At 44.2% G+C, this 72,089-nt stretch overlaps 1 protein-coding gene across 1 annotated transcript; it reads right to left on the bottom strand.

Moving 5' to 3' along the window:
• Positions 1–38,094: 38,094 nt before the first annotated feature.
• On the bottom strand, positions 38,095–44,431 carry LOC123113423 (serine/threonine-protein kinase SAPK8). Its single transcript, XM_044534649.1, has 9 exons — positions 44,021–44,431; positions 41,409–41,483; positions 41,219–41,320; positions 41,064–41,117; positions 40,865–40,957; positions 40,534–40,626; positions 39,560–39,664; positions 39,380–39,478; positions 38,095–38,678 (listed from the first exon to the last, which is right to left on the bottom strand). The coding sequence occupies exons 1-9, from the start codon at positions 44,210–44,212 to the stop codon at positions 38,391–38,393; spliced, it is 1,101 nt and encodes a 366-aa protein (XP_044390584.1). The 5' UTR covers positions 44,213–44,431; the 3' UTR covers positions 38,095–38,390.
• Positions 44,432–72,089: the final 27,658 nt, after the last annotated feature.

The following is a 72,089-nucleotide window of genomic DNA, read 5'->3' as shown; positions in this document are numbered from 1 at the left end:
CACCACCGTAACCTTCTGTATCCGCGAGATCCCATCTTGGAGCCTTCGCCGGCACTCTGCCGGAGGGGGAATCGACCACAGAGGGCCTCTACATCAACATCCTTTCCCCTCCTATGAGTTGTGAGTAGTTTACCACAAACCTACGGGTCTATAGTTATTAGCTAGATGGCTTCTTCTCTCTTTTTGGATCTCAATACAATGATCTCCCCCTCTCTTGTGGAGATCTATTCAGTGTAATCTCTTTTTGCGGTGTGTTTGTCAAGATCCGATGAATTGTGAGTTTATGTTCAGATTTATCTATGGTTATTAATTGAATCTTCTCTGAATTCTTTTATGTATGATTGAGTTATCTTTGCAAGTCTCTTCGAATTATCGGTTTGGTTTGGCCTACTAGATTGATCTTTCTTGCCATGGGAGAAGTGCTTAGCTTTGGGTTCAATCTTGTGGTGTTCTTACCCAGTGACAGAAAGGGTTGCAAGACACATATTGTATTGTTGCCATCGAGGATAACAAGATGGGGTTGATATCATATTGCATGAGTTTATCCCTCTATATCATATCATCTTGCTTAATGCGTTACTCCGTTCTTATGAACTTAATACTCTAGATGCATGCTGGATAGCGGTCGATGTGTGGAGTAATAGTAGTAGATGCAGGCAGGAGTCGGTCTACTTGTTTTGGATGTGATGCCTATATACATGATCATGCCTAGATAACGTCATAATTATTCGCTTTCCTATCAATTGCTTGACAGTAATTTGTTCACGCACTGTAATACTTATGCTCTCGACAGAAGCCTCTAGTGAAACCTATGGTCCCCGGGTCTATCTCTTATCATATTTGCTTTCAATCTACTTTTATTTGCATCTTTACTTTTCTTGCATCTATATCATAAAATACCAAAAATATATTTATCTTATCATACTATCTCTATTAGATCTCACTTTCGCAAGTGGCCGTGAAGGGATTGAGAACCCCTTTTATTGCATTGGTTGCGAGTTCTCAGTTTGTTTGTGTAGATGCGTGGGACTTTTGAGGAGCCTCGTACTGGATTGATACCTTGGTTCTCAAAAACTGAGGGAAATACTTACGCTACACTTGCTGCATCACCCTCTCCTCTTCGGGGAAAACCAACGCTAGCTCAAGAAGTAGCAAGAAGGATTTCTAGCGCCGTTACCGGGGAGGTCTTCGCTCAAGTGAAGACATACCAAGTACCCATCACAAACCCATCTCCCTCACATTTACATTATTTTCCATTTGCCTCTCGTATTCCTCTCCCCCACTTCACCCTTGCCGTTTATTCGCCCTCTCTTTCCCAATCTCCTCCTCTCTTTTCTTTCGCCTTTTTCTCGTTTGCCTTTTTTGCTTGCTCGTGTGTTAGTTCATTCACCTTGTCACTATGACTAGTCTCTTATCTTCTCCGTTATCTCCCGAGAGTGAAGTTTTAAATTTTAATCAAAGGGAGGGAGAAAATCTAAAAGACGCTTGGTATAGAATTTGCAATGCTCAAAATAGATCTACAAGGAAGCAATCTACTTCAGTTCTTCTTCGTAATTTTTATGTAGGTGCTAATCCTTGGTTTAGATATATCCTTGATACCATTACCGGAGGGAATTTCTTGGGTAGCCATACTTTTGATTCTAACAATGCTTTAATAGATTTATTTGGCTCACCACCTCCTTTGATTAATGGAACTATGTTAACTTTGGAGCATGTTATGCAAATACTTGAAATTATTGAGAATAAAGTTGCTACCATTGAATCAATTGAAAATCTTGATAAAAAGATCCACAATCAAATTACCCAATATGGATCTAAGGTAGGAACAACTTTGAAAAATATTAAAGAAAAAGAACCCATAGTTAACGAGAGAATAAATCTAGATTCCACAAGAATCGATAAACTTGAGGGTATCATTACCAACTTGGGAACCACTTTTTCTTCCATTCAAAACACTCCAAGTTCGTCTACTAAAAAACCTAAGCTTACTTATGTTCCTAAGAGTAAGGATGAATCATCTAGTAAGGAAACTAAGGATCTTAAATCTATAAGTGTTCATCCCAATCTTTTTGCCATCATTAAGGAACCTTTTGCTATGAATGAATTTTTCGATCTTGTGCCTAAGAGTTTGATAATTACTATAAAGAAAGAAATTTCTAATAAATATAGATGCCTCATTGAAGAATTGCCCACCAAAGATGGCACTCGTTAGATCTATCCTTGCTTTTATGCCTAGCTAGGGGCGTTAAACTATAGCGCTAGTTGGGAGGCAACCCAATTTTCTTTATGTTCTTTGTTTTTGGTCCTGTTTAGTGTTAAATTTTGTTTCCACTTTCTGTTTAGGTGTGTTTTTATCTTTTGTTTAGTGTTTGTGCCAAGTAGAACCTATAGGATAAACTATGATGATGGTTGATTTGATTCTGCTGAAAAACAGAAACTTTGCGCTCACGAGAAAAAATTCAATAAATCACAGAAACGAGCTTTTGCGTTGATTCTTTTTGATTATGCTAAATAAACAAATTGTCCAATACTTCCTATTTTGGTAGGATTTTTAGAGTTCCATAAGTTTGCGTTAGTTACATATTGCTACAGACTGTTCTGTTTTTGACAGATTCTGTTTTTCGTGTGTTGTTTGCTTATTTCAATGCATCTATGGCTAATAAATTAGTTTATAAACCATAAGGAAGTTGGAATACAGTAGTTTTAACACCAAAATAAATAAAGAATGAGTTAATTGCAGTACCTTATGTGGTGGTTTTGTTTTCTTTCACTAACGGAGCTTATAAGATTTCCTGTTGAGTTTTGTGTTGTGAAGTTTTCAAGTTTTGGGTAAAGCTTTTATGGACTATGGAATAAAGAGTGGCAAGAGCATAAGCTTGGGGATGCTTATGGCACCCCAAGATATTCAAGAATAGCCAAAAGCCTAAGCTTGGGGATGCCCCGGGAAGGCATCCCCTCTTTCGTCTTCGTTCATTGGTAACTTTACTTGGAGCTATATTTTTATTCGCTACATGATATGTGTTTTGCTTGGTATTTACCACAATCATCCTTGCTGTAACAGACCTTTTTGGAGAAGCCTATTTGATTAGAATTTGCTAGAATACTCTATGTGCTTCACTTATATCTTTTGAGCTTGATAGTTTTTGCTCTAGTGCTTCACTTATATCTTTTAGAGCATGGTGGTGGATTAATTTTATAGAAATTGCTAGTCTCTCATGCTTCACTTATATTATTTTGAGAGTCACCTAGAACAGCATGGTATTTTCTATGGTTTTAATTTGGTCCTAGAAGGATGAGCATCCAAGTTGGGTATAATAAAAACTATCATAGAAAGTGAATTGGATGCTATGATCAATTTGATGCTTGATAATTGTTTTGAGATATGGAGGTAGTAATATTAAAGTCATGATAGTTGGGTGATTATGGATTTTAAAAATGCTTGAGTTGAAGTTTGTGATTCCCGTAGCATGCACGTATGGTGAACCGCTTTGTGATGAAGTTGGAGCACAATTTTATTTATTGATTGTCTTCCTTATGAGTGGCAGTCGGGGACGAGCGATGGTCTTTTCCTACCAATCTATCCCCCTAGGAGCATGCGTGTAGTGCTTTGGTTTTGATGACTTCTAAATTTTTACAACAAGTATATGAGTTCTTTTGATTAATGTTGAGTCCATGGATTATACACACTCCTTTCACCCCTCCATTATTGCTAGCCTTTCTTGTATCGTGCAACTTTCGCCGGTACCATACACCCACCATACTCCTTCCTCAAAACAGCCACCATACCTACCTATTATGGCATTTCCATAGCCATTCCGAGATATATTGCCATGCAACTTTCCACCGTTCCGTTCATATGACACACATTACTTTTGTCATATTGCTCTTTGCATGAACATGTACTTGACATTGTATTTGTGGCAAAGCCACCGTTCATAATTCTTTCATACATGTCACTCTTGATTCATTGCATATCCCGGTATACCGCCGGAGGCATTCATATAGAGTCATATTTTGTTCTAAGTATCGAGTTGTAATTGTTGAGTTGTAAAAAAAAGTGTGATGATCATCATTATTAGAGCATTGTCCCAGTGAGGAAAGGATGATGGAGACTATGATTCCCCCATAAGTCGGGAATCATAAAAAAAGAGGCCATGAAAAAGAGAAAAGGCCCAAATAAAAAAATATGAGAGAAAAGGAGAGAAGGGACAATGCTACTATCCTTTTACCACACTTGTGCTTCAAAGTAGCACCATGATCTTCATGATAGAGAGTCTCATATGTTGTCACTTCCATTTACTAGTGGGAATTTTTCATTATAGAACTTGGCTTGTATATACCAATGATGGGCTTCCTCAAAATGCCCTAGGTCTTCGTGAGCAAGCAAGTTGGATGCACCCCACTAGTTTTCTTTTGTTGAGCTTTCATATATTTATAGCTCTAGTGCATCTGTTGCATGGCAATCCCTACTCACTCACACTGATATCTATTGATGGGCATCTCCATAGCCCGTTGATACGCCTAGTTGATGGGCATGGGTCATGTCAATCACATCATTCTCCTAATGATGTGATCCCGTTAATCAAATGACAACTCATGTCTATGGCTAGGAAACATAACCAACTTTGATCAACGAGCTAGTCTAGTAGAGGCATACTAATGACACTCTGTTTGTCTATATATTCACACATGTATTATGTTTCCGGTTAATACAATTCTAGCATGAATAATAAACATTTATCATGAAATAAGGAAATAAATAATAACTTTATTATTGCCTCTAGGGCATATTTCCTTCACTCGGGCGTCCACCGACGTACTTCTTCCTCCTATATATACCTACGGACCCCGAAAACATCCAGGGGCACCACAAAACACAATTTCCACCATCATAAGTGTCGGTGTCAAAACCGGCGGATCTCGGGTAGGGGGTCCCGAACTGTGCGTCTAGGCGGATGGTAACAGGAGACAAGGGACACGATGTTTTTACCCAGGTTTGAGCCCTCTCGATGGAGGTAAAACCCTACTCCTGCTTGATTAACATTGATGATATGGGTAGTACAAGAGTGGATCTACCACGAGATCAGAGAGGCTAAACCCTAGAAGCTAGCCTATGGTATGATTGTTGTTCGTCCTATGGACTAAAACTCTCCGGTTTATATAGACACCAGAGAGGGCTAGGGTTACACAGAGTCGGTTACAATGGGAGGAGATCTTCATATAGTATCGCCAAGCTTGCCTTCCACGCCAAGGAAAGTCCCATCCGGACACGGGGCGGAGTCTTCAATCTTGTATCTTCATAATCCGGGAGTCTGGCCAAAGGTCATAGTCCGGCCATCCGGACACCCCCTAATCCAGGACTCCCTCAGTAGCCCCCGAACCAGGCTTCAATGACGATAAGTCCGGCGCGCAAGTTTGTCTTCGGCATTGCAAGGCGGGTTCTTCTCCAAATTCCCTGTACCTGTCGAATAGTGTCTGGCTTCTAGTGTGTGCTGCCTCATCGGCTTCTGTGGCCCATAATGACCATCTTCGACGTGTCAAACGAATGTGAAAAGCCAGGTTTTTTTGTCATTTACCCCCCCCCCCAGTTGTGTTAATGAGCCTCCCATAAAAGAGACGGGGATTTAGATCCAATTCACACCACCCTTCCTCCGCGAGTATCCATCAGAGCGCTTTCGACAGAGATCCATTCCACCATGGCCGGTCGGAGCAGCTCCTCCTCTTGCCTCTCCAGCCCTCGGCCTGGAGATTGGGAGCGGTGTTTCGTCCCGCATAGCAAGCTAGTAGTGCTTCAGTCCAAGGGGCTCCTCCCCCCAGCATACATGGTCCCAGTTCGAGCCGGGATTGCCACCTATAGCGGCGGAGAGCAGGCAGAGAGCGTCCCCAATCCCTCTCAAGGAGAGCGGGTATGCCTAGTCCCTTAATTAATAAGAGGACTCAGATTTCCAATTCATCCGTTTCTCTGAGGGTTGATGGAGTTCTACGGCCTCCAGCTACACAACCTCATGCCTGCCTCCATTCTGCATATTGCGGGCTTCGTGGCCCTCTGTGAGCTGTTTTTGGGCGTTGAGTCCCATTTCACGCTATGGAAGAGGTTGTTCTGCCTTGTGCCCCGCTCTCGGGAGGGGTCAATTTATCAAGTGGGCGGAGCCGAACTATGGCGCATCGCCGGGACCGGATATCTATCCGGTACCCCAAAGAAGACGTCCGAGGACTGGCCTTCGGAATGGTTTTATATGGACGACGTCCCCCTGCTGGACCCTGTTCGGATCGGCCTTCCTGAGTTTAATAATGCTCCGTTAAAGAAACGCCTAAGCTGGCGCCCACGAAACCCTCAGAGGGAAACTGATAGGGACGTCCTTTACCTGATGAGCCGGATAAGATTGTTGGCTCATTCCAGATTGACCATGATCGAGGTCACGGCCACATGCATTACGCGGGGGGTGCAGCCGCTTCAGTACAGAGGCCACCCCATGTGGGATTTTAACGGGGAGGACGACGCCACCCGGTGCGGTCGCAAGGGGCCGGATTCGGCTGCCACTCTAACGAAGATCTTATCCGCTTTGTACAAGGGAGAAGAAGAGGAATTCCGCCGGATCAACCCACGGGGCGGATTCTCCATCTACAGTCCTCCAAGCTGGGTGAGCGAACATTTTCACTTGCCCACCCGCTTTCGAAATTCCCATAATTGAGTACTTAGTCTGGAAATGTTAACGCAGGAGCTGCGCCAGACTGTGAAGGAGATAAATAGCCCTCCTCCACAACCCGAGGACCCGGAACGGTCCCTCGATCCGGACTCCCAAGAGGACCCGGACTTATGTGTGGAATTAATTGATGGGGTGTTTCATCAATTGAGTAAGGACAACATCTTAGTGGCCATTACGGCCAACTATCCCGGACTACTTCCAGCCTCAAAGGTAACCGAGACCGAAGTCCCAGTACTTTCAAGGAGATCCATCCATGCTTTATCTTGAATGCCGTAAACTAATAGTGTTTCGTTTCGCAGGGGAAATCCTCGAGGCATAAGGCCGAGCCTGCAGTGGGCAGCCAACAAGGGTCGCTGAAGCCAGGCGGGCCAAAAAGAAGTGCGGACCAGATCGAGATTCCGGCGCAATGGTACGGCGTGCGAATTTAATGCCTAGGGTTTATGCCCTCAAGTCATACTAACGCTCATGCTCTTCTTAGAAAGAAGAGAGCCCGCCGGACTATATCCATCGGCCAGGATGCAAGGCCGGGTCCGGAAGCAGAGGCGGACACGGGGCGTGCCTCAGGCGTTCCTCCGACAGAGGACGCAGACGGGCTATCTGCCACCAATTTAGAGGTGGAGAGTGCCATGAACCACAGGCGTCGCCGGACTGTTCTTCGTGACGCATGTTTTCCCCAGAGGCGTTGGATGCCTTTAATACAGGAGATGCGTACCTCCGTGCCGCTCAAAATGGTCTAGCCAGAGCCACAGAGCAGTATGTAAAAGACATACGGGTGAGTAAAATTGAAGGTTATATATGTCAGTAGCCCCCGAGACTTGAGACAGTTAAGATAACTGTTTTAAGGATCATATGTTATGCAGGGTCTTACAAAGAAGAACACGCAACTGTCCCAGGAGCTTGAAGAGTGCAAGGCCCAACTCGAGGCCACACTGGCCGCTTCAGATAATGCCAAGGGGACCCCGTCAGGTAATATATGCTTCGAAAGATAATTCCGTTGTGAAGTGCGGCATGTATGCAACTCTGACGATAAAAGTGCAGATGGGGCCGGAGTAAATCCGGACAAGCAACAACTCCTACACCAACTAAAGGCTGGCGAGAGCGTGCTTACGAGGGTGACGCAAGAGAAGAACAAACTTCAAGATGCCAATACCCAGCTGGGCGAGGAACTAAAGGATGTTCGTATTCAGCTGTCTGCTTCCGTAAAGGAGAATCGGCGACTTCGACGCGGCATTTTTAGTAAGTGCTTGAACGAATCTTCGAAAAAAGAATTCGGAGAGGAAGTCGATTGACAGAGCTATGTCTGTACGTCTGCTGACAGGTCGTCCTGTAGAGGAAATGCCCGGTTCAACGGGGGACCTTCTTCCCAAGCTGTTGCAACTGCACGAACGAGTTCGGCAGGCAATGCAGGGCGTCGTCCAGGCTATGTGGCAATCCCTCTCCATGCCCGAAGGCCTTGGGGAGCTTGCAAAGAAGCTGGAGGGAGTGTGGCAGCGCTTCCGGCTGTGGGAGATATCGGCCTGCCGTCAAGGTGCCAGGGAGGCCTGGGCCATGGTGAAGACTCGGTACACGAAGGCTGACCCGAACCACATGGCCGAGGTCGGCCGTATGGGTCCTGGCGAAAAGGAGATCCCTGTCAGCTTAGTATATGACCAGGTAGAGCTGGCTGCAAAGTATTCTCAACAGGACTGTAAATTAGACCGCCTGTTGGATGGTATTGAAGAAGAATATACCAAGTCGGATTGACTCTGTAATTTAAAATGACATGAAAATGCCTTCTAGCCGGATTGTAGATCGTTTGTCATTGCGGACCTTTTCCCTTCAACCTCTGGACCCTATAGTCTGGAGTGTGTTCGAATACCCTCTCGATTATGTAAGAACCGGGGCATGCATGGAGACAAGGCGTAGGGGTCATAATTGCTTTAGCAGACAAGTGCCCAACTAGTTATGTTATATTACATGGTTAGTAAGAAACATCTTCTAGGGAGAATAGTTCGATTGGGGTTCGTTTCCCTCGGAGGCATGCCCTAAAGTGCATGTCCGAACTGCTAAAAAGAGCAGAAAAGCATCTGGGGGCAGATAGATAAACAAGAAAAATCATTTTTTAGTTCACCGACCGAATATTCCCTTAAGAACGCTAGCTTTCGGCTTCACCCAGTCTGAGGTACACATCCGGCTGACCCGGCAGTAACAATCGTAGAGGTGCTCCCTTTATCACCTAGCCGAACGAGCGAGAACGTAGGGGTAAGCACAGGAGCTAGGCAACCCAGCTTGGCCAAAACTTAAGTCATATCGATGCATATAATGGTGTATAAAAGGTTCATGCGGAAGTGTCACACATGTTTTGGGCATGAGGCCCGTTTATATAAACTTCTGATAAAGAAGCCCCCAGGTATGATGAGCGCAGGTGGCGCGTCAAGTATGTGCGAACAATGCACAGGCAAGCCCCTAAGGGCTTGGGAGAAAAAAGGTAGAGAGAAGGAGAGAAATGCTAGACAGCTAATGTGAAAAAAAGGGACAGAGGAAGGAGACGAACACGGAGTCTGGCGCTAGGCGTAGAATCTTCGTAGGCGCGTTGTGTTCCATGGGTTCGGCTCAAGTCGGTTGTCCGATGCGTTTCGCAGACGGTACGCTCCACCAGTCAGGACTTGGTCTATTATGAAGGTACCCTCCCATTTGGGCTTTAGTTTGTCCTTTTTCTTGTCCGGCAGGCGTAGAACTAGTTCGCCAACGTTATAAGTTTTGGCCCGTACTTCTCTGCTTTGATATCTTCAAGCCTGCTGTTGATAGAATGCAGAATGGGCTTTTGCCACGTTGCACTCCTCCTCCAATGCATCCAAGTTGTCCTGCTGATCGAGCTTGGCTTCTCTTTCTTTGTACATGCGCACGCGAGGTGAGTCATGAATTATGTCGCAGGGCAGGACTGCCTCTGCGCCGTATACCCTAAAAAATGGTGTGAATCCGGTAGTGCGATTCGGCGTGGTCCGCAGCCCCCAGAGTATGGAGTCAAGCTCCTCTACCCAGTGCGTGTTAGATTCCTTGAGGATCGCACTAGTCTGGGTTTGATGCCTCTCATAATGAGACCGTTGGCTCGTTCGACTTGACCGTTGGTTTGAGGGTGATAGACTGAAGCGTAGTCGAGCTTAATGCCCATGTTTTTGCACCAGAGTTTAACTTCGTCAGCCATGAAGTTTGTGCTATTGTCAGTTATGGTGCTGTGGGGGACGCCGTAACGGTGTACGACCCCGGATATGAAGTCTATCACCGGTCCGGATTCGGCCGTCTTTACAGGCTTGGCCTCTATCCATTTGGTGAATTTGTCCACCATGACTAGTAGATATTTTTTCTTGTGGGTTCCTCCTTTAAGGGGTCCAACCATGTCAAGCCCCCAGACCACAAAAGGTCAGGTAATGGGTATGGTTTGTAGGGCGGTAGGCGGCATGTGGCTTTGGTTAGCAAATAATTGGCAACCGACGCATCGCTGCACTAAGTCCTGAGCGTCTGCCCGGGCCGTCGGCCAAAAAAAATCCGGTACGGAAGGCCTTGCTTACAAGGGCCCGGGCTGCGGCGTGGTGCCCGCTGAGTCCGGTGTGAATTTCAGCCAGAAGGTTTTGCCCTTCCTCTTCGGAGATACACCTTTGAAGGACTCCGGTTGTGCTTTTCTTATAAAGCTCTCCCTCGTGGACTTTATAGGCTTTAGATCGCCGCACTATGCAGCGGGCCTCGTTATGGTCCTCGGGAAGTTCCTGCCTAGTTAGGTAGGCTAGGAATGGTTCTGTCCATGGGGCAATGACTGCCATTATTGTGTGGGCTGACGGTGTTGTTTCGTTGGCGGAGCCACCAACCGTGTCAGAATGTTCGGTGAGGGGCAGTGTGGTTGTGTCCGGGCTATTGTTTCTGGACTCTCCCTCCCATGATACGGATGGCTTGAACAACCTCTCTAGGAAGATGTTGGGAGGGACGGCATCGCGCTTTGCACTGATGCGTGCCAACACGTCTGCTGCCTGGTTATTCTCCCGGGCTATGTGGTGAAATTCGAGCCCCTCAAACCGGGCCGACATCTTTAAGGCGGCGTTGTGATAAGCTGCCATTTTCAGATCTTTGGCATCAAAGTCTCCATTTATTTGGGATATCGCGAGGTTTGAATCCCCGCGGATCTCTAGGCGCTGAATGCCCATGGTGACTGCCATCCGGAGACCGTGTAGAAGGGCCTCGTATTCGGCCGTGTTGTTGGAGTCCGTGTACATTATCTGAAGTACATATTGGACTCTATCTCCGGTTGGGGACATTAGAACGACGCCAGCCCCCAGGCCAGCCAACATTTTGGAGCCGTCGAAGTGCATGATCCAGTTGGAATATGCGCCATACTCTTTAGGGAGCTCGGATTCAGTCCATTCGGCGATGAAGTCGGCCAAAACCTACGACTTAATGGCTCGCCATGGCTTGTAAGTTATGTCGAACGGGAGGAGCTCTATGGCCCATTTGGCAATCCGGCCTGTTGCGTCGCGGTTGTTTATAATGTCATTAAGAGGTACTTCGGAGGCTACTGTTATTGAACACTCTTGGAAATAGTGTCGCAGCTTCCGGGATGCCATGAACACTGCGTATGCTATCTTTTGATAATGCGGGTACCATGACTTTCATGGTGTTAGGACAGTGGACACGTAGTAAACTGGTTTTTGGAGAGGGAACTTGTGTCCGTCCGTTTCTCGTTCGACAAAGAGCACCGCGCTTACAACTTGATGGGTTGCCGCAATGTATAATAGCATTGGTTCGCCCATGTTGGGCGCGGCCAGGACCGGATTTGTTGCCAATATGGCTTTGATTTCGTCGAGTCTGGCCGTAGCGGCATCCGTCCACTCGAAGTGTTCGGTGCATCGCAGGAGGCGATAAAGGGGTAATGCCTTTTCTCCTAAGCGGGAGATAAAGCGGCTTAGAGCCGCCACGCATCCAGTCAATTTTTGTATTTGTTTGAGGTCTTTTGGGATATCCAATTGTGACAGAGCTCAGATCTTGGCTGGGTTTGCTTCAATTCCTCTACTGGATACGATGAAGCCCAAGAGCTTTCTGGCTGGTACACCGAAAACGCATTTTTCCGGGTTGAGCTTAATGTCATATGCTCGGAGATTGTCGAATGTGAGCCTCAAGTCGTCTACTAGAGTATCGTCGTGTTTGGTTTTGACGACCACGTCATCTACGTATGCTTCAACTGTTTTGCCGATCTGGTTGGCCAGACATGTCTAAATCATGCGTTGATATGTTGCGCCGGCGTTTTTGAGCCCGAAGGGCATCGTGTTGAAGCAGAATGGGCCGTATGGGGTGATGAATGCCGTTGCGGCTTGGTCTGACTCTGCCATCTTGATTTGGTGATAGCCAGAGTATGCATCGAGGAAACACAATGAATCGTGTCCTGCAGTGGCGTTGATGATTTGATCAATTCGGGGGAGGGGAAGGGATCCTTTCGGCAGGCCTTATTTAGGTCTTTGAAATCGATGCATAGGCGCCAGGATTTGTCCTTCTTTGGTACCATCACCAGGTTTGCTAGCCAGTCCGGATGTTTTATATCTCTGATGAATCCGGCTTCCAGTAGTTTTGCTAGCTCCTCTCCCATGGCTTGTCTCTTGGGTTCGGAGAAACGCCGAAGAGTCTGCTTAACGGGTTTGAACCCTTTTAGGATGTTCAGGCTGTGCTCGGCCAGCCTGCATGGGATTCCTGGCATGTCTGAAGGGTGCTATTCTAAAATGTCCCAATTTTCTCGCAGGAATTCTCTGAGTGCAGCGTCTACATCAGGTTTTAGTTGTGCCCTGATGGAGGCCGTTTTTGTGGGGTCTGTTGGATGGACTTTGAATTTGACTATTTCGTCCGCTGGTTTAAAAGAGGTGGACTTGGATCTCTTATCTAGTATCACATCGTCCCTGTCCACCGTGGAGCGCAATGCAGTTAGTTCGTCGGCCGCTAGGGCTTCAGATAATGCCTCTAGGGCCAGTGCGGCTGTCTTGTTTTCGGTGCGGAGCGCTGTGTCCGGATCACTAGCGAGAGTGATGATTCTGTTGGGTCCGGGCATTTTGAGCTTCATGTACCCGTAATGGGGTATGGCTTGAAAAATTGTAAATGCTTCTCGCCCTAACAGAGCGTGGTATCCATTGCTGAACGGGGCCACTTGAAATGTGACCTCCTCGGATCTGTAATTACCCGGCGTGCCGAACACCACATCCAGTGTGATTTTCCCTGAATAGCACGCTTCCCGGCTTGGTATTATTCCTCTAAAGGTTGTGTTGCTTCGCTCAATGCGGCTCCAGTCTATTTTCATTTTTCGCAGGGTTTCCTCATAGATGAGGTTAAGTCCGCTGCCGCCATCCATGAGTACCTTTGTAAGTCAGAAGCCATCCACTATCGAACTGAGGACCAATGCGGCTGGTGCTCGGGCTGTCCGGAATTTAGGTTCGTCACTGGCATTAAAGGTAATAGTCGTGTCACTCCATGGGTTTATTGTTGCTACTTGGTAGACTTTGGTAAGGCTGTGGAGCGTTCGTTTCCTCGCATTGTTTGATGCGAAAGTCTCAAAGACTGTCGACACCGTACTGGCGTTTCTGGGGTGGTGCTCTGCGGATTCTGGAGTTAGAAGCTCCTCGCCACTTCTAGCCACCTGGCGGAGTATCCAACATGCTCTAAGGCTAAGAGTTGGTGTGACTTCCCCTGAACTATGAATTTTATAGGGTCCATTGAGCCATCCCTCCAGTACGGTCCCATACCCTATAGAGGGTTTCTGTTTTTTGCTGTTTGGCTCAGGTGCCTGGCGATAATGCGCCCTTTTGTTTCGGACTGGTATTGTATTCAGGGCCGGATTGTCCCAGAATTTAGTTTTGGTTTTCCGAACGCTTTCTGTCGCACAGTACTTTCGTACTATGGATGTCAAGTCGGCGAAGCGTGTAATTTCGCGGCGACTTATGGCGTTGAGGATTCCGATGTCTGTGCAGTTGTTACAGAAGAATGGAATTGCGTCTTTCTCATGGCAGTCCTTTATCCTGTTCATAACCAGGAGGAATCTGGCCCAGTAGTGGTGTACTGTTTCCCCGGGCTCTTGCCATATTTGGATAGATCCCTTATATTTGGGTGGGCGGGTGGATTTAAATCCGGAACCTCGCCCGATATAAGATTCAGGGGCCAAGAAATTTCCGAATTCGGAAGCTTGTTTTCTTGGACGTTATTCAATGAATCAGGCCTGCTGCCTGACTTTAGGTTCAGGGCTTGGGCAACATCTTCCCCTCCGCGGGTGTCCGGCTTGGAGGGGTCGGGAATCCGGACACATCTGGTCCTTAGGATGGGCGAAGATTCGCCGCATTGTTCTTCCACCACTTCAATGTGGTGGGTGACCTGGGGAGAGTCGATCTCTCTCTGATCGGATTTAAGCCCAATCTGGCCGTAATCTGTAGCGACTCCCTGGGCAGCAATGCGATCCAAGAGCTCGTTTAGGGAAGTCAGCTCCATCGGATCTAACTGCTCGGCAAGTTCCGAGCTGATGTGGAGATTGCTTTCGATGGCCCGAGAGATTATCGTCGGCGCGGCTGCCGAACAGGCGGTCATCAAAAAACTGTCTAGCCGGAGAGTTTGGCCGACAGCCAGAGCTCCTTTAGCAATAGCTCCGTCTTTAAAGACGGGGTGCGGCATCCTTCCTGACGGTAACGACACAGAGGAACTCTCAATGAAAGCACCAATGTCGGTGTCAAAACCGACGGATCTCGGGTAGGGGGTCCCGAACTGTGCGTCTAGGCGGATGGTAACAGGAGACAAGGGACACGATGTTTTTACCCAGGTTCGGGCCCTCTCAATGGAGGTAAAACCCTACTCCTGCTTGATTAATATTGATGATATGGGTAGTACAAGAGTGGATCTACCACGAGATCAGAGAGGCTAAACCCTAGAAGTTAGCCTATGGTATGATTGTTGTTCGTCCTATGGACTAAAACTCTCTGGTTTATATAGACACCGGAGAGGGCTAGGGTTACACAGAGTCGGTTACAATGGGAGGAGATCTTCATATAGTATCACCAAGCTTGCCTTCCACGCCAAGGAAAGTCCCATCCGGACACGGGACGGAGTCTTCAATCTTGTATCTTCATAATCCGGGATTCCGGCCAAAGGTCATAGTCCGGCCATCCGGACACCCCCTAATCCAGGACTCCCTTAGTAACCTTCTGTATCCGCAAGATCCCATCTTGGAGCCTTCGTCGGCACTCTGCCGGAGGGGGAATCAACCATGGAGGGCCTCTACATCAATATCCTTGCCCCTCCTATGAGTTATGAGTAGTTTACCACAGACCTACGGGTCCATAGTTATTATCTAGATGGCTTCTTCTCTCTTTTTGGATCTCAATACAATGATCTCCCCCTCTCTTGTGGATATCTATTCGATGTAATCTCTTTTTGTGGTGTGTTTGTCAAGATCCGATGAATTGTGAGTTTATGTTCAGATTTATCTATGGTTATTAATTGAATCTTCTCTGAATTCTTTTATGTATGATTGAGTTATCTTTGCAAGTCTCTTCGAATTATCGGTTTGGTTTGGCCTACTAGATTGATCTTTCTTGCCATGGGAGAAGTGCTTAGCTTTGGGTTCAATCTTGCGGTGTTCTTACCCAGTGACAGAAAGGGTTGCAAGACACGTATTGTATTGTTGCCATCGAGGATAACAAGATGGGGTTTATATCATATTGCATGAGTTTATCCCTCTACATCATATCATCTTGCTTAATGCGTTACTCTGTTCTTATGAACTTAATACTCTAGATGCATGCTGGATAGCGGTCGATGTGTGGAGTAATAGTAGTAGATGCAGGTAGGAGTCGGTCTACTTGTTTTGGATGTGATGCCTATATACATGATCATGCCTAGATAACGTCATAATTATTTGCTTTTCTATCAATTGCTTGACAGTAATTTGTTCACCCACCGTAATACTTATGCTCTCGAGAGAAGCCTCTAGTGAAAGCTATGGCCCTCGGGTCTATATCTTATCATATTTGCTTTCAATCTACTTTTATTTGCATCTTTAGTTTTCTTGCATCTATATCTTAAAATACCAAAAATATATTTATCTTATCATACTATCTCTATTAAATCTCACTTTCGCAAGTGGCCGTGAAGGGATTGACAACCCCTTTATTGCATTGGTTGCGAGTTCTCAGTTTGTTTGTGTAGGTGCGTGGGACTTTTGAGGAGCCTCCTACTGGATTGATACCATGGTTCTCAAAAACCGAGGGAAATACTTACGCTACACTTGCTGCATCACCCTCTCCTCTTCGGGGAAAACCAACGCTAGCTCAAGACATAGCAGGCACCTGTTGGGGAACGTAGTAATTTCAAATTTTTCCTACGCACAAGCAAGATCATGGTGATGCATAGCAACGAGAGGAGAGAGTGTGTCCACGTACCCTCGTAGACTGAAAGCGGAAGCATTATGACAATGCAGTTGATGTAGTCGTACGTCTTCACGATCCGACCGATCTTAGCACCAAACGTATGGAACCTCCGCGATCAGCACACGTTCAGCTCGGGGACGTCCCTTGTACTCTTGATCCAGTTGAGGCCGAGGGAGAGTTTCATCAGCATGACAACGTGCTGATGGTGATGATGAAGTTACCGGCGCAGGGCTTCGCCTAAGCACTACAACAATATTACGGAGGTGTGTAACTGTGGAGGGGGCACTGCACATGTGTCCTAGGGTGCCCCCTGCCCTCGTATAAAAAGGATAAAGGGGGAGGCCGACCGGCTTTGGGGCGCGCCAAGGAGAGGGGGAGTCCTCCTCCTAGTGGGAGTAGTACTCCCCTTTCCTCCAACTAGGAAGGAGGAAGGGGGAAGGAAGGAGAGGGGGAGAGGAAGGAAAGAGGGGGCGCCACCCCCCTCCTTGTACAATTCGGACTCCCAAGGGGGGGCACGGCCAGCCCTAGGCCCTCCCCCCTCTCTCCCACAAGGCCCATGTTGGCCCATTAGATCCCCCGAGGGTTCCGGTAACCCTCCGACACTCCGTTTTTCTCTGAAATCACCAGGAACACTTCCCGGGTCTGAATATAGCCGTCCAATATATCAATATTTATGTCTCGACCATTTCGAGACTCCTCGTCATGTTCATGATCATATCCGGGACTCCAAACTATCTTCGGTACATCAAAACAAATAAACTCATAATATCGATCGTCACCAAACTTTAAGTGTGTGGACCCTACGGGTTCGAGAACTATGTAGACATGACCGAGAAACGTCTCCGGTCAATAACCAATAGCAGAACCTGGATGCTCATATTGGTTCCTACATATTCTACGAAGATCTTTATCTCAAACTGCATAATAACATACGTTGTTCCCTTTGTCATCGGTATGTTACTTGCCTGAGATTCGATCATCGGTATCTAAATACCTAGTTCAATCTCATTACCGGCAAGTCTCTTTACTCGTTCCGTAATACTTCATCCTGCAACTAACTCATTAGTCACAATGCTTGCAAGGCTTATAGTGATGAGTATTACCGAGAGGGCCCAGAGATACCTCTTCGAAACACGAAGTGACAAATCCTAATCTCGATCTATGGCAACCCAACAAACACCTTCAGAAACACCTATAGAGCACCTTTATAATCACCCTTTTATGTTGTGACGTTTGGTAGCACACAAAGTGTTCCTTCGGCATTCGGGAGTTGCATAATCTCATAGTCTAAGGAACTTGTATAAGTCATGAAGAAAGCAGTAGCAATGAAACTAATACGATCATAATGCTAAGCTAACGGATGGGTCATGTCCATCACATCATTCTCCTAATGATGTGATCCCGTTCATCAAATGACAACACATGTCTATGGTTAGGAAACTTAGCCATCTTTGATTAACGAGCTAGTCTAGTAGAGGCATACTAGGGACTATAGGTTTTGTCCATGTATTCACACATGTACTAAATTTTCGGTTAATACAATTCTAGTATGAATAATAAACATTTATCATGAATTAAGGAAATAGATAATAACATATTTCCTTCAGTTTCCCACTTGCACTAGAGTCAATAATCTAGATTACATAGTAATGATTCTAGCACCCATGGAGCTTTGGTGCTGATCATGTTTTGCTCGTGAGGGAGGCTTAGTCAATGAGTCTGCAACATTCAGATCCGTGTGTATCTTGCAAATCTCTATGTCCCCTTCCGACACTTGATGGCGGATGGAATTGAAGCATCTCTTGATGTGCTTGGTTCTCTTGTGAAATCTGGATTCCTTTGCCAAGGCAATTGCACCACTATTGTCACCAAAGATTTTCATTGGACCCGATGCACTAGGTATGACACCTATATCGGATATGAACTCCTTCATGCAAATTCCTTCATTTGCTACTTTTACTCCACTTCACACGTAGATCCCGCCATGACGCTCTGCTTGGAACGGCACCAACTGACAACTCCTCCATTCAATAAAAATGCGTCTCCGGTTTGTGACTTAGAGTCATCTGGATCAGTGTCAAAGCTTGCATTGACGTAACCATTTACGACGAGCTATTTTTCACCTCCATAAACGAGAAACATATCTTTAGTCCTTTTCAGGTATTTCAGGATGTTCTTGACCGCTATCCACTGTTCCACTCCAGGATTACTTTGGTACCTCCCTGTTATGCTTATAGCAAGACATACATCAGGTCTGGTACACAACATTGCATACATGATAGAACCTATGGCTGAAGCATAAGGAATGCCTTTCATTTTCTCTCTATCTTCTGCGGTGGTCGGACTTTGAGTCTGACTCAACTTCACACCTTGTAACACAGGCAAGAACCCTTTCTTTGACTAATCCATTTTGAACTTCTTCAAAACTCTATCAAGGTATGTGCTTTGTGAAAGTCCAATTAAGTGTCTTGATCTATCTCTATAGATCTTGATGCCCAATATGTAAGCAGCTTCTCCAAGGTCTTTCACAGAAAAACTCTTATTCAGGTATCCCTTTATGCTATCCAGAAATCCTATATCATTTCCAATCAACAATATGTCATCTACATATAAGATCAGAAATGCTACAGAGCTCCCCCTCACTTTCTTGTAACTACAGGATTCTCCAAAAGTTTGTATAAAACCATATGCTTTGATCACACTATCAAAACGTTTATTCCAACTCCGAGAGGCTTCACCAGTCCATAAATGGATTGTTGGAGCTTGCATCATATACAACTCTTCTTCCAGAAATCGATTCAGGAATGCAGTTTTGACATCCATTTACCAAATTTCATAATCATAAAATGCAGCAATTGCTAACATGATTCGGATAGACTTAAGCATCCCTATGGCGAGAAAGTCTCATCGTAGTCAACTCCTTGAACTTGTCGAAAACCATTTGCAACAAGTCAAGTTTTGTAAACAGTAACATTAACGTCTACGTTGGTCTTCTTCTTAAAGATCCATTTATTTTCTATGGCTTGCCGATCATCGAGCAAGTCCACCGATGTACACACTTTGTTCTCATAGATGGATCCCATCTCAGATTTCATGGCCTCAAGCCATTTTGTGGAATCTGGGCTCATCATCGCTTCCTCATAGTTCGTAGGTTCATCATGGTCTAGTAACATGACTTCCAGAATAGGATTACCGTACCACTCTAGTGTTGATCTTACTTTGGAAGACCTACTAGGTTCGGTAGTAACTTGATATGAAGCTTCATGCTCATCATCATTAGCTTCCTCACTTATTGGTGTAGGAATCACATGAACTGATTTCTATGATGAACTACTTTCCAATAAGGGAGCAAGTACAGTTACCTCATCAAGTTCTACTTTCCTCCCACTCACTTCTTTCGAGAGAAACTCCTTCTCTAGAAAGGTTCCATTCCTAGCAACAGATTTTGCCTTCGGATCTGTGATAAAGGTGTACCCAACAGTTTCCTTTGGGTATCCTATGAAGACGCACTTCTCTGATTTGGGTTCGAGCTTATCAAGTTGAAGCTTTTTCACATAAGCATCGCAGCCCCAACCTTTAAGAAACGACAGCTTTGGTTTCTTGCCAAACCACAGTTCATAAGGCGTCATCTCAATGGATTTTGATGGTGCCCTACTTAAAGTGAGTGCAGCCGTCTGTAAAGCATAACCCCAAAACAATAGCGGTAAATTAGTAAGAGACATCATAGATCGCACCATATCTAATAAAGTACGGTTACAACATTCGGACACACCATTTCGCTGTGGTGTTCCAGGTGGCGTTAATTGTGAAACTATCCCATGTTGTTTCAAATAAAGACCAAACTCGTAACTCAAATATTCTCCTCCACGATCAGATCGTACAAACTTTATTTTCTTATTACAATGATTTTCCACTTCACTCTGAAATTCTTTGAACTTTTCAAATGTTTCAGACTTATGATTCATCAAGTACATATAACCATATCTGCTCAAATCATCTGTGAAGGTAAGAAAATAACGATACCCACCACGAGCATCAATACTCATTGGACCGCATACATCGGTATGTATTATTTCCAATAAGTCAGTAGCCCGTTCCATTGTTTCAGAGAATGGAGTTTTATTCAGCTTGCCCATAAGGCACGGTTCGCAAACACCAAGTGATTCATAAGCAAGTGATTCCAAAAGTCCATCAGTATGGAGTTTATTCATGCGCTTTATACCGATATGACCCAAATGGCAGTGCCACAAGTAAGTTGCACTATCATTATTAAACTTCAATCTTTTGGCTTCAACACTATGAATAAGTGTATCACTACCATCGAGATTCAACAAAAATAGACCACTTAGCAAGGGTGCATGACCATAAAAGATATTACTTATATAAATAGAACGACCATTATTCTCTGATTTAAATGAATAACCGTCTCACATCAAACAAGATCCAGATATAATGTTCATGCTCAACGTTGGCACCAAATAACAATTATTTAGGTCTAAAACTAATCCCAAAGGTAGATGTAGAGGTAGCGTGCCGACCGCGATCACATCAACTTTGGAACCATTTCCCACGCGCATCATCTCCTCGTCCTTAGCCAATCTTCGCTTAATCCGTAGCCACTATTTCGAGTTGCAAATATGAGCAACAGAACCAGTATCAAATACCCAGGCGCTACTGCGAGCATTAGTTAATTAAGTACACATCAATAGCATGTATATCAAATATACCTTTCACTTTGCCATCCTTCTTGTCCGCCAAATACTTAGGGCAGTTCCTCTTCCAGTGCCAGTCCCTTTGCAGTAGAAGCACTCAGTTTTAGGCTTAGGTCCAGACTTGGGTTTCTTCTTTTGAGAAGCAACCTTTTTGCCGTTCTTCTTGAAGTTCCCTTTCTTCCCTTTGCCCTTTTTCTTGAAACTAGTGGTCTTATTGACAATCAGCACTTGATGCTCCTTTTTGATTTCTACCTCCGTAGCCTTTAGCATCGCGAAGAGCTCGGGAATAGTCTTGTCCATCCCTTGCATATTATAGTTCATCACGAAGCCTTTATAGCTTGGTGGCAGTGATTGAAGAACTCTGTCAATGACACAATCAACTGGAAGATCAACTCCTAGCTGAGTCAAGTGATTATGATACCCAGACATTTTGAGTATGTGTTCACTGACAGAACTATTCCCCTCCATTTGCACCTGTAGAACTTGTTGGAGACTTCATATCTCTCAACTCGGGCATTTGCTTGAAATATTAACTTCAACTCTTGGAACATCTCATATGCTCCATGATGTTCAAAACATCATTGAAGTCCCGATTCTAAGCCGTAAAGCATGGCACATTGAACTATCGAGTAGTCATCAACACGTGTCTGCCAGGCATTCACAATGTCTGCAGTTGCGGGCGCAGGTGGTACACCTAACGGTGCTTCCAGGACGTAGTTCTTCTGTGCAGCAATGAGGATAATCCTCAAGTTACGAACCCAGCCCATGTAGTTGCTGCCATCATCTTTCAAATTAGCTTTCTCTAGGAATGCATTAAAATTCAAAGGAACGGTAGCACGGGCCATTGATCTACAACAACATAGACATGCAAACTACTATCAGGTACTAAGTTCATGATAAATTAAAGTTCAATTAATCATATTACTTAAGAACTCCCACTTAGATAGACATCCCTCTAATCATCTAAGTGATCACGTGATCCAAATCAACTAAACCATGTCCGATCATCACATGAGATGGAGTATTTTTCAATGGTGAACATCACTATGTTGATCATATCTTCTATATGATTCACGCTCAACCTTTCGGTCTCAGTGTTCCGAGGCCATATCTGCATATGCTAGGCTCGTCAAGTTTAACCCGAGTATTTCACGTGTACAAAACTGTCTTGCACCCGTTGTATGTGAACGTGGAGCTTATCACACCTGATCATCGCGTGGTGTCTCGGCATGACGAACTGTAGCAACGGTGCATACTCAGGGAGAACACTTGTACATTGAAATTTAGTAAGGGATCATCTTATAATGCTACCGACGTTCTAAGAAAAATAAGATGCATTAAGGATAAACATCACATGCAATCAAAATATGTGACATGATATGGCCATCATCATCTTGTCTTCATGATCTCCATCACCGAAGCATCGTCATGATCTCCAACGTCACCGGCGCGACACCTTGATCTCCATCGTAGCATCGTTGTCGTCTCGCCACCTATTGTTACTACGACTATCACTACCGCTTAGTGATAAAGTAAAACAATTACATGGTGATTGCATTGCATACAATAAAGCAACAACCATATGGCTCCTGCCAGTTGCCGATAACTTTGTTACAAAACATGATAATCTCATACAACAATTTATATCACATCATGCTTGACCATATCACATCACAGTAAGCCCTACAAAAACAAGTTAGACGTCCTCTACTCTGTTGTTGCAAGTTTTACATGGCTGCTACGGGCTTCTAGCAAGAACAGTTCTTACCTACGCATCAAAACCACAATGTTTTTTTGTCAAGTGTGTTGTTTTAACCTTCAACAAGGATCAGGCGTAGCCACACTCGATTCAACTAAAGTTGGAGAAACAGACACTCACCAGCCACCTATGTCCAACGCACGTGGTAGAACCAGTCTCGCGTAAGCATACGCGTAATGTTGGTCTAAGCCGCTTCATCCAACAATACCGCCGAATAAAAGTATGACATGCTGGTAAATAGTATGACTATTATCGCCCACAACTCTTTGTGTTCTACTCGTGCAAATAACATCTACGCATAAACCAGGCTCGGATACCACTATTGGGGAACGTAATAATTTCAAAATTTTCCTACGCACACGCAAGATCATGGTGATGCATAGCAACGAGAGGGGAGAGTGTGTCCACGTATCCTCATAGACCGAAAGCAGAAGCGTTATGACAATGCGGTTGATGTAGTCGTATGTCTTCATGATCCAACCGATCTTAGCACCAAATGTACGGCATAACCGCGATCAGCACACGTTCATCTCGGGGACGTCCCTCGTACTCTTGATCCAGCTGAGGCCGAGGGAGAGTTTCTCGGCATGATGGTGTGGTGACGGTGATGATGAAGTTACCGGCGCGGGGCTTCACCTAAGCACTACAACGATATGACCGAGGTGTGTAACTGTGGAGGGGGGCACCGCACACGGCTAAACAATGTCAACTTGTGTGTCCTAGGGTGTCCCTGCCCCCGTATATAAAGGAGCAAGGGGGAGGCCGACCGGCCTTGGGGCGTGCCAAGGAGAGGGGGAGTCCTCCTCCTAGTGGGAGTAGGACTCCCCTTTCCTAGTCCAACTAGGAAGGAGGAAGGGGGAGGAAGGAGAGGGAGAGAGGGAGGAAAGAGGGGGCACCGCCCCTCTCCTTGTCCAATTCGGACTCCCAAGGGGGGTGGCGGCCAGCCCTAGGCCCTCTCCTCTCTCTCCCACAAGGCCCATGTTGGCCCATTAGATCCCTCGGGGGGTTCCGGTAACCCTCCGACACTCCGGTTTTCTCCGAAATCACCTAGAACACTTCCGGTGTCCAAATATAGCCGTCCAATATATCAATATTTATGTCTCGACCATTTCGAGACTTCTCGTCATGTCCGTGCTCATATCCGGGACTACGAACTATCTTCGGTACATCAAAACACATAAACTCATAATACCGATCGTCACCAAACTTTAAGTGTGCGGACCCTACAGGTTCAAGAACTATGTAGACATGACCGAGACATGTCTCTGGTCAATAACCAATAGCGGAATGTGGATGCTCATATTGGTTCCTACATATTCTACGAAGATCTTTATTGGTCAAACCGCATAACAACATACGTTGTTCCCTTTGTCATCGGTATGTTACTTGCCCGAGATTCTATCGTCGGTATCTCAATACCTAGTTCAATCTCGTTACCGGCAAGTCTGTTTACTCGTTCCGTAATACTTCATCCTGCAACTAACTCATACGTCACAATGCTTGCAAGGCTTATAGTGTCAAATCCTAATCTCGACCTATGCCAACCCAACAAACACCTTCGGAGACACCTGTAGAGCACCGTTATAATCACCCTTTTACGTTGTGACGTTTGGTAGCACACAAAGTGTTCCTCTGGCATTCGGGAGTTGCATAATCTCATAGTCTCAGGAACTTGTATAATTCATGAAGAAAGCAGTAGCAATGAAACTAATACGATCATAATGCTAAGCTAACGGATGGGTAATGTCCATCACATCATTCTCCTAATGATGTGATTCCGTTCATCAAATGACAACACATGTCTATGGTTAGGAAACTTAACCAACTTTGAGTAACGAGCTAGTCTAGTAGAGGTATACTATAGACTATAGGTTTTGTCTATGTATTAACACATGTACTAAGTTTCCAGTTAATACAATTCTAGCATGAATAATAAACATTTATCATGAATTAAGGAAATAAGTAATAAATTTATTATTGCCTCTAGGGCATATTTCCTTCAGCACCACACACGACTACGGCAAAACTTGGTGTGTCTTTGGGGTGCCCCCCTCCCACGTATATAAAGGAGTGGGAAGGAGGAGACCGGCCCTAGAGGGGGCGCGCAAGGGGGAATCCTACTTGGACTCCCGATCCAAGTAGGATCCCCCCTTCCTATTCCAACTAGGAGAAGGAGGGAACGTGGAAGAGGGGAGAAGGAAGGAGGGGGTGCCGCCCCTTCCTAGTCCAATTCGGACCAGCACATGGGGGGGCATCCCTTGAGGCCCTTCTCTCCTTTCCCCTGAAGCCCATTAAGGCCCATTACTCTCCTGGGGGGGGGGGTCCGGTAACCTCCCGGTACTCCGAAAAATACCTGAAACACTTCGGAACCATTCCAGTGTCCGTATATAGCCTTCCAATATATCAATCTTCATGTCTAGACCATTTTGAGACTCCTTGCCACGTCCGTAATCTCATTCTAGACTCCGAAAAAACTTCGGTCATCAAAACACATAACTCATAATACAAATCATCATCGAACGTTAAGCGTGCGGACCCTATGGGTTCGAGAACTATGTAGACATGACCAAGACACATCTCCGGTCAATAACCAATAGCAGAACCTGGATGCTCATATTGGCTCCTACATATTCTACAAAGATCTCTATCGGTTAAACCGCATAACAACATACGTTGTTCCCTTTATCATTGGTATGTTACTTGCCCGAGATTCGATCGTGGTATCATCATACCTAGTTCAATCTCGTTAACGGCAAGTCTCTTTACTCATTTCGTAATGCTTCATCCTGCAACTAACTTATTAGTCACGTTGCTTGCAAGGCTTATAGTGATGAGCATTACCGAGAGGGCCCAGAGATACCTCTCTGAAACACGGAGTGACAAATCTTAATCTTGATCTATGCCAACCGAACAAACACCTTCGGAGACACCTGTAGAGCATCTTTATAATCACCCATTTACATTGTGACGTTTGATAGCACACAAGGTGTTCCTCCAGTATTCGGGAGTTGCATAATCTCATAGTCTAAGGAATATGTATAAGTCACGAAGAAAGCAGTAGCAATGAAACTGTAACAATCATAATGCTAAGCTAACGGATGGGTCATGTCCATCACACCATTCTCCTAATGATGTGATCCCGTTCATCAAATGACAACACATGTCTATGGTTAGGAAACATAACCATCTTTGATTAACGAGCTAGTCTAGTAGAGGCATGCTAGGGACACTTTGTTTTGTCTATGTATTCACACATGTACTAAGTTTTCGGTTAATACAATTCTATCATGAATAATAAACATTTATCATGATATAAGGAAATAAATAATAGCTTTATTATTGCCTCTCGGGCATATTTCCTTCAGTGTCCCACTTGCACTATAGTCAATAATCTAGATTACAAGGTAATGATTCTAACACCAATGGAGTCTTGGTATTGATCATGTTTTGCTCGTGGAAGAGGCTTAGTCAACGGGTCTGCAATATTCAGATCCATATGTATCTTGCAAATCTCTATGTCTCCCTCCGACACTTGATGACGGATGGAATTGAAGCATCTCTTGATGTGCTTGGTTCTCTTGTGAAATCTGGATTCCTTCGCCAAGGAAATTGCACCAGTATTGTCACAAAAGATTTTCATTGGACCCGATGCACTAGGTCTGACACCTAGATCGGATATGAACTCCTTCATCCAGACTCCTTCATTTGCTGCTTCCGAAGCAGCTATGTACTCCGCTTCACACGTAGATCCCGCCACGATGCTTTGCTTGGAACTGCACCAACTCACAGCTCCACCATTCAATAAAAATATGTATCTGATTTGTGACTTAGAGTCATTTGTATCAGTGTCAAAGCTTGCATCGACGTAACCATTTACGACGAGCTCTTTGTCACCCCCATAAACAAGAAACATATCCTTAGTCCTTTTCAGGTATTTCAGGATGTTCTTGACTGTTATCCAGTGCTCCACTCCGGGATTACTTTGCTACCTCCCTGCTATACTTATAGCAAGGCACACATCAGGTCTAGTACACATCATTGCATACATGATAGAACCTATGACTGAAGCATAGGGAATGACTTTCATTTTCTCTCTATCTTCTGCAGTGGTCGGGTATTGAGTCTAACTCAACTTCACACCTTGTAACATAGGCAAGAACCCTTTCTTTGACTAATCCATTTTGAACTTCTTCAAAACTATATCAAGGTATGTGCTTTGTGAAAGTCCAATTAAGCGTCTTGATCTATCTCTATAGATCTTGATGCCCAATATGTAAGCAGCTTCACCGAGGTCTTTCAGTGAAATACTCTTATTCAAGTATACCTTTATGCTATCCAGAAATTCTATATCATTTCCAATCAACAATATGTCATCCACATATAATATTAAAAATACAACAGAGCTCACACTCACTTTCTTTTAAATACAGGCTTCTCCAAAAGTCTGTATAAAACCATATGATTTGATCACACTATCAAAACGTTTATTCCAACTCCGAGAGGCTTGCACCAGTCCATAAAATGGATCGTTGGAGCTTGCACACTTTTTTAGCACCCTCTGGATCGACAAAACCTTCTGGTTGCATCATATACAACTCTTCTTCCAGAAATCCATTCAGGAATGTAGTTTTGACATCCATCTGCCAAATTTCATAATCATAAAATGCGGCAATTGCTAACATGATTCGGACAGACTTAAGCATCACTACAGGTGAGAAAGTCTCATCATAGTCAACTCCTTGAACTTGTCGAAAACCTTTCGCAACAACTCGAGCTTTGTAGACAGTAACATTACCGTCAGCATGAGTCTTCTTCTTGAAAATCCATTTATTTTCTATGGCTTGCCGATCATCGGGCAATTCCATCAAAGTCAACAGTTTGTTCTCAAACATGGATCCCATCTCAGATTTCATGGCCTCAAGCCATTTCGCGGAATCTGGGCTCATCATAGCTTCCTTAGAGTTCGTAAGTTCATCATGGTCAAGTATCATGACTTCCAGAATAGGATTACTGTACCACTCTAGTGTGGACCGTACTCTAGAAGACCTACGAGGTTCTATAATATCTTGTTCTGAAGTTTCATGATCATCATCATTAACTTGCTCACTAATTGGTGTAGGAATCATTGGAACTGATTTATGTGATGAACTACTTTCCAATTCGGGAGAAGTTACAATTACCTCATCAAGCGCTACTTCCCTCCCACTCACTTCTTTCGAGAGAAACTCCTTCTCTAGAAAGGATCCATTCTTAGCAACGGATATCTTGCCTTCGGATCTATGATAGAAGGTGTACCCAACGGTTTCCTTTGGGTATCCTATGAAGACGCACTTCTCCGATTTGGGTTCGAGCTTATCAGGTTAAAACTTTTTCATATAAGCATCACAACCCCAAACTTTAAGAAATGACAACTTTGGTTTCTTGCCAAACCACAGTTCATAAGGCGTCGTCTCAATGGATTTTGATGGTGCCCTATTTAAAGTGAATGCAGCCATCTCTAAAGCATAACCCCAAACGATATCGGTAAATCAGTAAGAGACATCATAGATCGCACCATAACCAATAAAGTACGGTTACAACATTCGGACATACCATTACACTGTGGCGTTCCAGGTGGCGTGAGTTGCAAAACTATTCCACATTGTTTCAAATGAAGACCAAACTCGTAACTCGAATATTCTCCTCCATGATTAGATCGCAGAAACTTTATTTTCTTGTTACAATGATTTTCCACTTCACTCTGAAATTCTTTGAACTTTTAAAACGTCTCAGACTTATGCTTAATTAAGTAGATATACCCATATCTGCTCAAATCATCTGTGAAGGTAAGAAAATAACTATACCCGCCACGAGCCTCAACACTCATTGGACCGCATACATCGGTATGTATTATTTCCAGTAAGTCAGTAGCTCGTTCCATTGTTCCGGAGAACGGAGTTTTAGTCATCTTGCCCATTAGGCACAGTTCGCAAGCACCAAGTGATTCATAATCAAGTGATTCCAAAAGCCCATAAGCATGGAGTTTCTTCATTCGCTTTACACCGATTTGACCTAAACGGTGGTCCCACAAATAAGTTGCACTATCATTATCAACTTTGCATCTTTTGGCTTCACTATTATGAACATGTGTATCACCACGATCGAGATTCAACAAAAATAGACCACTCAGCAAGGGCGCATGACCATAAAAGATATTAATCATATAAATAGAACAGCCATTATTCTCTGATTTAAATGAATAACCATCTCGCATCAAACAAGATCCAAAAATAATGTTCATACTCAATGCTGGCACCAAATAACAATTATTCAGGTCTAAAACTAATCCCGAAGGTAGATGTAGAGGTAGCGTGCCGACGGCGATCATATCGACCTTGGAACCATTTCCGACGCGCATCATCACCTCGTCCTTAGCCATTCTTCGTTTAATCTGTAGCCCCTCTTTCGAGTTGCAAATATGAGAAAATGAACCAGTATCAAATACCCAGGCGCTACTATGAGCATTAGTAAGGTACACATCAATAACATGTATATCAAATATACCTATCACTTTGCCATCCTTCTTATCCGCCAAATACTTGGGGCAGTTCCGCTTCCAGTGACCAGTCCCTTTGAAGTAGAAGCACTCAATTTCAGGCTTCGGTCCAGAATTGGGTTTCTTCTCCTAAGCAGCAACTTTCTTGCCGTTCTTCTTGTCATTCTTCTTCTTCCCTTTGCCCTTTTTCTTGAAACTTGTGGTCTTATTGACCATCAACACTTGATGCTCCTTTTTGATTTCTACCTCCGCAGCCTTTAGCATCGCGAAGAGCTCGGGAATAGTCTTGTCCATCCCTTGCATATTATAGTTCATCAGGCAGTGATTGAAGAACTCTGTCAATGACACAATCAACTGGAAGATCAACTCCCAGCTGAGTCAAGTGGTTATGATACCCAAACATTTTGAGTATATGTTCACTGCCATAACTATTATCCTCCATCTTGCAGCTATAGAACTTGTTGGAGACTTCATATCTCTCAACTTGGGCATTTGATTGAAATATTAACTTCAACTTTGGAAACATCTCATATGCTCCATGACGTTCAAAATGTCTTTGAAGTTCCGATTCTAAGCCGTAAAGCATGACACACTGGACTATCAAGTAGTCATCATCTTTGCTCTGCCAGACGTTCTTAACGTCATCAGTAGCGTCTACAGCAGGCCTAACACCTAGCGGTGCTTCCAGGACGTAATTCTTCTATGCAGCAATGAGGATAATCCTCAAGTTACGGACCCACTCCGTGTAATTGCTACCATCATATTTCAACTTAGCTTTCTCTAGGAACGCATTAAATTCAAAGGAACGGTAGCACGGGCCATTGATCTACAATAACATAGATATGCAAAATAACTATCCGGACTAAGTTCATGATAAACTAAAGTTCAATTAATCATATTACTTAAGAACTCCCACTTAGATGGACATCCCTCTAGTCATCTAAATGATCACGTGATCCAAATCAACTAAACTATGTCCAATCATCACGTGAGATGGAGTAGTTTTCAATGGTGAACATCACTATGTTGATCATATCTACTATATGATTCACATTCGACCTTTCGGTCTCAGTGTTCCGAGGCCATATCTGCATATGCTAGGCTCGTCAAGTTTAACCCAAGTATTCTGTGTGTGCAAAATTGGCTTGCACCCATTGTATGTGAATGTAGAGCTTATCACACCCGATCATCACGTGGTGTCTCGACACGATGAACTGTAGCAACGGTGCATTCTCAAGGAGAACACTTATACCTTGAAATTTTAGTAAGGGATCATCTTATAATGCTACCGCCGTACTAATTAAAATAAGATGCATAAAAGATAAACATCACATGCAATCAAAATATGTGACATGATATGGCCATCATCATCTTGTGCTTATGATCTTCATCATCGAAGCATCGTCACGATCTCCATCGTCACCGGCGCGACACCTTGATCTCCATCGTAGCATCATTGTCATCTCGCCAACTATTGCTTCTACGACTATCACTACCGCTTAGTGATAAAGTAAAGCAATTACATGGGGATTTCATTGCATACAATAAAGCGACAACCACATGGCTCCTGCCAGTTTCCGATAACTCTGTTACAGAACATGATCATCTCATACAACAATTTATATCACATCATGTCTTGACCATATCACATTGCAGCAAGCCCTGCAAAAACAAGTTAGACATCCTCTACTTTGTTGTTGCAAATTTTATGTGGCTGCTACGGGCTTCTACCAAGAACCGTTCTTACCTACGCATCAAAACGACAATAATTTTTCGTCAAGTGTGTTGTTTTAACCTTCAACAAGGACCGGCCGTAGTCAAACTCGATTCAACTAAAGTTGGAGAAACACACACCCGCCAGCCACCTATGTGCAAAAGCACGTCAGTAGAACCAGTCTCGTGAACGCGGTCATGTAATGTCGGTCTGGGCCGCTTCATCCAACAATACCGCCGATTCAAAGTAAGACGTTGGTGGTAAGAAGTATGACTATTATCGCCCACAACTCTTTGTGTTCTACTCGTGCCTAAAATATCTATGCATAGACTTGGCTCGGATGCCACTGTTGGGGAACGCAGTAATTTCAAAAAAAATCCTACGATCAAGCAAGATCTATCAAGGAGATGCATAGCAATGAGACGGGAGAGTGTGTCCACGTACCCTCATAGACCGAAAGCGGAAGCGTTTAGTAACGCGGTTGATGTAGTCGAACGTCTTCGCAATCCAACCGATCCAGGTAGCGAACGTACGGCACCTCCACGTTCAACACACGTTCAGCTTGATGACGTCCCTCGTGCTCTTGATTCAGTTGAGGACGAGGGTGAGTTCCATCAGCACGACGGCGTGGCGATGGTGATGATGATGTTACCGATGCAGGGCTTCGCCTAAGCACTACGGCGATATGATCGAGGTGTGTAACTGTGGAGGGGTGCACCGCACACGGCTAAGGCAAAACTTGGTGTGTCTTTGGGGTGCCCCCCTCCCACGTACATAAAGGAGGGGGAAGGAGGAGGACGACCCTAGAGTGGGCGCGCCAAGGGGGGAGTCCTACTTGGACTCCCGGTCCAAGTAGGATTCGGCCCCCGCTTTCCCGTTCCAACTAGGAGAAGGAGGGAAGGGGGAAGAGGGGAGAAGGAAGGAGGGGGGTGCCGCCCCCTCCTAGTCCAATTCGGACTAGCCGATGGGGGGCGGCCACCCCTTGAGGCCCTTCTCTCCTTTCCCCTAAACCACATTAAGGCCCATTACTCTCCTGGGGGGTTCCGGTAACCTCTCGGTACTCCAGAAAATAGCCGAAACACTTCAGAACATTCTTGTGTCCGAATATAGCCTTCCAATATATCAATCTTTATGTCTCGACCATTTCGAGACTCCTTGTCATGTTCGTGATCTCATCGGGACTCCGAACAAACTTCAGTCATCAAAACACATAACTCATAATACAAATCGTCACCGAACGCTAAGCGTGCGGACCCTACGGGTTCGGAACTATGTAGACATGACCGAGACACACCTCCGGTCAATAATCAATAGCGGAACCTGGATGCTCATATTGGCTCCTACATATTCTAAGAAGATCTTTATCGGTCAAACTGCATAACAACATACGTTGTTTCCTTTGTCATCGGTATGTTACTTGCCCGGGATTCGATCGTCGGTATCATCATACCTAGTTCAATCTCGTTACCGGCAAGTCTCTTTACTCGTTCCGCAATGCTTCATCCCACAACTAACTCATTAGTCACATTGCTTGCAAGGCTTATAGTGATGAGCATTACCGAGAGGGCCCCAGAGATACCTCTCAGAAACACGGAGCGACAAATCCTAATCTTTATCTATGCCAACCCAACAAACACCTTCGGAGACACTTGTAGAGCATATTTATACTCACCCATTTACGTTGTGACGTTTGATAGCACACAAGGTGTTCCTCCGGTATTCGGGAGTTGCATGATCTCATAGTCCAAGTAGCATGTATAAGTCATGAAGAAAGCAGTAGCAATGAAACTGTAACGATCATAATGCTAAGCTAACGAATTGGTCATGTCCATCACATCATTCTCCTAACGATGTGATCTCGTTCATCAAATGACAACACATGTCTATGGTTAGGAAACATAACCATCTTTGATTAACGAGCTAGTCTAGTAGAGGCATACCAGGGACACTTTGTTTTGTCTATGTATTCAAAACATGTACTAAGTTTCCGGTTAATACAATTCTAGCCTGAATAATAAACATTTATCATGATATAAAAAAATAAATAATAAATTTATTATTGCCTCTAGGGCATATTTCCTTCACTGCCAGCTGTTGGTCATGCCCGGATGGCGCTTGCTGGAGCAGGGAGGCTCCAGACGTGGTGGATGCGTGGGGTGCAGGAACCCGATCTAGCTTGTGCAGGCCCGACGCCAGGGGGCTCATTGCTGTGCAGCGAGCCTGCGTTTGTTGGCTGCGAGGAAGGTGATCGCTACATTGGGGGTACGCGGTCCAGCGAAGGTATTATTCGTCCTTGGCCGACTGCATGGGAGTGGTTGCTCCGGGCTAAAGCCTTGTCGGTGCTCGACGGTTGGCGGCAATGGCGCCCATGGGCGTCGTTATCCTCCTTGGAGGTGTTGTCGGGATCAACATCCTCTACTCTCGGATCAAGATCTTTGGGTGAAAGCTAAGATCCTGCTCCAGGGTCGTGCGATGGCGTTTTTTCAACGTCGTTTCCCCTCTTTAGGACTTCGTCTTGAAGATATTTGTCCCATTGGAGCCACCTACGGGCTGGATGTGCACGACATTATGATCGACTGGTGCCTGTCTGGCAGTGTGTGCGGTTAGGTTCTGTGGCGACGATGACAGGGGTGAGCATTGTCGAAGGTGTGGCATTGGTCGTGGCAGTCGGCTCTTCTTCCGTGTGTCTATGGGATTGCCTTGGCTGCTTGTTGCTGTGAAGTTGGAGTTGCGGTGGCAAGTCCCCGATGGCGCACGATGATAGGTGACAGGTTGTCCGTTCGGCGATCTTTCGTGACGCCAGCCTTGTCTAGTTCTCCGTAGTTCTCCATCAGAGTCGAAGTTGTTGTCTTGTCGTGGGTGGATGGCGGTCCGCTATGTGAGTGTATTGTTGTTCTGCGACCAATGGGTTGTCGTTCTCTTTTTATTTTCTTTGATTTTCGGATCCTTACTATCTTGTTCTTTCGCTGCTTCCTACTAAATCTAAATGAAGCCAGCAATTTGCAGGATCGTGAAAAAAATGCATTGTATGGTTGTTCTGATTTTGTACTAAGTTCAGCATTGCTGAAAAATTAAACATTGGGCCATAATGCCAGGATGATGAAGAAGAAAAAAAAGTCCAAGCGGACATGTCGTACCCGGCGGTAAAGTATGGCGACCAGTTTTAACCTTACTCCATGGTATATTTGCGTATCGTGCAATTCCGCACAATCCGTCGCCATTTTACCGTTTGTTGGTGTGCTCTGTGAACAGAGCACGTAGTGCTTGCCATCCAATTCTCTTATAAACATGTCATGTCATCACTAACTCCCCGATGTGGGACTACAGCGCCCTCCCTCCTACGGCACAGCTTACATCCATCCAGCAGCTGGGTTGTTTGGATAGCGGGATTGTAGAGAATCAGGTTTGCATGAACACAATTTCAGTTATAACAGCCTAAAACCACGTTTGGATCATCTAACTAAACCATGGATAAGTACTACCCAGTTTTCTACAAGCCCAAAAAACGAGCTTTTAGAAAAACGAGTCATAATCGTTTTTCTAAAAACGAGTTTTCTGTATACTAGAGTCGTATCGTCCACGTACGATCTATTTGGATCGATGGACCAACATCGGCGAGTTCCACACGTCATCTTCATAGTACTACCTCCGTAAACTAATATAAGAGCGTTTAGAATACTAAAGTAGTAATCTAAACACTTTTATATTAGTTTACAGAGGGAGTACATGCTAGTGGCCACGCCGGCGGCGCGGTTCCAACGCCGGCACCGTCGTACATGCTAATGGCTGCACCGGCGGCGCGGTTCCAACGCCGGCACCATGACAATGATAACATTGAGCTTGTTGGCATCGACGAGGCCATGATGGACAACAACGAACTACTGCAAGAGTTGGTTCGCCATGCCCGTGCTCGGCGTCACCGTGCCCAGCTGGGCCACGCCTCCACCCTGCCGTGCACTGGTGTCGCTGCTTCCGCCTGCTGCGTGGCATCGTGTCCAACCCTCACAGGGTTTCCAACAGGTCAGCACCATGGCCTATGCTCCCGTGCTCGTTCTTGTGGGCAGCGTCAACATGGAAGCCATTGTTGTGCTCCAACTACGTCCAGTGTACTGAGTGTATGGATACTACAATCTCGTCCTCGCCACGCAGCATGCAGCAAGCAGCATGTAGAGAAAGGGGACGCTGGAAGCATGCAGGAGGCGATCAGCAGAGAGAGTCATGCCTGTGGGAGGAGCGGGAGGCCTAAACATGTTAATTCTATCTTTTTCCATCCAAACGAGGTATTGTATAGCCAGATCTTAACAGAAAAAACTAACAAAAACAAGTTTTCCTAAAAATCCTCTAAAAACCAGTTTTCCAAGATCTCACGTCTAATACTTCATATCCAAACAACCACATAGTGTTGCTTCATGACCCATGCCGTGCCCGGAGGTTAAAGGCGTACGTAACCTTATTCTTTTTTTTTCGCGGAAAGGGACGTTGCGCAATCCGGCACAGACGGGCGACATCCTTCTCCTCCAGATCCGCCGCCGCCGCTCCCTCCCTCGACGGGGACAAGCTGCGCCATGGCTTCGAAGCCCACGGATAATGCTGTGACCAGCAGCGAGCAGGAGAGAGCCCGCAGCAGCGGGGCGACGTTCGTGCTGATGGATGCCGCACGAGCGAAGTGGCAGGCTAAGAGAAGATGAGACGGGAGTATCTTGCCGAGCTACAGCGCCTCAAGGAACAAGAACCTGATCCAGAGCTCACTCCGTTCAATCCGAGGCCATTCGGCGCCACCGGCCCGGAGGTTCTACCTTATCCTTTCAAAGACGGCGTCGTCTCCATTGGTCTCTTCCATGGAGAGATGATGATCTTCGCGTGCTCGGGAACAGCCGTACAATGCCGGAACGGCATGGTACGAGACTGCCACAGCGTATTCGTGACCACGGTGAATCTGGCGCTGGAGTTCGAGAGCAAGAGGAAAAGGGACGATAACTTCAGCGTCAGAGTGCGTGTCCCTGACGGTGACATCATCTATGGGTTCCTGGGACTGTTTGATAGAACAACAAACGTTGCTGTTATCACGGCCTTCAACTCAAGTTATGTCTATCATGTGGATACATCTGTGCCTGTGGATCTGCTCCAGGGCACGGGTACGCGTACTCTGGCCGCCGCCGGCCGTGCCTCCGGCGGCACTCTGATGAGATCGGAATGCTCTAACGTTGTTTTCAGAGATGGCATTGTGTCCTGCCGTTGTGATATCACGGAGGCTGGCCTTGGAGGGCCAGTTATGTTGCTTGATGGTGATGGAAATGGACACTTTGCTGGAGTGATAACTACGTTGTCAGCAGATGGTTTCGCCTTCCTACCAACGGAGTCCCTTCATGAAAGGCTGCAGCATTTTCAGATAACCAGTAAAGCCACCCAATTCCGTGGGTATTCCTTGCCTAAAGATGTGGAGTGTGTCGTCCCTGCAGGATTCAAACTAAGTTCTAATACTCTAAAATCTTGGGGCTATCCCCTACCACCGCCGCTTGTGTTTGAGCTCAACGGGAGAATAGTGTGTACCTTTGAAGAGCGGTTTGGTGAACTTCATGCTTGGGAAGGGTATCCTTTCAATGTTAAGAAGCCTATCTCCCAGTCTATCTGGGATCAACTCGGAAAAGAAGTTGTTCAGAGAGTATCCAAGAGTGTTGTCTCAATTGCTTCATACAAGGGACGGAATGACAAGGATACGGTTAGGTTTTTTGCCTGCACAGGCCTGCTTATAACTAGAGGGGGCGCGAGTTTGTCCTTACTTCGGCCAATTTGGTTAGAACCAGTGATGTTGAAGGGGACATTGATCTGAGCTTGGAGATTGAGGTGTTTCTCCCGCCGGAACAACGTGTGGAGGGGACATTGGAACTGTGCCATCAAGATTACAGCATTGCCGTTATCAGTCTCAAGGATGATCTCACCGACGTTTGTCCACTAGATATCTTCGAGGTCACAACGCCGTCTAAATCTAAGGAGGTAGCTGCTATCGGGCGCATGACTAGAGAAATGAATGGGTTTTTGATGGCCTCAAGGGGTAACTTGAAGTACAGAAGGAAATGTGCCAAAAGAAAGAGGTCTCAAAGAAACAAGAACAGGGGTTTGATACTTGGTTGCAAAGAGCTCAGGCCGTCCTCTTGTCGAATCCAGAAGGTTGGGATTGGAGGGCCCCATATTCGGATTGAAGATGGGAGTTTCATCGGCATGAACTTCTATGATGAAAGTGGAACAATTCCTTATCTGCCGAGCAATATTGCAGAAGTTTTGAGTAGAGGATTTACTCTTCTGGACATAGGATTGGACAAAGGTCCCATTATCCTGGACAGGGACAAAAGGGGGAATGCTGCGAAGAGAAACCGGTGGTCTGTGCCCGAGCCATATTGGTGTCTTGACGATTATGGTGATGTTCTAGACCAGCTCCGTGGAAGAGTTCTCATGTAAGCATTAATCTGCTCTTGGAGTGCATTACATATTAGTTTTGTCCCTTGCAAACAAATATTTAAGTTAAGAGGTAAGTGCAATATCTTTATGGTTTGTAGCAAATGTTTATGTATCATATTTGTTTATGTCTATCCCTATCAACTATCTAAGGACTGTCTTATGGTTGAGGGTGTAACATGTATTTTCTTTGATAGTAGAAAAGAAGCAGGTCCTCAACACATCCAAAGTGATGCTAAATTCGATAAAAAAATTGTGATGCTAGTTTTTTTTTTGGGTAGAACAATTGTGATGTCCTATAAGGTAAAACCTAACATAACAAGATAAACATGATAATGATTTAAAAGAAGATGGCCAAACATGGAAGCCTTTTGCCCATACAAAAGGATCAAAACTTTCGCTACACACCATCAAAACACTTGCAAAAATTGGTCATCACTCCCTCCATTTCAAAAAATTTGAAGTTCTAGTTTTCTCCTGAATTAAACTTTATTAGGTTTGACCAAGCCTACGGGAACATATACAACATAATGGATGTTAGTAAAAAAAAATCTATAGGCTTGCTCAAACTTCCGGAAAATTGACTTAGGACACCTACAACTTAAAATATTTTGAAACGAAGAAGGTACAAGATAAAAAGGAAACTAGATTTTGTGTGCGACAGTTGCCAAAAAGACATACATAGACTGTGTATGAATAGAGTAGCCGGTTATTTACTAAACCTGTATTTATTTATTTTAGACCGAATTTACCCTGCATTTTTCTGGCAAAGTAGCCCAAACAACAGGTCAATAGATATACAGTAATAAACATAAAATAAAACCAAGTTGAGTCACAGGTTCACACATTAACAACAGGAGTACGAACTATTTGCACATATGTAGCACAGCAGGGAACAGAAAGGATGCTTCTCCAGGGACTAACCCCCATTATATTACAACCAGAACAGGACGGGGACTTTCGCTTGCAAAACACAGAACGATTGTTTCCCACAAAGTGCCGCTAGCTCTTTTGACAGGGTACAGCATCAGGTCACCATGTGCCCTTCAGCTGCTTTCTACGGTTGCTTCGATACGGTAGCCGCCAGAGATGGCTCACATCGCATACACGATCTCTCCACTGCTGTCGATATCAAGATCCGAGTCCGACTCAAGGTCATCCATGTCATCGTCCATGTCGAATCCATCAGTTAGGATGTGGTTTATACGAGAACAAGCAGGTGGTATGGTGGCCTCCGTTAGAATTTGCATGATCTCGTCCATCGTCTGCATTCGCTGCTCAGGCTCCTCGTATTGGCTGCTCATACTATCATCGTCCATCAGATCAGCGGGGAGGTTCTTTAAGAACCAGTTATGGCTCCGTATTTCAGGGATGGTTATCCTCTGCATTTATCATCACCAGCAGTGTCATGAAAATGATACACATAAATACGATGGAATGCAAATAAGGTATCACTGCACTAGACATGAGTATGCCTAAGTACAAAGAAGGACAATATAAGTGGTGGCAATGTAGACTGCAGAGAAGGTCCCCTTATCAAAACCATCCTACTGAAATGCACTACTTTTTGTTGAACTGATGGCTGCACACTAGATCCTTCCAAAGGAGATATATTATGCCAAACAGTTAAGTCGGTGGCCTAAAATTAGTAAAATAATACATACTAATGATGACAAAGGAGATATACTACAGTATGCCAAACAGTTATATAGGTCAGCAAGCGGAACAATGATGGCAAACACGGGACAATGACACAAGCATAACTACAAAAACACAAACACAAACAGCCTAGCTTGATCTGGTAAAAAACACATGCACATCGCCACATATAACCCAGCGGCAGTTGAAGAACCTAAGAGGTGTAATTCACTACTGTACGGTAAAAGCTCAAGCTAACCTGACCCCCCTAATGGGTTCAAGACTCTGCAAAAAGGCAGTTATCCCTCACTGGTTATACTTTAATTGTCAGGTTAAGTTTTGAGCAAAACATGAAGAAAATGCAAAGAGGCACGGTACAGATAAGTCATAATACAGGATATGATAGCTAAGCCTAGTTTCTAGAATTGAACATCCAAAGACTCACCAATGCAGGATCCCCAACAAAAATCCTCGAAATTAGGTGCCTGCACTCTGGAGATATGTCCACGTTATCTGGAATTGAATACTGAACACTCAAGATACGCTGCAAAGGTGATGTCATAGTATTAGTTTTTAGTTTAAAAGACCTAAAACATGACAAAGGAAAGAAGAGAAATAAGATAACCTGAATTGTCTTCCGAAAGTTCTTAGGCTCTTCTGGATCCTCAAAAGGATATGCACCGACTACCATGACATAAAGAGTCACACCACAGGACCATACATCAGCAATCTGTTTTAGTCATGTACAAATAGTAAGTCAATATGAGCAAGAGTGAGTTCCTTGTCTTGGGAGGTAACAAGTCAATTAACATCAGTGATCTGACATCCTGATTGGGTCAAATAAGAGTGGGCTATTTAAAAGCCAAATTTTCCTCTGTAAATTACTCTGGTCTCTGATAAATTGCGCCTATCCTAGCTGAGTTTGCATGTTTTCAAATGTAAGTACTTATGAGGATACTATTTTGAAATGTGAGGGAAGATGTAACACTCACCAATGCTACCAAGTTCCCCAGAAAGTCAGAAAACCAATCACAGGCAGCTAATTTGCAATGGCTCCCGACCAGGCATTAAGGTTCCTCTCCAGTGTTTAGGTCAAACTGATTGCCATTAGTAACCAGTAATGACCAGTGAACACTGGGCGGTAACAAGCGTTGTGCTGAATTTACAAACACTTGAAATGTATAACATTTCTACGATTTCATCAGACACATAAAAGGGCATACCAGGATGAGATCATAAACACATCTAACAGTGGTCCCAGAAAAATGGACCAGCATATCATGTGCAACAGGGAAAACGTCACTGGGAAGCTAGGCCATTTTCTTTCAAAACCAAGGAATAATTTCATCATACTACACTCTGTACAATAGCCTGTGACAAGTACATCTGTAGCTAACATCTTGACTAAAGGGACATGTATTCTTAGCCTAACGGTGCACATACAAGGGTTCAGCCTTCAATATGCAGTATACAGAAATTTAGATTAGGACACCAAACAACTCGACCTGTTGCCAGTTTTTGTCTCTCAAACTAAGTTGCATATGCTGTGAACTATACCACACCCATCCAAAGATTAACAGAGTTCGAGGACTTGCATACCTTGCCATCATATTCTTTCTTCAACAGAACTTCAGGTGCAATATAAGCAGGTGTTCCAACAGTTGATTTTGGTTGTGAATGGAGAACTGAAGACTGCAGAAAATGAAGAATGTTTGTCATGGCTTATCAGAAAGAACCTATGAACACAACAGGCCCATAGGGTAAAATATTGATCCCACTGTGTTGTAAACGCAACACCAGGAAACCATAAAATTTCTATCCAACTGCATGAACATTGACTTAAATAGCTTGTGAATCATTTTGAAAACACCCATATGCAATGTATTTTTTAAAAAATTATCTAGAATAACGAGTTCAATTATGTAAGCACCTTAGAATAGCCGAAATCACATATCTTCAAGCGAGGAGCAGGACTACCATCCAGCAATGTGTTCTCCAGCTTCAAGTCACGGTGACATACTTGCTTGAAGATAAGAAATTAAGAATGAAATGGAACAGTTCAGCATGCTGCAACGTATGAACACATAGTAACAATGGGATGAAAGATAAGTTGTGTAAATAACCGATACCATCGAATGGCAGTAGCTGACTCCAGATATAAGCTGCTGGAAGAAGTAGCGAGCCTAAAAAAGGACACATGCACTTAGTCCCACCAATGATTCATGCAAATATATGCATGTCAAGAAAAAAGATGCAGCAGAGTAACCAGAGAGCAAATACATACCTCATCTTCACTGAATCGTATATTTTTACATATTCTCTCAAAAAGCTCACCACCAGATGCATATTCCATGACAATGGCAAGATGGGTCGGTGTTAAAATAACCTACAAATGCATGATGCACAAGTTATTTTCGCTATTTTTTCTCCTCTTTTGTGGTGAACTAGTGAACAAGCAGAAGATCATGGCTTACCTCCTTAAACCTAATGATGTTGGGATGTTTCAGTGATCTATGGTTAATTATCTCACGCTGGACATTCTCGTCTATCTGCACAACAGAACAAACAAAATAAGGCAACCAGGTAGTCACAACTATTAAGGATTGGTATTTAAGAAACAAGCCAATGTCTAAATATTTTTACTGTACAATGGAGGAACATGTTCACACTAGCACCCCACATAATCACCATCTGGAGTTTCCATCTAAATGAAAGTCAAATGACTCGACTAGTGATGGTGGATCACAAATAATATCAGGCCATGAAGCATGTGCTCACATATGAGCTTTATGGAAAGAAAACCCAAGAGGACCAGGAAATTAGCCAACCTATCAGTTCAAATGTCCTTCCCGAAAACCAACGGACTTTTGCTGATCCAATATCCCGAAAGAGAACCTTCTTTTAATAAACTTCCAAGAAATGACCACAGCAAGTAATGGTATAGAAAGTTATTGCTCGCCACAAAAGCATTGCCTGATAAGCTAACTCCAATCATGGATATATGATACAGGGGGATCAGACTTGTGGGAAGTTATTGCTCGCCACATAAGCATTGGCCGATACGCCAACTCCAATCATGGATATATGATATAAGGGAATCAGACTTGGGCATTTTGTACCAATAGAAGCAGCAGATTCTGGACTTAGGTAGGATCAGATTCTGGGTTCAGTGTAGAGTATTAAGTGCCTTTTTAGGTGGGCGTCTAAACATACTTGTCTAGTGATCTTTTGCAAGCTTATAACACTACAACCTCTTTCAACGGGCAACAGTTGATTGAGAATCTTCTTTTTTGCGATGCTTAATCATTTTCATATTCCACACTCCAACTACAAATATGGTATGATATACTTAAAGTATAAGTGAGAATAGGCCACCAAACCCAATCGTGCTAGCTATTCCTCCTCCTTTGCCTCAACAAGTGTATTATTTTATGAATAATTTCTTGTCTCAATTGTATAAAACAGGTAGTTTCCTGTCCCCCAATAAGTGTTGCTACTGAAATTAAGGATGCCATACATGGATGTGCCTACATTGACTTATGCATGGGATAAGAGTAGTGGAATAGTTCATAGTGACAAGAGTTACACAGGGACACTCGTTGATTTGAGCATTAACTAATTACTTGGACCAGAAAATACTTGGCTGGGCTCCCTCAGTTGGTCAAATATACTGGCATTAAACTTAATCTGATCAACTGCATGTGCTGTAACCACAAGCAGTTAGATAAACATGGATGGTCAAATGATCATGGGTCAAGGGATCATTTGCTGAAACAACAGGGTGGCAATTGTTTACCTTTGTTTACCATGCAGGCAGAAAAATGTAGGGGTTATTTCTAAATGAGGAAAGCTGATGAGTAAATTACAAAAGCAAAAAAATACTACTTTTAGCATTTATCAACATTAATTTGACTTGTGAGTGTATTTTACAACTTTTCACAACCATGCCAGTCCTAAACATCACTACATCCACATATTTCTACTTAGAAACACCACGTTTACTGAATGCACCTAAACCAAAAAAAAATGGAGAGCTATAGCATCTAAATAAATGCCAGGCAGCCATATTTCTAAAATAAGGTGTCATCTGAGTGGTGTTGGTTTGCCTGTCTGTATATTTAATTTGAAGCTACTCCAATGGATTATAGGGATCTTTGCCCATATGGAGTTCTATTTTCTTTGAAAAACAGACAATCACGGCCCCTAACAAGCGCGCACACACGCACACTCATGACTGAAGACTCAACAGGCTGTCACCTAATACTAGGAAAACCCCAAGGGTGTTAGTAAGGCACATAGTCGATCCCAGGAATCGATCCCTCTCCAATAGGAAGCACACTCCACTGACCAACCGAGCACCATTCTCCATCAAGTAGATGGAGATTAGTTTGCTATATTTGAAAAGTTATTTTGGAAATTACGGCTGCAGCTGTACCTTGCAATTTAAAGATAAATACGAGTCAGACGGTGCTGGATCCAGGATCGAACCCTGGCGGGTGGCGTGCATGCCCGCATGACCAGCCAACCGGGGTATATCTCGGTACTTTCGGTCTACTTTTTAGTTTTATCGGCATTTGGTGCAATGCTGTCCTGGATGTCTCATTACCACTAATTATGGCAATATCGAACAAAACCAACGCACCCACAGAACTACTAGAGCAGTTCCTTTTTCGAAAACGAGGGTAGACCCCCGGCCTCCGCATCGATCGATGCACGCATAGAGGTCAAAAATACTAACTATATCACATGAAATAGGTAGAAATATCTACATCCAATAATCACAAGCAATGAAAATAAACCTAAAACTTAATCAAGCAATTCAGTCCTTGAAACAGAAATATGACTCCTGATAATTCACAGAGCGAACGAACGAACAAGCTAGCCACTCAGCATCAACTGATTCAGCACTAAAACTACATCGTCTGAATCGAACAGGTCCTAATCAGCTAGAGCCTCCCAAATCGGCCGCGATTCAGCACATGGGGAGGCAAACAGGCTGGTCAAACAGCGCCAAATCGATTCAAGGGGGAAGGGGGCATGCATCCAGAAAGGGGCGGAAGGGGGGGAACCGGCCGCATACGCATACCTTCTCCCCGCGCTCGATGTACTTGACGGCGACGAGCTCCATGGTGCGGCGGTCGCGCATGAGGCGGGCGACGCCGAAGTTGCCGGAGCCGATGTCCCGCACCAGCTCGTAGCGGTCGCTGTCGTGCATGATCGGCATGTCCATGCCCGGGCCGACCGTCAGCGCCGCCCGATCCGGCGCCGCCCCTGCCATGGCCGGCGGCGACTGGCGGTCGATGGAGGGGGGGCCGCGGCCGATAGGGTTCGGTCCCCCGGGGTGGCCGCCCCTCTCTTCCCGCCTCCTCTCCCCTCGAATCGACGGCGAGCTCAGCCCCCCTCTCTCCCCTCCGCCGCGACGAGTTCGTGACACTGGCCGACCGAGAGAGAGAGAGAAAGATAAAACGCCCGCTCAATCACTCTCTCGCCCGTCTTATTATTGCCGGGGTTGGTGCTTGGTGCAAAGCGCTCCTCTGGGAAGTAGTTTTATTGGACGTCACCTTTCGGCACTTGTGTCATAAATGATGTGGGGGAGGAGTAGGGTTCCCCATGGTTTTCCACTGGATATATATGGAAGTTTGTTGAGCCCTCATGTTACACTGCCTAAAAAAAGCTACTAAGAGTATATCTGCATTTTAATAGGAGCATTAAGCATGAAATACAGCAAATAAGATGGCAACCTATGCAGAATCCTCTCTTGACAGGCAAAAAAAAACATGTATCTCCGCTATTCTTTTGTCCATTTTTCTACTTCATTGTTTTTTGCTTTTGTTATCTTTGACCAACATTAGATTATTTATACATTGTATGATACAAAATGGATGCTGCTATACATGTAAATATTGTTCTCATGATATGTTTTTCTAACTATGTATGTGAGCAATTCATCTTATGCTAGAAAAAAAATAAGATATGATTTTCGGCGCATAGGATATAATTGTATAATGGTTTTCTGTATATATCTCATATCTTTAGCTTATCTGATGCACAATGTAATAAATGGCTTTGCTCAAACGGCGCAAAATCCGCTAGTAACGGATGGTATTTCTTTCTCATGTCTTTAGCTTATGTTCTACGCAATGAATTAATGGATTTGCTCAAACGGCGCAAAACCTGCTAAGTAGTAATTGATGATATTTTTGTTCTCATATCTTCAGCTTATGTGGTACGCAATGTAATAAATGACTTTGCTCAAACGGCGCAAAACCCGCTAGTAATTGATGATATTTTTGTTCTCATATCTTCAGCTTATGTGGTACGCAATGTAATAAATAACTATGCTCAAACGACAAAAAAAAACACTAGTAACGGATGGTAGCACCATGTCATGCAAAGGCACCGCCCGCACAATCCAGTCTCATTTTTCTTTCTCTCTTTTGTTCGCTTACTCTACATTTTGGAACCTTTTGACCAACATTAGATTAGCAGTAGATTATTATGATGTTATGATATTTGTAAATGTTCTAATTTTCTAACTATGTATGTGAACAAATCAACTTATACTTGGAAAAAAATAACAACAACAACAATATGAGGTATGATTTTTGGTGCAAAAGATATTGTTGTATAATGGTCACTCATGATTATTTTCTCGTATCATTAGCTTATGCCATACGCAATGTAATAGTGACTAGGCGCAAATGACACAACACTCACTAGTAACGGACGGTAGCACTATGTCACACAAATTCACGTGCCGAGCATTTTACTCTAAAAATTTTCATCTGATTTTTCTAGTTCCTTCACTTATTCTTCATTTTGGCATCTTTGACCAATAACTATTAGTAGATTATATGATGCTATTGTTATGTTTGCCGATATTTCTTTCATGTTCTCTTTTTCTAACTATGCATGTGAACAAGTCAACTTATATACTTGAATAAACAACAACAAAAATGAGGTATGGTTTTTGGCAAAAAAACATTGTCTCTTTAGCTTATGACATATGCAATGAATGCCTTGGATCAAATGGCACGATACCCGCTAGTAACAAACGCCAACACGATGTCACAAAGGTACTTGTTAACAATTTTCTCTTATTATGTTCTTACTTTTCTATTGCCTTCCCTTATTCTTCATTTTGGTATCCTTGGCCAACATTCAATTAGCAGTAGATTATACTTGTACAAAACATTTATGTTCTTTTTTTCTATGTTTGTGAACAAGCCATCTTATACATGCAAAAACAACAAAGTAATGGTGTGTGGTTTTCGATGCAAAAGATATTATTATATAATGGTCTTCCATATATTATCTTGGCGTATATTAAGTTCTGCAATACATAATGTCATAAATGACTTGGATAGAATAGCTCAAAACATGTTGGTAACGAATGGTCGCACCTTGCCCCTCAAAGGCACCCACCACACTATTTACTCTCCTTTTGACCACCACAGATGGCTTGTTGTGAACAAGCCATCTATGCATAAAATATTATCCCATAATGTCTTTAGCTTATACAACACAAAATGTATAAATGACTGGGCTTGAACTACACAAAACCCACTAGTAACGAGTAGTACTGTGTTGTGCAAAGGCACCAAGTGCAAAATTTACTCTTCTTTTGTCCATTTTGCTATTTCCGTCATTATTCTTTATTTGTGTTATCATTGACCAACATTAGAATATTTATACATTGTATGATACAAAATGGATATTACTATACATGTAAATATTGTTTCCATGATATGCTTTTCTAACTATGTATGTGACCAATTCATCTTATACTTGAAAAATAAAACAAAAAATAAGATATGATTGCCGGCGCATAAGATATTATTATACAATAGTTTTCTGTATATATCTCATATCTTTAGCTTACCTGATGCACAATGTAATAAATGGCTTTACTCAAATGGCGGAAAATCTGCTAGTAACGGATGATATTTTTTTCTCATATCTTTAGCTTATGTTATACGCAATGTAATAAATGAATTTGCTCAAACGGCACAAAACCCGCTAGTAACGCATGATTTTTTTCTCATATATTTCGTTTATGTGGTACGCAATGTAATAAATGACTTTGGTCAGACAATACAAAACCCACTAGTGACGGATGCTAGCAGCATGTCATACAAAGGCACCGGCTGCACAATCTAGTCTCATTTTCTTTCTCTCTTTCGTTCGCTTACTCTATATTATGGAACCTTTTGACCAAAATTAGATAAGCAGTAGATTATACTATGCAAAATGTGTTGGAAATATGCCCTAGAGGCAATAATAAAAGGATTATTATTATATTTCCTTGTTCATGATAATTTTCTTTTATTCATGCTATAATTGTGTTATCCGGAAATCGTAATACATGTGTAAATATATAGACCACAATATGTCCCTAGTGAGCATCTAGTTGACTAGCCCGTTGATCAACAGATAGTCATGGTTTCCTGACTATGGACATTGGATGTCATTGATAACGGGATCACATCATTAGGAGAATGATGTGATGGACAAGACCCAATCCTAAGCATATCACAAGATCGTGTAGTTCGTTTGCTAGAGCTTTTCCAATTTCAAGTATCTTTTCCTTAGACCATGAGATCGTGTAACTTCCAAATACCGTAGGAGTGCTTTGGGTGTACCAAACGTCACAACGTAACTGGGTGACTATAAAGGTATACTACGGGTATCTCTGAAAGTATCTGTTGGGTTGACACGGATCGAGATTGGGATTTGTCACTCTGTATGACGGAGAGGTATCTCTGGGCCCACTCGGTAATGCATCATCATAATGAGCTCAAAGTGACCAAGTGTCTGGTCATGGGATCATGCATTACGGTACGAATAAAGTGACTTGCCGGTAAAGAGATTGAACGAGGTATTGGGATACCGACGATCGAATCTCGGGCAAGTAACATACCGATTGACAAAGGGAATTGTATACGGGGTTGCTTGAATCCTCGACATCGTGGTTCATCCGATGAGATCATCGAGGAGCATGTGGGAGCCAACATGGGTTTCCAGATCCCGCTGTTGGTTATTGACCGGAGAGCCGTCTCGGTCATGTCTACGTGTCTCCCGAACCCGTAGGGTCTACACACTTAAGGTTCGGTGACGCTAGGGTTGTAGAGATATTAGTATGCAGCAAACTGAAAGTTGTTTGGAGTCCCGGATGAGATCCCGGACGTCATGAGGAGTTCCGGAATGGTCCGGAGGTAAAGAATTATATATGGGAAGTCGAGTTTCGGCCACCGGGAAAGTTTCGGGGGTCACCGATATCGTACCGGGACCACCGGAAGGGTCCCGGGGGTCCACCGGGTGGGGCCACCCATCCCGGAGGGCCCCATGGGCTGAAGTGGGAGGGGAACCAGCCCTTGGTGGGCTGGTGCGCCCCCCCTTGGCCCCCCCTGCGCCTAGGATTGGGAACTCCAGGGGAGGGGGCGCCTCCACCTGCCTTGGGGGCAAGGCACCCCCATTGGCCGCCGCCCCCCTAGGAGATCCCATCTCCTAGGGCCGGCGCCCCCCTGGGGACCCTATATATAGAGGAGGGAAGGGAGGGCAGCCGCACCCTTGCACTTGGCGCCTCCCTTCCCCCTTGCTACACCTCTCCCTCCCGTAGACGCTTGGCGAAGCCCTGCCGGGATCCCTGCTGCATCCACCACCACGCCGTCGTGCTGCTGGATCTTCATCAACCTCTCCTTTCCCCTTGCTGGATCAAGAAGGAGGAGACGTCACGCTGACCGTACGTGTGTTGAACGCGGAGGTGCTGTCCGTTCGGCGCTAGGATCTCCGGTGATTTGGATCACGACGAGTACGACTCCCTCAACCCCGTTCTCTTGAACGCTTCCGCTCGATCTACAAGGGTATGTAGATGCACTCCTCTCTCTCATTGCTAGATGAACTCATAGATTGATCTTGGTGAAACCGTAGGAATTTTTTTATTTTCTGCAACGTTCCCCAACAAAATGGATGTTATTAAATTTGTAAATATTCTAATTTTCCAATTATGCATGTGAATAAGTCAACTTATGCTTGAAAAAAATAACAATAACAATATAAGGTATGGTTTTTGGTGCAAAAGATATTATTATATTATTGGTCTCCCATGATTATTTTTCTCGCATGATTAGCTTATTCCATACCAATGCAATATTGACTAGGCGCAAACGACACAACACTCACTAGTAACTGACGGTAGCACTGTCACGCAAATCCACCTGCTATGCATTTTAGTATGAATTTTCGTCTAATTTTTCTAGTTCCTTCGCTTATTCTTCAGTTTGGCATCTTTGGCCAATAATTAGCAATAGATTGTATGATGCTATTGTTATGTTTGTAAATATTTCTTTCATGTTCTCATTTTCTAACTATGCATGTGAAAAGTCAACTTATACTTGAATAAACAGCAAAAAACGAGGTACGGTTTTTGGCACAAATGATATTACTATATAATGATATTGCAAAAAAATAAACATTATCTCTTTAGCTTATGACATATGCAATGAATGTGTTGGACCAAATGGCACAGTACCCGCTAGTAATAAACGGCAACACTGTAAGGCACCTGTCAACAATTTTCTCTTAATATGTTCTTGTTTTCCTATTCCTTCCCATATTCTTCATTTTGGTATCTTTGGCCAACATTCAATTAGCAGTAGATTATACTTGTAGAAAATAGTTATGTTCTTTTTTCTATGTTTGTGAACAAGCCATCCTATACGTGAAAAAACAACAAAAAAATGGTGTATGGTTTTTGATGCAAAAAACATTATTACATAATGCTCTTCCATATACTATCTTTGGCGTATATTTAGTTTTACAATACATAATGTCATAAATGACTTGGATAAAATAACTCAAAACCTGTTGATAACGAATGGTCGCACCCTGCCCCTCAAAGGCACCCACCACACAAAGGCGGCCAACGCTCAATCCTCTCGGCGCACACATCCATTCTCATCGATATCCAATATTTTATTCTTCACCTTCACGTCATCCTTCCTCCACCACCTCGTCCGTCATTGATTCGCACCTTCTCAGATAGTTGTATCTCCTTCTCTCTGCTCATCCTTATCAATGTGATCGCTGCCACCATTGGCTCCTCCATTGTCCTTCGTTTTTTGTTGCTTGCCACCATTGTACTGGCCACCATTTAATGTCCCCTGCCTCATTGTCATTCTATTTCTTCTCCAACATCACCCTCTTCTCTAAGAAATCTTTAATTGTTGACACTTGACACATACTTCCCCATTCACAACCTTTTTAGTCTAATAACCATCATCCACCCACCAAATGGAGGGAGGGGTCGTGTGATGTATTTAATAATAGTGAACCCCCTACTATTTCAGATCCTAATGTTGTAAGGCTAACACGCCACACCTCTTTATGCAACGTCTAAACTCCACCTATGATCCACTCCACTTTGAAGTGATGTTTGTGTTGTTTCTTTTGTTTGACAACAACCCAACTTCAGTGAGAAATAATAATATACGAAAACACACACACACACACACACACACACACACACATACACACACACACCACACACACACACACACACACACCACCGTCATTGAGCCCGGATGGTGGCTTGTTGCAGGGTCTCTCGATGGCGTTTCGAACAGACCACTCTGCCCGACGATTGGACTGGAGCGACCCGGCTGGACGGTCCATGACGGGTGGACCACCTGGAGCACCCAAGGACACCATCATTGCGCACGGACGCACCGGGAAGCCCTCGCGGCATGCCTCCCAGTAATTAACGGATGGCGCGAGCCACCGGTGCGCCCGCAATGCATGGGTCGACTGGCGCGGCCGGGCTACCCGAACACGAGGCGAGGACATCGCCAGGCGGGTTCGGACATGGTTTTGCACAGAAGAAAGCGTGTGGTGCCTTGACGGCCCAATGACACTGGCCCCGGGCACTCAGCCGCGGTCCATCCATCATGGACCTGCCAACCAGGTCGCCCGAGAGAGAGCTGTCCTGGTTGATTGGACAACTCAGAGCGCTCCCAACTGCCCCCCGCGGCAAGCCACTACGGTATGGAAGGCCAAGAGTCGCCCTTCACCCACGAGGAGCATAGGAACGTTGGTCCTCTGTTGGTGCAATGATAGGCCCTTTATGTTTTGGAGTTTGTTGACATAAACAGCTTGGGACTTATGTGTTTGCTAGTGCACAAAGAGTAACAGGTCCATGAGATATCGAGGAGTTTGATGCAAACGACGAAGATAACCTCCCTACAGTGCAGCGAAGGTTATCACCGAAGATTATGATAACAAGATTACAAGAGTGACCCCTCAAAATTTGTTGAAGTGAAGCAATCTGTTCGGTGTATGTCATAGGGAAATGATTGCGTCCGGGGAGATTGAAGACGAAGTGAAGACGTGGCATTTATTTCGTAGTTCTTCTTCTCTCTATTGAGTCATAGGACCACCGTACTGTTGGAAATATGCCCTAGAGGCAATAATAAAATGATTATTATTATATTTCCTAGTTCATGATAATTGTCTTTTATTCATGCTATAATTGTGTTATCCGGAAATCGTAATACATGTGTGAATACATAGACCACAACATGTCCATAGTAAGCCTCTAGTTGACTAGCCCGTTGATCAACAGATAGTCATGGTTTCCTGACTATGGACATTGGATGTTGTTGATAACGGGATCACATCATTAGGAGAATGATGTGATGGACAAGACCCAATCCTAAGCATAGCACAAGATCGTGTAGTTCGTTTGCTAGAGCTTTTCCAATGTCAAGTATCTTTTCCTTAGACCATGAGATCGTGTAACTCCCGGATACCGTAGGAGTGCTTTGGGTGTACCAAACGTCACAACGTAACTGGGTGACTATAACGTATGCTATGGGTATCCCCGAAAGTATCTGTTGGGTTGACACGGATCGAGACTGGGATTTGTCACTCTGTATGACGGAGAGGTATCTCTGGGGCCACTCGGTAATGCATCATCATAATGAGTAAATTGACCAAGTGCTAGGTCATGGGATCATGCATTACGGTACGAGTAAAGTGACTTGCCGATAATGAGATTTAACGAGGTATTGGGATACCAACGATCGAATCTCGGGCAAGTAACGTACCGATTGACAAAGGGAATTGTATACGAGGTTGCTTGAATCCTCGACATCGTGGTTCATCCGATGAGATCATCGAGGAGCATGTGGGAGCCAACATGGGTATCCAGATCCCGCTGTTGGTTATTGACCGGAGAGTCGTCTCGGTCATGTCTACGTGTCTCGCGAACCCGTAGGGTCTACACACTTATGGTTCGGTGACGTTAGGGTTGTAGAGATATTAGTATGCAGTAACCCGAAAGTTGTTCGGAGTCCCGGATAAGATCCCGGACGTCACGAGGAGTTCCGGAATGGTCCAGAGGTGAAGAATTATATATAGGAAGTCCAGTTTCGGCCATCGAGAAAGTTTCGGGGGTCACCGGTATTGTACGGGGACCACTGGAAGGGTCCCGAGGGTCCACCGGGTGGGGCCACCTAACCCGGAGGGCCCCATGGGCTGAAGTGGGAGCGGAACCAGCCCCTGGTGGGCTGGTGCGCCCCTCTTGCCCCCCCTGCGCCTAGGGTTGGAAACCCTAGGGGTGGGGGCGCCTCCACTTGGCTTGGGGGCAAGCCACCCCTTGGCCGCCCCCCCCCTTGGAGATTGGATCTCCTAGGGTCGATGCCCCCCTAGGGGCCCTATATAAAGAGGGGGGAGGGCTGCGCACCCATGCTCCTGGCACCTCCCTCTCCCTCTGCAACACCTCTCCCTCTCGTAGAGCTTGGCGAAGCCATGCCGAGATCGCTGCTGCATCCACCACCACGCCGTCGTGCTGCTGGATCTCCATCAACCTCTCCTTCCCCCTTGCTGGATCAAGAAGGAGGAGACATCTTCCCAACCGTACGTGTGTTGAACGTGGAGGTGCTGTCCGTTCAGCACTAGGATCACCGGTGATTTGGATCACGACGAGTACGACTCCCTCAACCCCGTTCTCTTGAATGCTTCCACTCACGATCTACAAGGGTATGTAGATGCACTCCTCTCTCTCGTTGCTAGATGAACTCCATAGATTGATCTTGGTGAAGCATACAAAAACAATTATTTTCTGCAACGTTCCCCAACAGTGGCATCATGAGCTAGGTCTATGCGTAGTTTCTTTGCACGAGTAGAACACAAATTTGTTGTGGGCGTAGATGTTGTCAATTTTCTTGCCACTACTAGTCTTATTTTGCTTCTGCGGCATCGTGGGATGAAGCGGCCCGGACCGACCTTACACGTATGCTTACGTGAGACAGGTTCCACCGACTGACATGCACTAGTTGCATAAGGTGGCTAGCGGGTGTCTGTCTCTCCCACTTTAGTTGGAGCGGATTCGATGAAAAGGGTCCTTATGAAGGGTAAATATAAATTGGCATATCACGTTGTGGCTTTCACGTAGGTAAGGAAACGTTCTTGCTAGAACCCTATTGCAGCCACGTAAAAACATGCAACAACAATTAGAGGATGTCTAACTTGTTTTTGCAGCATATGCCTTGTGATGTGATATGGCCAAAAGTTGTGATGAATGATATATATGTGATGTATGAGATCATGTTCTTGTAATAGGAATCACGACTTGCATGTCGATGAGTATGACAACTGGCAGGAGCCATAGGAGTTGTCTTAATTATTGTATGACCTTCGTGTCAATGATTAAACGCCATGTAATTACTTTAATTTATTATTAAACCGTTAGCCATAGTAGTAGAAGTAATAGTTGGCGAGCAACTTCATGGAGACACGATGATGGAGATCATGGTGGCATGCCGGTGACGAAGATGATCATGGCGCCCCGAAGATGGAGATCAAAGGAGCTATATGATATTGGCCATATCATGTCACTATTTGATTGCATGTGATGTTTATCATGTTTTTGCATCTTATTTGCTTAGAACAACGGTAGTGAATAAGATGATCCCTCATAATAATTTCAAGAAAGTGTTCCCCCTAACTGTGCGCCATTGTGAAAGTTCGTTGTTTCGAAGCACCACGTGATGATCGGTTGTGATAGATTCTAACGTTCACATACAACGGGTGTAAGACAGATTTACACATGCATAAACACTTAGGTTAACTTGACGAGCCTAGCATGTACAGACATGGCCTCGGAACACAAGAGACCGAAAGGTCGAACATGAGTCATATGGAAGATACGATCAACATGGAGATGTTCACCGATGATGACTAGTCCGTCTCACGTGATGATCGGACACGGCCTAGTTGACTCGGATCATGTATCACTTAGATGACTAGAGGGATGTCTAATCTGAGTGGGAGTTCGTTAAATAATTTGATTAGATGAACTTAATTATCATGAAGTTAGTCTAAAAACCTTTGCAAAAATGTCTTGTAGATCAAATGGCCAACGCTCATGTCAACCTCAACTTCAACGCGTTCCTAGAGAAAACCAAGCTGAAAGATGATGGCAGCAACTATACGGACTGGGTCCGGAACCTGAGGATCATCCTCATAGCTGCCAAGAAAGCATATGTCCTAGAAGGACCGCTAGGTGAAGCACCCATCCCAGAGAACCAAGACGTTATGAACGCTTGGCAGTCATGTGCTGATGATTACTCCCTTGTTCAGTGCGGCATCCTTTACAGCTTAGAACCAAGGCTCCAAAGCGTTTTGAGCAACACGGAGCATATGAGATGTTCGAGGAGCTGAAAATGATTTTCCAAGCTCATGCCCGGGTCAAGAGATATGATGTCTCCGACAAGTTCTATAGTTGTAAGATGGAGGAAAATAGTTCTGTCAATGAGCACATACTCAAAATGTCTGGGTTGCACAACCGCTTGTCCTAGCTGGACATTAACCTCCCGGACGAGGTGGTCATTGATAGAATCCTTCAGTCGCTCCCACCTAGCTACAAGAGCTTTGTGATGAACTACAATATGCAGGGGATGGTGAAAACTATTCCTGAAGTATTTTCAATGCTGAAGTCAGCGGAGGTGGAAATAAAAAAGGAACATCAAGTGTTGATGGTCAATAAAACCACGAAGTTCAAGAAAGGCAAGGGTAAGAAGAACTTCAAGAAGGACGGCAAGGAAGTTGCCGCGCCCAGTAAGCCAGTTGCCGGGAAGAAGCCAAAGCATGGACCCAAGCCTGAGACTAAGTGCTTTTATTGCAAAGGGAAGGGTCACTGGAAGCGGAACTGCCCCAAATACTTAGCGGACAAGAAGGCCGGCAACACTAAAGGTATATGTGATATACATGTAATTGATGTGTACCTTACCAGTACTCGTAGTAGCTCCTGGGTATTTGATACCGGTGCGGTTGCTCATATTTGTAACTCAAAGCAGAAGCTACGAAATAAGCGGAGACTGGCGAAGGACGAGGTGACGATGCGTGTTGGGAATGGTTCCAAGGTCGATGTGACCGCCGTCGGCACGCTACCTCTACATTTACCTACGGGATTAGTTTTAAACCTTAATAATTGTTATTTAGTGACAACTGTGAGCATGAACATTGTATCTGGATCTCGTTTAATGCGAGATGGCTACTCATTTAAATCCGAGAATAATGGTTGTTCTATTTATATGAGAGATATGTTTTATGGTCATGCCCCGCTGGTCAATGGTTTATTCTTAATGAATCTCGAACGTAATGTTACACATATTCACAGTGTGAATACCAAAAGATGTAAGGTTGATAATGATAGTCCCATATACTTGTGGCACTGCCGCCTTGGTCACATTGGTGTCAAGCGCATGAAGAAGCTCCATGCTGATGGACTTTTAGAGTCTCTCGATTATGAATCATTTGACACATGCGAACCATGCCTCATGGGAAAAATGACCAAGACTCCGTTCTTCGGAACAATGGAGCGAGCAACCAACTTATTGGAAATCATACATACTGATGTGTGCGGTCCAATGAGCGTTGAGGCTCGCGGAGGCTATCGTTATGTTCTCACTCTCACTGATGACTTAAGCTGATATGGGTATGTCTACTTGATGAAACACAAGTATGAGACCTTTGAAAAGTTCAAGGAATTTCAGAATGAGGTAAAGAATCAACTTGACCGAAAAATAAAGTTCTTACGATCAGATTGTGGAGGAGAATATTAAGTCACGAATTTGGTACGCACTTAAGGAAATGTGGAATCGTTTCACAACTCACGCCGCCTGGAACACCTCAGCGTAATAGTGTGTCTGAACGTCGTAATCACACTTTATTGGATATGGTGCTGTCTATGATGTCTCTTACCGATTTACTGCTATCATTTTGGGGATACGCTCTAGAGACAGCTACATTCACTTTAAATAGGGCACTGTCTAAATCCATTGAGACGACACCGTATGAATTATGGTTTGGGAAGAAACCTAAGCTGTCGTTTCTAAAAGTTTGGGGATGCGATGCTTATGTCAAGAAACTTCATCCTGAAAAGCTCGAACCCAAGTTGAAAAAATGCGTTTTCATAGGATACCCTAAGGAAACCATTGGGTATACCTTCTACCTTAGATCCGAAGGCAAGATCTTTGTTGCCAAGAACGGGTCCTTTATGGAGAAAGAGTTTCTCTCGAAAGAAGTAAGTGGGAGGAAAGTAGAACTCGATGAAGTACTACCTCTTGAACCGGAAAGTAGTGCAGCTCAAGAAAATGTTCCTGTGGTGCCTACACCGACTGGAGAGGAAATTAATGATGATGATCAAAGTACTTCGGATCAAGTTGCTACTGAACTTCGTAGGTCCACAAGGACACGTTCCACACCAGAGTGGTATGGCAACCCTGTCCTGGAAATCATGTTGTTAGACAACGGTGAACCTTCGAACTATGAAGAAGCAATGGCGGGCCCAGATTCCAACAAATGGCTTGAAGCCATGCAATCCGAGATAGGATCCATGTATGAAAAAAAGTATGGACTTTGACAGACTTGCCCGATGATCGGCGAGCGATAGAAAACAAATGGATCTTTAAGAAGAAGACGGACGCGGATGGTAATGTTACCATCTATAAAGCTCGACTTGTCGCTAAGGGTTATCAGCAAATTCAAGGGGTTGACTACGACGAGACTCCCTCTCCCGTAGCGAAGCTGAAGTCCGTCCGAATCATGTTAGCAATTTCCGCATACTATGATTATGAGATATGGCAAATGGACGTCAAAACGACATTCCTTAACGGCTATCTTAAGGAAGAACTGTATATGATGCATCCGGAAGGTTTTGTCGATCCTGAGAATGCTAACAAGGTGTGCAAGCTCCAGCGATCCATTTATGGGCTGGTGCAAGCATCTCGGAGTTGGAACATTCGCTTTGATGAGATGATCAAAGCGTTTGGGTTTATGCAGACTTATGGAGAAGCATGCGTTTACAAGAAAGTGAGTGGGAGCTCTTTAGCATTTCTCATATTATATGTGGATGACATACTTTTGATGGGAAATGATATAGAACTTTTGGACAACATTAAGGCCTACTTGAATAAGTGTTTTTCAATGAAGGACCTTAGAGAAGCTGCTTACATATTAGGCATCAAGATCTATAGAGATAGATCGAGACGCCTCATAGGTCTTTCACAAAGCACATAACTTGATAGGATATTGAATAAGTTCAATATGGATCAGTCCAAGAAAGGGTTCTTGCCTGTATTGCAAGGTGTGAGATTGAGCTCGGCTCAATGCCCGACCACGGCAGAAGATATAGAAGAGATGAGTGTCATCCCCTATGCCTCAGCCATAGGGTCTATTATGTATGTCATGCTATGTACGAGACCTGATGTAAACCTTGCCGTAAGTTTGGTAGGAAGGTACCAAAGTAATCCCGGCAAGGAACACTGGACAACGGTCAAGAATATCCTGAAGTACCTGAAGAGGACTAAAGATATGTTTCTCGTTTATGGAGGTGACGAAGAGCTCCTCGTAAAGGGTTACGTCGATGCTAGCTTCAACACAGATCTGGATGACTCCAAGTCACAAACCGGATACACGTATATTTTGAATGGAGGGGCAGTAAGCTGGTGCAGTTGCAAGCAGAGTGTCATGGCGGGATCTACATGTGAAGCGGAGTACATGGCAGCATCGGAGGCAGCACATGAAGCTATATGGATGAAGGAGTTCATCACCGACCTAGGAATCATAACCAATGCGTCGGGGCCGATCACTCTCTTTTGTGACAACACTGGAGCTATTGCCCTTGCAAAGGAGCCCAGGTTTCACAAGAAGACTAGGCACATCAAGCGTCGCTTCAACTCCATTCGTGAAAATGTTCAAGATGGAGACATAGATATTTGCAAAGTGCGTACGGATCTGAATGTCGCAGAGACGTTGACTAAACCTCTTCCGCGAGCAAAACATGATCAACACTAGAACTCTATGGGTGTTCGATTCATCACAATGTAACTAGATTATTGACTCTAGTGCAAGTGGGAGACTGTTGGAAATATGCCCTAGAGGCAATAATAAAATGATTATTATTATATTTCCTTGTTCATGATAATTGTCTTTTATTCATGCTATAATTGTGTTATCCGGAAATCGTAATACAAGTGTGAATACATAGACCACAACATGTCCCTAGTAAGCCTCTAGTTGACTAGCTCGTTGATCAACAGATAGTCATGGTTTCCTGACTACGGACATTGGATGTCCTTGATAATGGGATCACATCATTAGGAGAATGATGTGATGGACAAGAACCAATCCTAAGCATAGCACAAGATCATGTAGTTCATTTGCTAGAGCTTTTCCAATGTCAAGTATCTTTTCCTTAGACCATGAGATCGTGTAACTCCCGGATACCGTAGGAGTGCTTTGGGTGTACCAAACGTCACAACTTAACTGGGTGACTATAAAGGTATGCTACGGGTATCCCCGAAAGTATCTGTTGGGTTGACACAGATCGAGACTGGGATTTGTCACTCCGTATGACGGAGAGGTATCTCTGGGCCCACTCGGTAATGCATCATCATAATGAGCTCAAAGTGAACAAGTGCTTGGTCACGGGATCATGCATTATGGTACGCGTAAAGTGACTTGCCGGTAACGAGATTGAACGAGGTATTGGGATACCGACGATCGAATCTCGGGCAAGTAATGTACCGATTGACAAAGGGAATTGTATACGGGGTTACTTGAATCCTCGACATCGTGGTTCATTCGATGAGATCATCAAGGAGCATGTGGGATCCAACATGGGTATCCAGATCCCGCTGTTGGTTATTGACCGGAGAGTCGTCTCGGTCATGTCTACGTGTCTCCCGAACCCGTAGGGTCTTCACACTTAAGGTTCGGTGACGCTAGGGTTGTAGAGATATTAGTATGCAGTAACCCGAAAGTTGTTCAGAGTCCCGGATGAGATCCTGGACGTCACGAGGAGTTCCAGAATGGCCCGGAGGCGAACGATTATACATAGGAAGTCCAGTTTCGGCCATCAGGAAAGTTTCGGGGGTCACCGGTATTGTACCGGGACCACCGGAAGGGTCCCGGGGGTCCATCGGGTGGGGCCACCTATCCCGGAGGTCCCCATGGGCTGAAGTGGGAGGAGAACCAGCCCCTGGTGGGCTGGTGCGCCCCCCCTTGGGCCCCCCACGCCTAGGGTTGGAAACCCTAGGGGTGGGGGCGCCTCCACTTGGCTTGGGGGGCAAGCCACCCCTTGGCCGCCGCCCCCCCTTTGAGATTGGATCTCCTAGGGCCGGAACCCCCCTAGGGGCCCTATATAAATAGGGGGAGGTAGGGCTGCGCACCCATGCTCCTGGCGCCTCCCTCTCCCTCTGCAACACCTCTCCCTCTCGTAGAGCTTGGCGAAGCCCTGCCGAGATCGATGCTGCATCCACCACCACGCCGTCGTGCTGCTGGATCTCCATCAACCTCTCCTTCCCCCTTGCTGGATCAAGAAGGAGGAGACGTCTTCCCAACCATATGTGTGTTGAACACGGAGGTGCTGTCCGTTCAGCACTAGGATCATCGGTGATTTGGATCACGACGAGTACGACTCCCTCAACCCCGTTCTCTTGAACGCTTCCGCTCGCGATCTACAAGGGTATGTAGATGCACTCCTCTCTCTCATTGCTAGATGAAGTCCATAGATTGATCTTGGTGAAGCTTAGAATTTTTTTAATTTTCTGCAACGTTCCCCAACACGTACTACTGATGCTAAACCTGAATCCTATGTAAGTTGTGTGAGAAATCTCTTTGTGTTCCAAGCAAATAGTTGCCAGCAAGAGACTGTGATCTTCTTTGCTACGAGAGATTTGACTCAGACCGAGGAGTTAGCATTACTTGTTCCTCAAGTAATGTTACCGTTGCTCCAAAATCCGACCGTTATGTGTCGGTTGGCCGTTGGCTGGACCGCGTGTCTAAAATGGTCATTAAGGCTGCGGCTATAAATATTCACCCCGCACCGGCATTGTCCGATGGCTGCTCCCTTTGATTCTGAGAAGACTGTTGAGTGCTACGTCTTGAGCTTGCGTTGGTTTTCCTTGAAGAGGAAAGGGTGATGCAGCAATAGTAGCGTAAGTATTTCCCTCAGTTTTTGAGAACCAAGGTATCAATCCAGTAGGAGGCTCCTCAAAAGTCCCACGCACCAACACAAACAAACAAAGAACTCGCAACCAACGCAATAAAGGGGTTGTCAATCCCTTCACGGCCACTTGTGAAAGTGAGATCTGATAGAGATAGTATGATAAGATAAATATATGTTTGGTATTTTATAATATAGATGCAAAAAGTAAAGATGCAAATAAAAGTAGCTTGAAAGCTTATATGATAAAAGATAGACCCATGGGCCATAGGTTTCACTAGTGGCTTCTCTCAAGATAGCATAAGTATTATGGTGGGTGAACAAATTACTGTCGAGCAATTGATAGAAAAGAGAATAATTATGAGATTATCTAGGCATGATCATGTATATAGGCATCACGTCCGTGACAAGTAGACCGACTCCTGCCTGCATCTACTACTATTACTCCACACATCGACCACTATCCAGCATGCATCTAGAGTATTAAGTTCATAAGAACAGAGTAACGCATTAAGAAAGATGACATGATGTAGAGGGATAAACTCAAGCAATATGATATAAACCCCATCTTTTTATCCTCGATGGCAACAATGCAATACGTGCCTTGCAACCCTTTCTGTCACTAGGTAAGGACACCGCAAGATTGAACCCAAAGCTAAGCACTTCTCCCATGGCAAGAAAGATCAATCTAGTAGGCCAAACCAAACTGATAATTCGAAGAGACTTGCAAAGATAACTCAATCACACATAAAAGAATTCAGAGAAGATTCAAATATTTCTCATAGATAAACTTGATCATAAACCCACAATTCATCGGATCTCGACAAACACACTGCAAAAAGAGTTTACATCGAATAAATCTCCACAAGAGAGGGGGAGAACATTGTATTGAGATCCAAAAAGAGAGAAGAAGCCATCTAGCTAATAACTATGGACCCGAAGGTTTGTGGTAAACTACTCACAACTCATTGGAGGGGCTATGGTGTTGATGTAGAAGCCCTCCGTGGTGGATTCCCCCTCCGGCAGAACATCGGCGATGGCTCCAAGATGGGATATCGCGGAAAGAGAAGGTTACGGCGGTGGAAATTGTGTTTCGGTGGCTCCCTGGATGTTTTCGGGGTACATAGGTATATATAGGTGGAAGAAGTACGTCGGTGGCTGCTCGAGGGGCCCAGGAGACAGGGGGCGCGCCATCCTATCTCCTGGCCGCCTCGATTGCTTCTTGAATTGCACTCCAAGTCCTCTGGATCATGTTCGTTCTGAAAATCACGCTCCCGAAGGTTTCATTCCGTCTGGACTCCGTTTGATATTCCTTTTCTTCAAAATACTGAAATAGGGAAAAAAACAACAATACGGGCTGGGCCTCCGGTTAGTAGGTTAGTCCCAAAAATGATATAAATGTGTAAAATAAAGCCCATAAACACCCAAAAGGGGTAATATAATAGCATGGAACAATAAAAAATTATAGATATGTTGGAGACGTATCAAGCATCCACAAGCTTAATTCCTGCTCGTTCTCGAGTAGGTAAATGATAAAAACAGAATTTTTGATGTGGAATGCTACCTAGCATAATTCTCAATGTGATTTTCTTTATTGTGGCATGAATGTTCAGATCCAAATGATTCAAGATAAAAGCTTATAAAACATAAAATCATAATACTTCAAAGCATACTAACAAATAATCATGTCCTATCAAAATAGCATAGCCAAAGAAATCTTATCCCTACAAAATCATATAGTTAGGCCATGCTTCATTTTCATTACACAAAATACTCCCATCATGTACAACCCCGATGATGAGCCGAGCAATTGGTTCATACTTTTAAACGCGCTTCAGCTTTTTTCAACTCTTACGCAATACATGAGCGCAAGCCATGGACATAGCACTATGGTGGTATATGGTGGTGGTTGTAAGGACAAAAGGGAGAAGATAGTCTCACATCAACTAGGCATATCAACGGGCTATGGAGATGCCCATTAATATATATCAATGTGAGTGAGTAGGATTGCCATGCAACGAATGCACTAGAGCTATAAATGTATGGAAGCTCAACAAAAGAAACTAAGTGGGTGTGCATCCAACTTGCTTGCTCATGAAGACCTAGGGCATTTTGAGGAAGCCCATCACTGGAATATACAATCCAAGTACTATAATGAAAATTCCCACTAGTATATGAAAGTGACAACATAGGAGACTCTCTATCATGAAGATCATGGTGCTATTTTGAAGCACAAGTGTGGAAAATAGATAGTAGCAATTGTCCCTTCTCTCTTTTTCTCTCATTTATTTTTTTCCTTTTCTTTTTTCTTTTTTTTCTTTGGCCTTTTTTTGGCCTTTCTCTCTCTTTTTTCTTTTTTTTCTTTCTTTGTAAAGTCCGAAGTCTCATCCCGACTTGTGGGGGAATCATAGTCTTCATCATCCTTTCCTCACTGGGACAATGCTCTAATAATGAAGATCATCACACTTTTATTTATTTACAATTCAAGAATTACAACTCAAAGCTAGAACAAGATATGAATCTATATGAATGCCTCCGGCGGTGTACCGGGATATGCAATGAATCAAGAGTGACATGTATGAAAATTATGAAGGTGGCTTTGCCACAAATACGATGTCAACTACATGAGCATGCAAAGAGCAATATGACAATGATGGAGCGTGTCATAATAAACGGAACGGTGGAAAGTTGCATGGCAATATATCTCGGAATGGCTATGGAAATGCCATAATAGGTAGGTATGGTGGCTGTTTTGAGGAAGGTAAATAATGGGCGCATGCTACCGGCGAAAGTTGTGCGATATAATAGAGGCTAGCTAAATGGAAGGATGAGTGTGCGTATATCCATGGACTCACATTAGTCATAAAGAACTCATATACTTATTGCAAAAGTCTACTTAGCCCTCGAAGCAAAGTACTACTACGCATGCCCCTAGAGGGATAGATTGGTAGGAAAAGACCATCGCTCGTCCCCGACTGCCACTCATAAGGAAGACAAACAAAAGAGCACCTCATGCAACAAATTTGTCACACAACTTTTACCATACGTGTATGCTACGGGACTTGCCAACTTCAACACAAGTATTTCTCAATTTCATAATTACCCACTAGCATGACTCTAACATTACTACCTTTATATCTCAAAACAATTATCAAGCATCAAATTGATCCTAGTGTTTAATGCACTTTCTATGATAGTTTTTATTATACCCAACTTGGATGCTCATCATTCTAGGACCAAATTCATAACCATAGCAAATACCATGCTGTTCTAAGAGACTCTCAAAATAATATAAGTGAAGCATGAGAGACTAGCAATTTCTACAAAATTAAGCCACCGCTGTGCTCTAAAAGATATAAGTGAAGCACTAGAGCAAAAACTATCTAGCTCAAAAGATATAAGTGAAGCACATAGCATATTCTAATAAATTCTAATCAAGTGAGCTTCTCCCAAAAGGTGTGTACAGCAAGGATGATTGTGGTAAACTAAAAAGCAAAGACTAATATAATACATGATGCTCCAAGCAAAACACATATCATGTGGCGAATAAAAATATAGCTCCAAGTAAAGTTACCAATGAACGAAGACGAAAGAGGGGATGTCTTCCCGGGGCATCCCCAAGCTTAGGCTTTTGGCTATTATTGAATATATTGGGGTGCCTTGGGCATCCCCAAGCTTAGGCTTTTGCCACTCCTTATTCCATATTCCATCAAAGCTTTACCCAAAACTTGAAAACTTCACAACACAAAACTCAGTAGGAAATCTCATAAGCTCCGTTAGTGAAAGAAAACAAAACCACCACATAAGGTACTGTAATGAACTCATTCTTTATTTATATTGGTGTAAAACCTACTGTGTTCCAAGTTCTCTATGGTTCATACCACTTAATACTAGCCATAGATGCATCAAAATAAGCGAACAACACACGAAAGACAGAATCTGTCAAAAACAGAACAGTCTGTAGCAATCTGTAACTTTCGGTTACTTCTGGAACTCCAAAAATCCTACCAAAATATGAAGTCCTGGACAATTTCTTTTTTTATCAGAATCAAAAAGAATCAATGCAAAATAACGTTTCTGTGATTTATTGAATTTTTTCTCGTGAGCGCAAAGTTTCTGTTTTTCAGCAGAATCAAATCAACTATCATCATAGGTTATCCTATAGGTTCTACTTGGCACAAACACTAATTAAAACATAAAAACACATCAACATAAGGTAGATGCAAAATTTATTGAATAACAGAAAGGAAAAATATTGGGTTTTCTCCCAACAAGCGCTTTTCTTTAAAGCCTTTTTAGCTAGGCATTGAGATTTCAATGATGCTCACATGAAAGACAAGAATTGAAGCATAAAGAGAGCATCATGTAGCATGTGAAAAACACATCTAAGACTAACATACTTCCTGTGCATAGGCATCTTGTAAGCAAACACATTATCAAGGCAAGCAAAAACTAGCATATGCAAGGAAGAACAAAGAGATGATAGCAATCTCAACATGAAGAGAGGTAATCTAGTAACATGAAAATTTCGACAACCATATTTTCCTCTCTCATAATAATTACATGTAGGATCATAAGCAAATTCAACAAAATAGCTATCACATAAAGTATTTTCAACATGATCCACATGCATGCGAAGTTGACACTCTTCCAAAATAGTGGGATTAACATTAACTAAAGTCATGACCTCTCCAAACCCACCTTTATCAAAAATATCATAAGATTGAACATACTCCAAATATGTGGGATCTAAAGTTGACACTCTTCCAAACCCACCTTCAATAATATTGCAAACCCTATTATCAATCTCATATTCATCATGGGGCTTAAATAAATTTTCAAGATCATAAGAAGAATCACCCCAATCATGATCATTGCAACAAGTAATAGACATAGCAAAACTAGCATCCCCAAGCTTAGGGTTTTGCATATTATTAGCACAATTGACATCAATAGAATTTATAGTAACATCATTGCAATCATGCTTTTCATTGAAGGAACTACCAAGTATGGGTGCAATAGCAACGACCTCATGTTTAACAGAAGGAACTATAGCAAATTCATCTTCATAAATATTGGCATCATGGCCACAAGAATAGAAAGCATCATGTTCATCAAGGGATATTTCAATCAAATCATCAGAATCATTATCTATAGATTCATGCATATCATTATTTTCTTCTGAAGCAACATTCATTCTCTCAGTAAATTCTTTGACATAGACATTATGAGCATATTTTTCATAGCAATATTTAAGTATGTCAAAATTTTCAGATTCATAGAGAGTAATATCATACTTTTCAAACAAAGAAGCAACTTCATAAGCACCCTTAAAAGCAACAAATTCTTCAATTTGTTCGATATCATAGTAACTATAAACACCCTTTGCATAAGAGGATAAGATTTCATTTTCATTAAACTCACATAGGTAGGGAAGGTGTTTCTAGGGTTCTTAGAGCAACAAGTCAAATCACAAATTTCACAAAGATTCCAAGCATAACACATCAATCTATTTGTTTGATCCCATAAGAGTCTCCCTTTTTCAGACAAACGGTGATGCACAAACTGAGCATGCTCGTCTAAAGATTTCCTATCAACTAGGCTAGTTGGGGTTTCAGCACGAGCGCATAAGGATCGAAGATGATCCAAGTAGAACACTTTAAGTGGATCCATATCAATAGATTTTTAGCAAGGAAAGATGCAAGCACATAGAAGGCACATGGAGACACAAGCAAACAAAAAGGCACGCGAAAGAGAGAGGAGATTGGGAAAGAGAGAGTGAATAAAACGGCAAGGGTGAAGTGGGGGAGAGGAAAACGAGAGGCAAATGGCAAATAATGTAAATGCGAGGGAGATGAGTTTGTGATGGGTACTTGGTATGTCTTGACTTGAGTGAAGACCCCCCCGGTAACGGCGCCAGAAATCCTTCTTGCTACGTCTTGAGCTTGCGTTGGTTTTTCTTGAAAAGGAAAGGGTGATGCAGCAATAGTAGCGTAAGTATTTCCCTCAGTTTTTGAGAACCAAGGTATCAATCCAGTAGGAGGCTCCTCAAAAGTCCCACGCACCAACACAAACAAACAAAGAACTGGCAACCAACACAATAAAGGGGTTGTCAATCCCTTCATGGCCAGTTGTGAAAGTAAGATCTAATAGAGATAGTATGATAAGATAAATATATTTTTGGTATTTTATAATATAGATGCAAAAAGTAAAGATGCAAATAAAAGTAGATTGAAAGCTTATATGATAAAATATAGATCCGAGGGCCATAGGTTTCACTAGTGGCTTCTCTCAAGATAGCATAAGTATTACGGTGGGTGAACAAATTACTGTCGAGCAGTTGATAGAAAAGCGAATAATTATGAGATTATCTAGGCATGATCATGTATATAGGCATCACGTCCGTGACAAGTAGACTGACTCCTGCCTGCATCTACTACTATTACTCCACACATCGACCGCTATCCAGCATGCATCTAGATTATTAAGTTCATAAGAACAGAGTAACGCATTAAGAAAGATGACACGATGTAGAGGGAAAAACTCAAGCAATATGATATAAACCCCATCTTTTTATCCTCGATGGCAACAATACAATACGTGCCTTGCAACCCTTTCTGTCACTAGGTAAGGACACCGCAAGATTGAACCCAAAGCTAAGCACTTCTCTCATGGCAAGAAAGATCAATCTAGTAGGCCAAACCAAACTGATAATTCGAAGAGACTTGCAAAGATAACTCAATCATACATAAAAGAATTCATAGAAGATTCAAATATTTCTCATAGATAAACTTGATCATAAACCCACAATTCATCGAATCTCGACAAACACACGACAAAAAGAGTTTACATCGAATAGATATCCACAAGAGAGGGGGAGAACATTGTATTGAGATCCAAAAAGAGAGAAGAAGCCATCTAGCTAATAACTATGGACCCGAAGGTCTATGGTAAACTACTCACAACTCATCGGAGGGGCTATGGTGTTAATGTAGAAGCCCCCCGTGGTCGATTCCCCCTCCGACGGAGCGCTGACGAAGGCTCCAAGATGGGATCTCGCGGATACAGAAGGTTACGGCGGTGGAAATTGTGTTTTGGTGGCTCCCTGGATGTTTTCGGGGTACATAGGTATATATAGGAGGAAGAAGTACGTCGGTGGCTGCTCGAGGGGCCCAGGAGACAGGGGGCGCGCCCTCCTATCTCCTGGCCGCCTCGATTGCTTCTTGACTTGCACTCCAAGTCCTCTGGATCACGTTCACCCCCTCCCTCTGGTAGACATAATTTGTTCCTACAATTGGTATCACAGCAAGGTTCTCCTTGAATATGATCATTTTAGTCTAACGACTTTGCAGTAAAAGTATGTCTTCAGTGAGCTACAAGTCGCATCTCAAGATTCCCATATTCGGTGGGATAAACTACCCCTTCTCGAAGGAGAAGATGAAGATCCGTCTCCGAGCAATAGATGATGATATGTGGAATGTGGTGCAATTCGGGTTCACAGTCGCTATACCTCAAGCCCCCACTGACGAAGAGAAGAAACTCATTTAGATGGATGCTCCAGCCAAAGATGAAATTGGTGGCCATCTCTCTCATGCGCAATTCTTTGCTATCGCCAATGTGAAATGACAAAGGATTTGTGGGATGTCCCCGAGAAGATAAATGAAGGTGTTTCATCTCATAAAGAAGCTCGAATCGATACTCTTCGAGCTAAATTCAATCGATTCAAGCGCATTGGAAATGAAAGCTGTCAGCAAACGTTCGATCATGTGAGTGACATAGCAAATGAGATTCAAGGTCTCGGCGCCAAAGACATCACTGACCATGAAGTTGTGAAGAAACTGCTCCGATCTCTTGACAGTTCATTTGGCACACTTGTTCTGGTGATTCACAACTTCAAAACCCTTGACTCTGCTGATATCATGGAAAGACTGAACACCCACGAGGGACAAGAAGAAGAGAAAAGAGATATGTATGGCTCAAGTCAACGCAAAAATCATGCTCTCAAGGTTGTGGCTGATTCTTCCTCCGATGGAAATGCCAATGAAGATTCATATGACCAGAAAGGCTCAGCAAAGATCTCTCCTTGATCACAAAGAGATTCCAGCACTTTCACAAGAAGAGCCAGTTCCAGAAGAAAGGTTCAAGCAACTCTGACAATTCAAAATCTTCATCAAAACCTTCGGGGGAATACACCTTCTTCAAGTGCAAAAAGCCTGGACACTTCATTTCGATTGCCCTCTCTGGGAAGCTGAAATTCGTGCTAATGGAAGATATGACTCTAGCAACTATCGAGGCAAAAGCAAGAACTACGACTCCGATGATGAGAAGAAAATGAAGAAGTTCTTCAAGAAGAAGGATAACTCCACTTCAAAATCTTCTTCAAGATCTTCATCAAGGAACCCTTCCAAGTCCTCCAACCGCAAGAATAACTTTCGCAAGGCCAAGGCGTATCATCAGCAAGGAAATGTATTCCGATGAAGAATTTCTATATACACTAATGTTTATTTTCCTTTGAAATTGTGGGAGTATAGGAATCCATTCATATGAACCAAGTGGCTCTAAAGCTATAAAAATGATATCATGTTTATTTTCCTTTGAAATGTGGAGTATATGAATCTATTCCTATGAACCAATTGGCTCTAAAGGAAAAAACCTATAAAAATTATATCATATAGAGTTCCTATGATATTCCTCCACACCAAAGGATGGTTGAAATTGCTGCAGGTCATACGACGGTCTTTCTTTGTACACTCCCCCCCATCTTTATAGTTACCTCTCGAAGATGAATGAAATGATATATACTGGGTATTCTATATGTGCATTTTGGTATACGAAAACTCGGTAAAATTTTGCGAGGTTCAAATTTTCAATAAAGCTATATGCACTACATTTTGGAACGGAAGGAGGAGCATACGTCAGTTGCTAACACTCACGTGGAAGATGTGTGTCGGAGGAGTGGCTGTTCTGTTAAATGACATGGCAAAACTGACACTGTCGGATGCCGATCTAACTGTTCTTACGGCGTTCGTTAGGAAACGACTTTTGGCGAAAGTTTGTCAGATATAATTTATGGACACATGCATTGCATTGATATGTGCCCCCTCTCTCTCATGCACACACGCACCCTCATGAGTCACAACTCTCCCGAGTCCTCTCGCACCACCGTCTATCTGTAGGTAGACGTCACACACATATGTGCTATTCACACCCTACCCTTAGAACTTCTAAAAAATAAAAGACGCCACACCCCTTTTCTTTTAACTCACACGTCACACACTTATACTATTACTCTTGTGGCAAACGTTCTTTGGGCATAGTATATTGTACTCTCATGAAGAGAAGCGATGCACACACACACTCGTTCTCTCAAACCCACTTGCGGGTACACGTAGGAGCGCATTTTTTTAAGCTAGGAGAGCATTTGTTTACAAAGAGGCATCCCAATTGACATTTTGACTAGTCTAGTTTTCAACTTGATGGAGGGTCGAGGACTGCACCTGAATGATACATTATTGTGCGTCCTGGATGCGGTGGCATGTTATTGATCAAATTTTATTTTTACTTGAACTTTAAATGAAAATAGTGGTTCGCGTGCATTCAATTTAATAACGGTTGGTACAACAAAATCACTCCACTATATATATAAGCAGGAGCCTCAACGCTTACTTTACTAGGGTTCCTCTCTTTCACTCTCTCATGCTCTCCAGATCTAAGCAAGACATAGGTGGCCACACTCTCTCTTCTCACGACTGATCACAAATCAGGCCGGACCACCTCGACCGGGGCAGGGGTGTAGGTGCATCGTTCACGCGGTCGTCGGCAGCGAGGGAGGAGACCAACAGTTGCCCGCGCGTCCCGATCGGTGGCCGTGTCATTCTCTCCGAGACAGCGCCGACTCGGGAGGGCCTCCGACCCCTTCCTCCTCCCCGCCATATTGTGGCCAAGATGCAGCCTCCGACACCGTCTTTTCCACATGCCGACGACCCTCAGGTATATATTCCTTCGAAACCTGCCTTGCTCTACTGCCCCAGCTCCCCATGTAGCCGCGTGTGGATCTTTTTCTACTTCCGCCGTCTGTTCCAAAGCCACTAGACTTTTACTATTATTGGATGTAAAGCTAGTTCATATAGTCGAATCTAAGAGTTGGTTCAAACAAGGAAGAAAGTGGGAAAGATGTAGCATGAATCTAGGACTTGGTTCTAAGAGGAAACAGGGGAATGTAATAGATACTGGCTACCCAACCGGTCTCTTGGCTGAAAAGGCGAAGAAAGGGTGGTGGATGGCGAAGGGTGGGGGAGAGTGGACCAGTCTCTTGGTCGAAAAAGGAAAGAAAGTGAGGGGTGTTGGGGAAAAACGCAAATGAGAACGAGCAGGTCTAGATTCCCTATGCTCACATAGGAAAATGTCGCCGAGGAGATAAAAATTGGGACAAATGTAGACATGTTGACTGAGTGTTTGCTGCTCTCGTCAACCACATCTACCTCACGACTTTATGTCTGTCGGTGTACTAGAGTAGGGGTACCCTAGTATTCCGAACTTGTGCACGGGCAGTTGCAGCACCCCGCGGCAAGGCTTGCCGGGTGACCGCCAAGGTCCTCCATGGTTCCTTTGGAGCCATTCAAGAACAAAGTATTCAAGCCAAGGAGACAAGGCCCCGGCAAGAGGAGCTTGCCGGGAAGGCCAACCAAGGCATCTCAAGGAACTTGCCGCGACGCGCCACGTGTCCCGGCGAGGCCCGGTGAGCGACAAGCTTCCGGACGCGACAAGACAACGACCGCGGCAAGGCGCTTGCCGCGGCAAGCTACCACTCTGTACCCGCGCTCCAGCACATCCACCAACGTGTCGCCCTGGGCCTTTCCAGGCGCGCGTGGCAAGAGGCTGTGCAGCCAGCGGTGCGCGGTGGCAAGCGACGCTGACAAGATTGCCATCGTGGCGAGCGGTGGCATCCCTGACGGTCCCTTTTTGCACTATTTGGGCGACGTAGACGGGCATTTAATGCCTTTGTCCCCTGCCGTCAGGGTTAGGTATGATACACTGTACAGGTAGTTGTACCAACCGCAATTCCTTTTCCATTTTTACCCTTGTCTACGTTGCCACCTGTCGGAGACCCCTTTAGCATATAAAAGGAGGCCCATGCGCAACGTAGAGGGGGGGTTCGAAGGACAGAAAAACACTCACGCTCGGTCTCGTTAGCAGCTAGTGTGTACTGTAGCACTCAGCGCTCTCGAGCAAGAACTCAATACACTCAGACATGCAGCAGTAGGAGTGTTATCTCTCCGGAGAGCTCCGAAGCTGGGTAAACTGCTCGTGTGCTTCGCCTCGATCCGCTCTTCGTGCGATCTCCGCCCCCCGCCGAACCGAAAGGGGCTCGGTCCGCCGGTCCCATAGGTGTTCGTGGATCAGCTTCCCCGACATCTTTGGCGCGCCAGGTAGGGGGCGTCGAGGTTGTGTGAACCTGATCCGGCGCTCGCACGAGCTAGATCTTCATCTTCTTCATCGACATGCCACCGAAGAAGAAGGCTTCGGCGGCAGCTGTTCCGTCCACGTCGATCCCACCACCACCGGAGCAAACGGGTGGTGGGGTAGACGCCGGCGGAAGAACGGGCATCGACGAGGGAGCTCACGGTGCTGCCAGGTCCAAGGACAA

Source organism: Triticum aestivum, chromosome 5B (genome assembly GCF_018294505.1).
Source record: "Triticum aestivum cultivar Chinese Spring chromosome 5B, IWGSC CS RefSeq v2.1, whole genome shotgun sequence".
NCBI lineage: Eukaryota > Viridiplantae > Streptophyta > Magnoliopsida > Poales > Poaceae > Triticum > Triticum aestivum.
The sequence above is the reverse complement of the archived record's forward strand: the minus strand, read 5'-3'. Positions and strand labels throughout refer to the sequence as shown.

What these genes read in the sequence shown, in the direction of transcription:
- LOC123113423 (XM_044534649.1), bottom strand. Translation starts at nt 44,212, where the DNA reads ATGGCAGGGGCGGCGCCGGATCGGGCGGCGCTGACGGTCGGCCCGGGC. An exon ending in ACATCGAGCGCGGGGAGAAG is followed by an intron (nt 41,484 to 44,020) that starts GTATGCGTATGC and finishes TCTGTTGTGCAG; the next exon opens with ATAGACGAGAATGTCCAGCG. An exon ending in TACGATTCAGTGAAGATGAG is followed by an intron (nt 41,118 to 41,218) that starts GTATGTATTTGC and finishes GTCCTTTTTTAG; the next exon opens with GCTCGCTACTTCTTCCAGCA.